We start from the raw sequence: 72,089 nt of genomic DNA on the forward strand, positions 1-72,089 counted from the left end.
TAAATAAAATAATTAAAGTAATAAATACAATAAGAATAAATAGATAAAACACGATTTTATTTTATGTTTTAAGATTTTGTTTATTTAGGGACACCTGGGTGGCTCAGTCGGTTGGCCATCTGCCTTTGGCTCGGGTCATGATCTCAGGATCCTGGGACAGAGCCCCACTTCAGGCCCTCCATTCAGCAGGGAGTCTGCTTCTCCTTCTCACTCTCCCTCCATGCTCACTATCTCTCTCTTAAATAAATAAATAAAAACATTTTTAAAAAACCCATTATTTATTTGACAGAGGCACAGCGAGAGAGAGAACACAAGCAGAGTGGGAGAGGGAGCAGGGAGCCTGATGCAGGGCTCAATCCCAGGACCCTGGGACCATGACCTGAGCCAAAGACAGATGGTTAACAACTGAGCTACTCAGGCGCCCCAAATACGATTTCAATGTTGCTTCCATGTGTATTGATTTTTAGCTCTTAAACAATTTTTACTTAGTTTTGGCAGTTTGCCTGGGTTCTTTCGAGGCCTGCCTACAAGGTTTTTTTCTCCCCCTCTTTTGCTAGTAAATTGTTTTTTCTTATCGCATGTGTATTAGTTCCCTAGGGCCACCTTAACAAAATACTACAAACTTCGTTAATGAAACAACAGAAATGTATTCTATCACGGTCCAAAATCAAGGTGTTGGGAGGTTATATTCCTTCTAAAGCCTCTAGGAGGTGATCCTCCCTTGCTTCTTCCAGCTTCTGGTGGCCCAGGTGCTCCTTGGCTTGTAGATGTTATCACTTCAGTCTCTGCATCTCTTCTCACGAGGTTCTCTTCGGGTGTGTGTCTGTATCTCCTCCCCCTACAAGGACACGAGTTATAGTGAATTTAGGGCTCACCTTACTCCAATAGAACCATCATCTTAACCAGTTACATCTGCAATGCCCCTATTTCCAAATAACAATCACATTTAGGTGCGGGAGGTTAGGATTTCCATATATCTTTCTGGGGGAGACAATTCAACCCATAACAACTCGTAAGAGACCTCCATATGTTACAAATATTTGTCTCAGTTTGTCATTTGCCTTTTTTTATCTTATTTATGATGTTTGGGACAGCTATAAGTGGTTTAAGTGTTATGAATTTAATCTATCAATTGTCTTTTATTCATTAAATGTCTATTGAATGCCTACTGTTTATCCGATGCAGTTCTAGATGGCTTTGATTCAAAGATGCATGACAAGGTTTCTCTCATTCCTATGTGCTCATGGTCTAGGAGGTAGGTGTGTAAACAAATATAACTCATTATGTTCACCTGAGGTTATAGAGATTGAAACTAAGCAGAGAGTGGTAAAAATGAGGAAACATCATGCTGAGGCCAGGCAGATGGGAGAAGCTGCACAGAGGAGGTCCTTGGTGGTACTTAAGGAACACAGAATCTCACTAATTATGCCTCAAACGGAAAGGTTCCTAGCCAGCTGTACATCAAGTAGGCTACTGGAAGTGTGCCTCGAGGACCACAGCGTCCACATCACCTGGAAGCTTGTTAAAAATGCAGACTCTCAGGCATCTCCCAGGCTTACTGAGTCACAATCTGCATTTAAATGACATTCCCCGGTGAACTGTATACACATGAAAGCTGGTGAAGCACTATCCTATTCTTTGGAAGTTATTTTTCCGGTTTGCAGTCACGGGTGTCTATCTGCAATTGTAAGGACATAATTAAAAACTACCCTAGAAGCCTTGCCATACAAAGGCAAACTTCTAAACTCTTCCCATGTGTCATGTCAAGATGCTGATTAGTACATCAAATGAGCAGCCTTCACCAAATAGTTCCGTAATCCATGGGAAAAGAGACCCGGTTTGCACATTTCAGGGTAAGCTCAGTGGAAGCCAAGGGGACGATTTGCTCTAGGGATGACCCCGGCATGACCCTGTGATTCAGACCAAAGATAAGGCTCCAAATCCATGCCCTGGATCAGCTGTTCAAAGGGGATTTGTCTCCCTGGTTATAATTGGTCTCCCGCTTGTATTTTGAGCAGGTGGTTGGGAGGGGGCGGTGGGAAGGGAAACTTTGTTTTATTTGTTTAAGCAGTTGAATAAAGGAAGTTTCTCTTTGGGAAAGGAGAGAGACAGAAGCAGTTTCTGGTGTGGTAATGAGGTAGGAGAGGCAGGAGGAGGTGGGGGTAGAGGAAAAAGGGATGAGAGAGCAAAGCAAGAGAAAAAGTTGGGGGAGAGAACTCTCTCACCAAAGCGTAGCAGCTGCTGGGTCACTCAAAACCCAGCATTGTTTACTTGGAAGCCAAGTTCAATTGCGTGATGAAAAGGAAGGAACGCAAGGTGGCTGAACTGGACAGGAGTGTCAGATATCACAGCCTCCAGATAGAAAATGTTCCTAGGAAAGCGTGCGGCGTGCCTGAAGTCAGCCTGCTGGCGTTTTGCAGGGTGGGCACCGCTGCCTACACCAGCTCTTCTTTGCTTAACTCAGCCCTGGGTTTTAGGAGAACAAAGACTAGAGTCCATCTTAATATACCCTGAAAGATGTAACACAGGCATTCAATGCCAACAATAATCGGGGCTACTTTTTACTGCCTGCCTCAGAAGCGTCCTGCTGACCAGGAGCCTGTCCCTGATTTTAGAGAGAACTTAGGGGAATTCATTTCAACTCAACAAATAAAGATGGAGACTTGCTGCCCGGAACGTATGGTGAGGGTCAGGACCTCCATGGACAGTTGGACAGATGGGCACTGCTCAACTGCAGATGCTCTTGAGAGTTGCGCTATACAATCCATACCAGTGTACACAGGGGCCCTGGAGCCTGGGGCGGGGATAAAGGTGAGGAAGACAAGGTGCCTATATTCTAGAACTGAAAATGTAGTATATAAATAAGCATCTGGGAGAATACATCTAGGGGAAACCCTCAAATGTTTTAAGACTATGGAAATGGGAACTAGAAACCTGAAAATCCATTCTCTTCATAGAATGTGCAGATTCTTTTGGGGTTGATGGGCCAGTATGCTTTTAGTTGGATATTTCAAACTTCTGTTACTTTTTAGCTGCCTCTTTGTTGAAAATATATAACCTAGACCTTTATGGCTATTTCTAGCTTTCTTGTTATTAAATGAGATTTCTTTTTTAGGCCACCCCCCCCCCCAAAAAAAAAAAAAACCAGAGTTAATGGAACAATGGGGATATGGAATGCTTTGCCATGCAGAATGTCACAGGCAGCAACCATCTGACAGCTCTGTCACAGACCTTTTCATAAAGAGAAAAGCTCACTTTGTTTTCATATTTCTTTTGTTAATGCAGTCTAATGAAGATCAATTTAAATGTCTAGCTATGGGCATACAAATCTTGAATCAACACATTTTAGGAGTTTGAAAGCTGTTTGTTCATTGTGAGTATAAACTTATTTTTTAAATACTTAAAAAATAAAGAAAAATACATTTTTTTTTTCTTAAAAATAACATATGCCCTGGGGCACCCTGGCTGGTCCACTCTGAGAAGCATGCAACCCTTGATCTTGGGGTGGTGAGTTTGAGCCCTGTGTTGGGTGTAGAGATTACTTAAAAAAATAAATAAACTTTAAAAAGTGAATAAATAACATATGCTCTTATCACACACCATGTACAAAAATTAACTCCATGTGGATCATAGACCTAAAGGTAAGAGTAAAAACTATAAAACTTTCCTAGAAGAAAACATAGATATAAATCTTGATGACCTTAGATTAGGCAATGGTTTCTTAGAGATGATCCCAAAACAGAAGTAAAAAAGGAAAAATTAATTGAACTTCACTAAAACTAAAAATTGTTATATTTCAGGGGAGAGTGAAAAGTGCCCGAAGGAAATGAAAAGACATCCTACAGAATGGAGAAAATATTTCAAATCATGTATCTGATAAGGGACTTACTCTTACAACTCAATAACAAGACAAATAACCCAGGGGGCCTGGATGGCTCAGTTGGTTAAGCATCCAACTCTTGATCTCAGCTCAAGTCTTAATCTCAGGGTCGTGAGTTCAAGACCTAACCTGGGCTCCCCAATGGGCCTGGAGCCTACTTAAAAAAAAAAAAAAAAAAGGCAACCCAACTGAAAAAATGGGCAAAGAATTTAAAGAATTTAAATAGACATTTGTCCAAGGAATATCTACAAATGTCCCATAAATGCATGAGAAGATGCTTAGTGTCATTAATCATTAGAGAAATGCAAATCAAAGCTACAATGAGATACCACTAGATACGCACTAAGATTATAATAAACAAGATGGCTAATGACAAGTGTCCTTGGTAAGAATGTGAAAATATTGAAACCCTCTTATAATGCTAGAGGGATTGTAAAATGGCATAACAACTCGAAAAAACAGTCTGGTAATTCCTCAAAAGGTTAAATGTAGAGTTACCATATGACCCATTTCGCTCCTAGGTATATACCTAAGAAAACTAAAATATATTGCCATGCAAACCTTGTACACAAATGTTTACAGCAGCATTGTTCATAACAGCCAAGAAAATGCAAACAACTACATAACCATCAACTGGTAAGCTGAGACACAAAACATAATCACAGAAATGAATGAAGAATTAATACATGCTACCACATATTATCATGGATGAACCTGGTAAACATGTTAGGTGCAAGAAGCTAGACACACAAAAAATCACATATTTGGGGTCCCTGTCTGGCTGAGTCGGTAGAGCATGTGACTTGATGTCAGGGTCCTGAATTCCAGCCCAACGTTGGGTGAAAAGCCCGCCTAAAAAAAAAAACCCTATATTGTATGATTCTATTCCTATGAAATGCCCAGAACTGGCAAATCTATAGAAACAGAAAATAGATTTAGTGGTTGCCAGAGGCTAGAGAAGGGGATGTGAAAAAGTGCTAATGGGTATAAGTTCTTTTTGGGATGATGAAATGTTCGTACTTAGATAGGGGTGATAATTATGCAACTACGTGAATAGACTAAAAACCACTGAATTGTACACTGTAAAGGCGTGAATTTTATGTTCTGTGAATATCTCAATAAAGCTATTATTTTTTTTAAAACTGTATGTCCATTTCAGGAAAAGAAAGAACAGGATGGAAAAAAATCTGCCCCAAATCCTAATACTCAAAAATCCCACTGTGAATGTTTTTCTTTCATAAAAATGAAAAAAAAAATGAAGAGAATGTAAAATTTGTCAATTTATGGTTCAAAAGCTATCAGCTAACTCCACACACAAGTTACTCAAGTGAATTCGAAGTGGGAAGACATAGTGTTTAGCAGACCTTGAAGACTCTGGCATGAAGCTTCATTACACACTCTAAATGAAGTTTCCAAAAAAGTATACTTATACACTGAAAGATTAAGGGATAAAGAATCACGATATCGGGACACCTGGGTGGCTCAGTTGGTTAAGCCGCTGCCTTCGGCTCAGGGATCGAGCACTCTGGGATCGAGTCCCACATCAGGCTCCTTGCTCGGTGGGGAGCCTGCTTCTCCCTCTGCCTCTGCTGCCACTCTGCCTGCCTCTGCTCGCTCTCTCTCTCTCTCTGGCAAATAAATAAATAAAATCTTTAAAAAAAAAAAAAAGAATCACGATATCTACAATCTTTTCTCAAAATTTTCAGCAATAATAGCAACAACGGGGACGCCTGGGTGGCTCAGTCATCGATCAAGCCCCTCATCCGGTTCCCTGCCCAGCGTGAAAACTGCTTCTTCTCCCTCTCCCACTCCCCCTGCTTGTGTTCCCTCCCTCACTGTGTCTCTCTCTGTCAAATAAATAAATAAAAATCTTTAAACAACAACAACAACAACAACAACAATAAGCATCAATACATGGAAAGAAAGCAACCATTGTTCTTTTGTAACCGGTGAGCCTAGGTTAAGTGTATGTAGCGAGCCGTTCATTACATAGTTGGTGGAATTTTTCTCTCAATTTGAGTTTTGTTTTCAAAATAAAAAGTTTAAAAATAATAAGGTAAATTAAATTAAGGAACTCACATTTTGGAAGACTCTGCACAAGGTCCCTCAAATTTGCTATGGGAATTCACCTGTTACCTGAAAAATTGGATGGGGTGGTAGCAAAGGGCAGTAGAAAGCATGTTCCCATCACGTCACTTTCACACACTTGGTTTATGACATGGGCTTCTGGACAATGGGTGACATGTGAGGAAAAAAACATACCTAGCCCCAACCAATAACTTAAGAGTCCTGCTTCTCACTCTTGGCTGGTCAAGGTACGAGTTTGGAGGGCTGTCATGTATGCTTTCATTTGGGTTTCTTCTCTTATTCTTTTAGTCCAGAATTATCTTTAAGTGGATAATCTATATGATAACATTTTATTTCTATCTACATAAAAAAATGGGTGAAAAGATACCCCCTAAACCGACAGGGGAGGGAGTACAGAGAGGCAAAAAAGGAATTTCCACCTTTTATTTCATGTATTTATATAAATCTGTATTGTTTTAATTCACTTTAGTATTCAGCGTGAGCAGGTACTACTTTTATAGTTAAAAAACACTGCCTAAATTTCTGGGATGAAATTACATGATCTGAATAATTTGCTCTAAAATAGTTCAGTAAAGAATAAAGGAAAATATAAGAATATGTGGCAAAATCTTGATAATTATAGACTCCAAGTGGTGGGCATTTGGCAGTACTGTACTCTCTACTTTTGTGTATATTTACATTTTTTATAATAAATATTATTTAAAAGATCACTGAAAAAATATAGAGAAACATACTTTTAAGTTTATTTATTTCAGGGTTCTCTATGCCAAATGTGGGGCTTGAACTTACAACCCCAAGGTCAAGAGTTGCATGCTCCACCAACTGAGCCAAGCAGGCACCTGGAAAAAATATTCTTAAGAGCAGGAGAATGAGGGGAAAAAAAGTAGCACCCATCCCCACCAAACTATATGGACAATAACTTTGCTGTTCAGTTTTTGAAAAATATTTAAAGATGTTGGAAATGCTGACTTCGTTGTGTGTGTGTGTGTGTGTGTGTGTGTGTTTCATTTTTAAGATTTTATTTATTTACTTGAGAGAGAGGGAGAGAGAGTACAAGCAGAGTGAAGGGCAGAGGGAGAAGCAGACTCTCTGCTGAGCAGAGAGCCTGATGCGGGGCTGGATCCCAGTACCAGGATCCTGACCTGAGCCCAAGGCAGACACTTAACCGACTGAGCCACCCAGTCACCCCAGAAATGCTGACTTTGTATCAGAGATGGGCAAAACATTTCTGTAAATGACTGGACAGTAAATATTTTAGTCTTCACAGAGCCATACACAATAGATAAATGAATACATGCAGATGTGTTCCAATAAAACTTTATTAGTGGGGCACCTGGGTGGCTCAGTGGGTTAAAGCCTCTGCCTTCGGCTCAGGTCATGATCCCAGAGTCCTGGGATCGAGCCCCACATCGGGCTCTCTGCTCAGCGCGGAGCCTGCTTCCCTTCCTCTCTCTCTGCCTGCCTCTCTGACTACTTGTGATCTCTGTCCGTCAAATAAATAAATAAAATCTACCAAAAAAAACCCCAAACAAAACCCAAAACTTTATTATGGACACTGAAATTTGAATTGCATATAATTTTCACATGTGACAAAATGTTAGTCTTTTCAACCATTTTAAAATGTAAAACCATTCTTAATCCATAGGCCGTACAAGAAACAGGCTATGGGCTGGACTGGGCCCCCAGGCCCTATCTTGCCAACCCCTACTCTGTACTATCTGAAAGCCCTTATTTTGTCACATATACAACCCAAAAGTGTATATATAACTTCTCTCTGAGAATACTAGGAAGGTTAAATCAAAGTGTGAATAATGACTATATCTAGGTGATAGGGTTTAGGTGATTTTTATTTTTTTCATTTTATTCAGCATTTTCCAAATTTTTAGCAATAAATACATTTCTAATAAATATTGTTTTTAAAACATTAATTTCACTGTCTCGAGAAGAGAGACAGGAAGATATAACATGGAGATTAGGCTCCTGCCCATCTGTCCTGAATGTCTTCTGGAGTCCACGTCGAATTAAAACACTTCTGAAGATTTCCTTCCTGTTCTGGGATTCTGCCTCCTCATACAATCAAATGCTTGTAACATAATTCCCTTCAATTTGGAAGGCAATCCTCTCTCTCTTCACTCTGAAAGCGAATTTCTGAAATTAAGACTGGTAGACTATGAAGGGGGCCTCCTCCCTGATCTAGGCAAATGTGATTAGCAATTGCATCTGGTGTTCGGGGAACCAGGCAGTCGCTACAAGGCTGGAAATGTGAAACACAGTTAAAAACAAAAAACAAAACAAAAAAACCCGCAGAAGGCCACAAGGGGGCAGAGAACCCGCAATCCACAGAAAAAGCCGGGTTTGCCCCAGGGAGAACATACTCTTTTGTAAATTGCCCCAATTATCTAAATCCCTTTCAGAAACCAAATTAAAAATAGTATAAAGACTTGGTTTTGTTCACATGAAATGGTAATTCACAAAATTGAGTGTGCCTTTTTCTTGGAGCCTAAATAACTAGGATCTTTCAAAAAGGCCAAGGCAAAATTTTTTTTCTTATGGTCCAAGGTAAAGGTTCTGGAAATTTTACACATTTTCCTTCCCGAAAGGTGAGATTTGTTCTAGCTCACAACCATTGCTCTACCAAAAAATAGTCTTCATTTTTTCATAGGAAGCAAAAATAACCAAGTCAAATTTAAGGGGGAACATTTCCATTTATTACAGCTACCCCTACTTACAAAAAAAAAAAAAAGTCCAAGAACCAAATGGAAAAGTACAAGGGATACAGACAAAAGAACCACAACTAAATTAAGAATATATTATATAGGGGCGCCCAGGAGGCTCAGTGGGTTAAGCCTCTGCCTTAGGCTCAGGTTGTGATCTCAGGGTACTGGAATAGAGCCCCAAATCAGGCTCCCTGCAGGGAGCCTGCTCCCCCACCCCCCGCCCCGCCTGCCTCTCTGCCTACTTGCGATGTCTTTCTCTGTGTCAAATAAATAAATAAAATCTTTAAAAAAATCTTTAAAAAGAATATATTACATATAACATATATTGTGTATATAATTGGTCTTGGTCCCCATTGCTGGCACAGAGCTCCTAAAACCCTGGGAATCTCCTAAGTGAAAAGAGCAATGGGGCGTGTTTTATTAAGTTTATTAGGAGCTCACCTGTGAATGTTGGAGCTCACCTGAGGATGGGGGCTGATTGCCCAGAGAACCAGCCAGGTCGCGTGGGAGTTGGAAATTTCAGCTCCACCCACCGACTTCCGGTGAGGGGGTGGTGGGGGGGAAAGGGGCTGCAGGTGGACTCAATCACCAATGGCCAACGATTCCATCAATCATGTCTCTGTAATGAAGCCTCCCTAAAAAAAGGCAAGAGGTGGGCTTTAGGAGAGCTTCCGGATTGGCGAATGTGTGGGAATCTGGGAGAGTGGCAGACCTGGAGAGGGAATGGAGTCTCCGGGGGGCCTTACCCCATACCCTGCCCTGTACAGCTCTTCCATCTGGCTGTTCCTGAGTTATATCCTTTTGGAATAAACCAGTGACCTAGTAAGTAAACTGTTTCTTTAAGTTCTGTGAGCTGCCCTAGCAAGTTAATAGAACTCAAGGAAAGGGTCCTGGGACCTCTCATCAGGAGTCAGTCAAAAGCACAGGTGATCCCACCTTGGACTTGTGATTGGCTTCTGCAGTAGGGGGTAGGGGCAGTCTTGTAGGATTGAGCCCTTAACCCATGGGACCCAACGCAATCTCCGGAGGGTGTCTGCTCTGAGTTGAATTCTAGGGTACCCAGCGGGTGTCAAGGAGAATTGCTTGCTGTGAGGAGAAACTCCCACACATTTGGTGACCAGAAGTGAAGGGTTCTGTGTAAGAAGTAAAGGAAACCACAGGTGGGAAACTTGAATTTTTCTAAAATACTAAGTAATTGACAAATTTGAACGAGACACAAAAATTTAAGTTTCGCCTCCTCGAAAGAGCAACTGATAAACGGTAGGCAATGGTAAGTACATCTAACATTGATTCAGCTCCATATGCCACATATTATGCCAAGTACTTTTCACATGTTTAATAATCACCATACACCTGGCTGTGAAAAATTCTGAGTCCCTTTTAATAAACACAAAATATCATCTGCCTAATTATTTCTCACCTGGACATTCCTCAACTCAGTCCTGCTTGCCAACACACACTGCTCTCCGGCAAGCTTCCCACTGAAAAAGAGGAAGTTTTATATAAGCTTTCTTATGTTAATGAACATAATTCTCCTTCATAAATACGAACAGACAACTAGGATCACAATGTATGAACAAAACACTTGACCTCCCTTTTAACTCCATCTGTGCCCCATTTTCAGCTTTCTATCACAGAAAAACTCCTGGACACTCTCTATACTTGCTGTCTCCAATTTCTCTTCCCTGTTCTCTCTCTCTCTTTTTTTTTTTAACTGGATACATACACACAACATTTACCATCCTAACTTTTTTTTTTTTTTTTTTTTAAGTTTCGTTTATTTAAGTAATCTCCACAACCAATGTGGGGCTTGAACTCATGACCTGGAGATGAAGAGTCACATGCTCTTCCAACTGAGCCAGCCAGGCACCCCTATCAGCCCAACATTTTTAAATATACAGTCCAGGGACGCCTCGGGGGCTCAGTCGGTTAAGCGACTGCTTTAAGCTCAGATCATGATCTCAGGTCCTGGGATCGAGCCCTGAATCTGGCTCCCTGCTCGGTGGGAGAGTCTACTTCTCCCTCACCCTCTTCTCCCCCTGGTTTGTGTGCTCTCGCTCTCTCAAAATGAATAAATAACATCTTTTAAAAAAATATATTTTATTTATTCATTTGACAGAGAGATCACAAGTAGGCAGAGGCAGACAGAGAGAGACGGGGAAGCAGGCTCCCCACCAAGCAGAGAGCCCGACGTGGGGCTCGATCCGAGGACCTTGAGACCATGACCTGAGCTGAAGGCAGAGGCTTAACCCATTGAGCCACCCAGACAACCCCTGAATAAATAACATCTTTAAAAAAATAAGTATACAGTCCAGTAGTGTTAGGTACGTTCACAGTACCGTGCAATCTCTAGAACCTTTGCATTATCCCAAACTGAAACTCTTACACAATACTCGTGAAACAATTCCCCATTCTTCCTCTCCCCAGCCCCTGGCAACCACCATTCTTGTTGTCTCTATGACTTGGGCTACTCTTCATACCTCATGTAAGTGGAATCATGTAAGATTTGCCCTTTCGTAAGTGGCTTATTTCACTTAGCATAATGTCCCAAGACTCATCCACGTCATTGCATATAACATAATTTCCGTCCTTTTAACGTCCGGATGATATTCCATTGTGTATGTTAATGTATACTCCAGATTTGTTTATCCATTCGCCCATGATGGACATTTGTGTTTTGACAAACCTTGCAGGTCGTTCTGATGGCGCTTAAGTCCAGGAAGCCTATTGCTCTAAAAGTTCCATTTGGACTTCTTTGCCTGCTTCCTTTTTAGATTTTTCCCCTGAAAAGAAAAAAAAAAACCTCACACAAATGGGGCTCTGGTGATCAAAGTATGAGGAACCAGGATGAAGTTACCTGTTTGGTGAGTCATTTGTAGATGTTTACACATTGGGAACCATATGCACATTTTAAATGTTTAAGCTAAAAAGGACGAAGAAACCCTTGAGCTCTCATATTTTTACAGCAAAGCCAAAAGTTATTGTTTCATTTACTTTATTGAAAATGCATGCTTTGGATTGCCTCCCTGTAAAAGAGAGGTTCTTATATAAAATTTACTCTACAGAAGATGATATTTCTCAAAGTTCCCTTCTTTCTGTGGGGCCTCCCACACAAAATAAATTTAGAAATTATTTTGCCAAAATACTAATGTCAACAATAATAGCCTCTTTTGTTTTACACTAAGGGGAAGTTTTTGGAGACTTGTTTAGGATTGTAATAGATCTACCACAAAGATCCACTTTTGTAGATATAACCTTACGATGTCTGGTGCTGCCAGAAATATAAATATGTATGTATGAAAAGAATAAACTTAATAAAATCAGGCAAAAGTGAGACTAGAAATTTCATCCAAAAGAATCCTAAGCATTTGCAAAAGTGAGTTATCTTGTTGTGGTAAGTCCTGCCAAATTATGTTAAGTTGTGATTTTCTGAAATGTTTGGAAAATGTGTGCTCCAAGGAAATGAATTAATTTAAAGAGAAAGCATTACATTCATACTATGAAAAGCTGTAAGACGAATTACAGTGTCTCCTTTACCCAGATGTTATATATAAACAGGGCTGATGTAGAAGAGAAAGACAGTAAAACTCCTCCAACAACATGACGGTAAATCCCAGCAAAATTTTTCTAGTCTCTCAAGTTGAAACAAGTCAAAATACTCCAGTGAATTGGCCTTAACTCATGCGTGATGCTATTAGGTGCTGAAGTAAAGTAATTGGTAACTTAGCTTCCTTAATCTGATCAAAATTCAAATCCTTCTTGCTCCCATCCTTCTTCTTTAAAAATTACATTATTTTCTTGTCTATTATTTTCAGTTACTCTTTGCTCTTTAGTACAAGGTCTTGACGTCCTGTTTTATTTATCGATCGCTAATAGTGCACGTTCATTGGGCCATGCCTCTGGGCCAAGCACTGAACCCAGGACTGGCTTACACGGTTTCATTTAACTCTCCTGGCGCCCTTGTGCAGTGGGAGGTGATGCCCTCCTTGCAGGTCAGGGACCCAAAGAGAGATTAGGAAACTTGCCCAAGATCACACTGGTAACTGGTGTAACCACGATCAGGAAGCAAAAGGTGATCTGTCTTATGCATAGCTAACGTTCCTTACCAAATTGTAGAAAGTAAAAGCGTAACAAAACACCAGTGCCCCCGGGGCGCCTGGGTGGCTCAGTGGGTTAAAGCCTCTGCCTTCGGCTCAGGTCATGATCTCAGGGTCCTGGGATCGAGCCCCACATCAGGCTCTCTGCTCAGCCGGGAGCCTGCTTCCCTCTCTCTCTCTCTCTCTCTGCCTGCCTCTCTGCCTACTTGTGATCTCTCTCTCTCTGTCAAATAAATAAAACTTAAAAAAAAAAAAAAAAAAAAAAACCACCAGTGCCCCCGACTAGAGAGTTGTCTGGGAAGTTCTTGCAGAGATGAAGAAAAGGAGTAAATGGAGACTTCAATTCAATTAAAGAGATTAGGTGGTTCGTCAAGAACACTGTTGTTCCCAGGAAACCACAGGAAGGCCATGTTCCTTGCAGAAAAAGAAAGAAGAAGGGTAGGATTTTTCTTCCATGTAATCACCATGAACTGCAGGAGCCATTGAAGAAGTAGTTTTCAAAGTGTAGTCCAGGGAACAGCAGCTCCGCACCCCCTGAGAGCTTGCTAGGGGGAACCACTAAGGCCCCCCCACCAGAGCTGGTGAATTATAAGCTGCAGAGCGGCCCCACAACCTGTGTTGAGACAAGCCTTCCAGATGATTCATGCAAACTTCAGAACCACTGCTTTAGAGTTCATTTTGTGAACTACTAGGAATTCTGATCAACACAATTTATTACAAAAACAATTTGCATATTTAAATTTTGGATCTGCCTACAGGATGCATTTTGATGAAGAAATTTAGGAATATTCATCCAATGCCCAAGGAGTTTTACCACCGAATGCTTGGTCTACTGGATTCAAAATAACAATAGCAGACACACTATAAGGACTTAACGATGTGCCCGGTGTTGTTCTAAGTGTTTTATGTTGATTAACTCATTTAGTCTCCTAACAAACTGTAAGATGGGTGCTATTCCTGTCCTCTTTTTGTCTGTGAAGGCACTGAGGCTGAGAGAGTTCAGTAAACTCCCTCAACCGTGTGCAACTGTCGAGATTTGAACCCAGGTTACATGGGTCCAGAATCCCTGTTCGTAGCTGCTAGACTATCTTGGGGCCGAAGTTACTTTTTTTTTATATTTTTTAAAGATTGTATTCATTTATTTGAGAGAGAGAGAGAGTACATCAAGTGGGGGAAGGGGCAGAGGAAGAAGGAGAAGCAGGCTCCCTGCTGAGCAGGGAACCTGACTGGGGCTTGATCCCAGGACTGACATCATGACCTGAGCTGAATTCAGATGCTTTTTTTTTTTTTTTAAGATGTTATTTATTTATTTGAGAGAGAATGAGAGCACGCGTGTGACCAGGGTAAGGGTCAGAGGGAGAAGCAGGCTCCCCACTGAGCAGGGAGCCCCACTCAGGGCTTGATCCCAGCACGCTGAGATGACCTGAGTCAAAGGCAGAGGCTTATCAGACTGAGCCACCCAGACACCACATGGGGCAAAAAACTTAAATATATTTTTTAAAAATCTGTTTAAAGATTTCTTGGCCAAAACAAACAAACAAAACATACATGCATGTAATTTTTTTAACCCAAGAAATTTGTATATTGAAGAATTTTATTTTTTTTTAAGAATTTGTTTTTAAGTAATCTCTACACCCAACTTGGGGCGTGAACTGACAACCCTGAGATTAAGAGTCATGCACATGCTCCACAGACCAAAACACCCAGGTACCCTATTGAAGAATGTTAATTTTTTCTGTTAAATCAGTGAATCTAGAAGAGGCAGATATCAGAATCCTACCAATTATGTTATTTTGACAGAGTCTTCTGAAACTTACATCAATTCCTTGGGATATTTGGAAGAGATGTTAGTTGATTTTTTTTTTTTTTGATCTACTGATTTTAAGATTCAATGAGGTTATTTCTTTCTTTCTTTTTTTAATCTTTATTTATTTTTTAAATTTCTTTTCAGTGTTCCAGAATTCATTGTTTATGCACCACACCCAGTGCTCCATGCAATCCGTGCCCTCCTTAATACCCACCGCCAGGCTCACCCATCTCTCCACCCCCCTCAAGGAGGCTATTTCTGAAGCAGTTTCTTTCTCTTCTTCTATCTCCAAATGACACTCTCATCTCCATCCTGTACCAGTGCATTTATCCCTGAGTATAACAAAGAACTACACCAGAAACCATAGCACCAGTAGATCAAATTCTACTCCATTTGTTCCATTTTGGCCTAGACAGGGAACATAATAAATAGATAAGTGGACGTTCTCAGATGATAGCATTTAAGACCTAAGTGTTGCAAAAGACTCAGGAATGGCAAGAACGATCCAGGTAGAAGAAACAGTAAAGTGTGAGACAGAAAGAAGATGGCCATACTTGAGAAGCAGCAGGTGAGTGTATGCTCAGGGTGTTGGTTGTGATGAGGTGAGGAATTTACGCCAGCATGTAAATCAAAGTACTTCTTTATCAAGAAAGATTTGCAAACCCCTCTTCCCCCCAGAAAGAAAAAAAGTTGAACTAAACAGTGCACTTAGTGCCATAATTGATTCCCTTATCTCTTATGGAACATATTCTCTTTCTGGTTTTGCTGAAATACATAAAGAATATGGAAGAAGAATAGATTAAAATTATATAAATTTGATATAGTTTTGTGGCTCCATAATTTAAAAATTCTTATTGCTAGAAAATGTTGATAAAAATAATTCAACATTTTACAAATCTACAATTTTTAAAATACATTCCATTTTTTGTTCCCGTACATATATATCTTAATTCAGTTTCAGTCATATGGTACTTTTGCTTTTCGGTTAATATTGAATCACATGTAATTGATATATCTATATATAGAAATAATAAATGTCATTGGAGCAAGCATATAATAATCCATCAGGTTTTTAACAATTAATTTAAGCACTTACCTTTCATGAGACATTTCTTTTCTCTTTTTTTGTCCTATTATAAGTAACCCAGCTGTGAAAATCTAAGTGCACGTTGCTTTTTCTTCTTTTAAATTACATCCTTAAAAAAATCCCTAGCAGTGTAATAGTGTAATTATTAGATCAAAGAATATTTTTAAATGTGAGTTAGAATAATCTATATTTGCTATATATTACCTTATCACAATATATGTATTTAATAATTTAAAAATGCATCTTCAGGGCTTTTAGTGAAATGCAAGACAATTGGTACTTGTTAAACTTTTTTTCTTTAGAATCCTCAATTCTAAAAAGAGTTGGCATACATAAATGACTTATGCAAAATATTTTATTTGTGTGGGGGATTATATATATATTTCTCCAATTCAACTAATGTAATAGTATTTTTTTTTCCAGAGAGGGAGAGACATTGAGGGGAGAAGCAGAGGGAAAGAGAGAGAGAGAGAATAATTTTTTTTCCTTTTTTTAAAGATTTTATTTATTTATTTTTGAGGGGGAGGGGCAAGGGAAGAGAATCCCAAGCAGACTCCCTGCTGAGCTTGGAGTGCAATGCTGGGCTCCATCTCAAAAGCCTGAGATCATGACCTGAGCCAAAATCAAGAGTCAAATGCTTAACCGACTGAGCCACCCAGAGGCCTCTTAATTAATGTAACAATTAACAAAATTATGTATTATAACAATTTCTAAGAAACATTAGTCACTAACATCTGAAATTTTAAGCAGTTAAAAAACAGGGGCACCTCGCTGGCTCAATGGGTAGAGAATACAACTCTCATTCTTGGGGTCTGTGAGTTCAAGTCCCACATTGGGGGTAGAGGTTACTTAAAAAATGACAGGAGAAAAAAAACAACAAAAAACACAAAACAACAAATTCCGTCCCCTGGTAGCCATTGATCTTTCTGGAGCTTTTCTGTAACCTTGTTATTTTAAAGTACCCATTCATTCACTGGTGTCAGTTATTAGGGTGAACCTGGGTTGTGGCCTCAGGTGCACTGTGCTACAAATGAAGCGGGCTTATACCTACAAACTGGGGAGAATCTAATTTGTTGCACACAGAAATAAGGGACTAATAAAGGAGTTTACCTAGAAACACCCAGGGACAAACCAACCAACCAAACTGAAAAGGGAGAAGCCTTCTTCATCCCATTTAGTTTTTTTTTCTTCTAAATAATAATGTTTAGCTTTGATGTATTAACTAAATTGCAGAGCTAAACACAAAGATTCTTCTTCGATTTAGTTTTTCAAAGACATGAAGATCCTAGCCAGTGTTTCATGGGTAACAGTATTCATAGAATTTCAAAGCGAGTCTTTTCTTTTCATGAATTTCTGGTCACCAACAGCTGTGGCAGGCCCACACAGGTAGAAGTAAGAGTTGTCAGTGACACCCTGTGAATGATCTTTGTCCCCTGTGACTTAAAAAAGAAGACATCACTTAAAGAGAGATAGGCCCCAAAACAAAATGTGATTATATTGGGCTCCCCTTCATATCAGCATCCAACCCATTTTGGCTTTTTATTAGCCCTGAAAAGGAATTTGCTGCATTCAGCAGACAATTTTTGTAGGTACCATGCTGAGCGTTCAATAACATCCTTCTCTCTGTTCTGTGTGTGACTTTGACATTAACCCCTTATTAAATCCAATATGTAAAGCGTGGAAAATACCACTTTTCCATGGGAATGTTTACTTGTGGGATTCTGTGAAGAAGCGCGTTGAGTGCTGCTTGCCACCTGCGAGGGTTATCATTTCAAACTGGAAGTCACATTACACTTTGAAGACACTTGCCAGGAAGGGCTGACCAGAGGTACGGCATTAGCGGGGCTGAGTAGGGCTGCTGTTTGTAGACAAAGGCTGCAGGCCAACTGCTGGACCAAGAGGCGTTATCCTGATCAGCAAGAGGCCTTTTAGACAGCAGCCTCTTCAACCGTGATCACCCGCCTAAGGGCTGGCTCCCTGGGGCAGGCATAAAGAGGAAGAAACTTCTCATTTCCATTACGTGTCTTCAGGTACACATGTGGACAGACACATGCGCATGTGTGTGTACACGCAAACACAGAATTCTCTTCAAAAGACAGGTTGGTAGGAAGAGGGAAGGCTCGTGTGCAGTACATTGCTATGTCAGCTGGCTTTGCTATGGACAGACCAGCAGGCAGACATTGCTAAAGGTGAAAGCTTCTTCCTGAACCCATATCAGAATGAGTCTGATCCTGAAGTAGCTCTCCTGGGGGTTTATTTTTCCAATGCATTCATTGAATAAACAGTAATTTTGAGAAAAAGGATTTAGCTACAATGATATTTGCATTGAAATTTAAAAAAATAAAGTGAGTCTGTCTTATTAGTCATTTTTGAGATTCTTATTTTCAACTTAGTAACATCAAGCGTTTTTATGTCTAGAATCAAGATTGTCTCTGCACTTGGAAATATCCTATCTGATAGTTTGCGTGCACCAAGGAGATTGGCTAAAGGGTAGATTGTTTGATTTGGATCTTAGCATATATCCTGGTTAAAAAATAAAGTTCAGGGGTGCCTGGCTGGCTCAGTGGGTAGAACGTGTGACTCTTGATCTCAGGGCCATGAATTCAAGTGCCACGTTGAGGGTAATGCTTACTTAAAAAAAAAAAAAAAAAACAACTCCTGATGGTAGATGGGAGAAAATACCAACATTCTCTTTAGTCATCATTGAAGAAGCTTGAATCAAGGAACTGAAATGTTAACTATAACTTTCTATGAAATATTTCAGAATGGTGATATTTTATTGTTAAAAAAAATTTGGTCTCTTAGCATGTGAAAAACAAGTTGAGCTATAATGAATCATAGACCTAAAGTGAAAGTGAAGACTATAAAACTTATAAAAGAAAATTTTGTGACTTTAGGTTAGGTTAAGAATTCTTAGGATGCAAAAGGCATCATGATCCTTAAAAAAATAATCCAATAGACTTCATAAAATTAGGACCAAATAAGATGGTTAAGAAAATGAAAATGCAAGCCACAAACTGGGAAAAAATATTTGTAAACCACCATCTCCTAAAGGACTTTAATTAAGAATATGTAAGGAACTGTTATGATCCTGTAATAATACAGGCAACCCAATTTTTAAACAGCGAACATTTCCTCAAAGAAGATACAGAATGCAGGGGTACCTGGGTGTCTCTGTTGGTTAAGCATCCAACTCTTGATTTGGGCTCAGGTCATGATCTCAGGGTTGTGAAATCAACCCCCACATCAGACTCTGCACTGGGTGTGGAACCTGCTCAAGATGCTCTCGCTCCCTCTGCCCCAAACCCCCACCCCCCCAAAAAAGAGAGAGATATAAACAGAAAATATACCCATGAAAAGATGCTTACCATTAGGAGTCTTAAGGGAAACACAAATCAAAACCACAATGAGCTACCACTGGGACGCACATTAAAAAGGCTCTTTTAAAAGACTATTGTCTTTTTTTTTATTTTTTATTTTTTGATATTTCAAGTTAGTAAGCTGGTGAGGATGCAGAACAGGAATCTTCCTATGGGGCTGGTAGGAATCAGCAAAACCTGGCAACAACTGAAATATCTTTCAGTGGATGAAGGGATATATACAATATGGTACAACCACTCAGTGAAATACTACTCAGCAATAAAAAAAGATCTCCTGATTTATACAACATGGATGAAACTCAAATGCATTTTACAGAGTGGAAGAAGCCAGACTCAAAATGCTATATACTGTATGATTCCATTTATAAGATCTGTTTGAAAAGGCAGAACTCAAGGGACAAAAAAAATAGATCAGTGGTTCTTAGGAACTGAGAATAGAGGAAGAGGTTGATTACAAAGGAAAAGAATAATTCTATATCTTTATGGTGGTGTTGGTTACCCAATTGAATTTGTTGAAACTCTTAGAACTATAAAAGGCAAATATTACAGATCTAAATTATATTTCAATTAAAAAAAAGAAATTGGATTTTTATTTGATGCCATGTTAAAAATCAATTTCAGGTACATAAAAGATTAAAATATAAAAAGCAAAATGAAACGTTTCATCGTCAATACAGGGGAATATCAAGGTCTTAAAATAGGGAAGAATCTCTTAAAACTTAATAGAGGAAAGATAGATATCTGTGATTGCTTCTGTTCCTTGGAGATGTCACAAAGAATGAAAAGTCAAGCCTCAAATGATAAGATATTTGCAACACATATGATTAGCAAAAGATTAGTGTCCAGAATATATAACTTACTACTACAAAAGAATATACAGTCAAAACCACACAAACATTAAAGTCAACTGACTTTAACTATGGTTGCATACATCTGAATGTTGTGTTGATGGGTTGTGGTGTTGAGTGAGTAATAACTCATAGAATACCCAAAGTAGAATTCTATTTATGGGGCACCTGGGTGGCTCGGTTGGTTGAGCAATGGAGTCTTGATCAGGTCATGATCTCAGGGTTGTGAGATCAAGCCCTACGTGGGGCTCCCTGCTAAGCAGGGGACTGATTTTCTCCCCCCACCCCCACCCCCACCTTTGTGCATGGGTGTGCTCATTCTTAAATAAATCTTGGAGAAAAAAGGGCGCCTGGGTGGCTCAGTGGTTTAAGCCTCTGCCTTCGGCTCAGGTCATGATCTCAGGGTTCTGGGATCGAGTCCCGCATCGGGCTCTCTGCTCAGCGGGGAGCCTGCTTCCTCCTCTCTCTCTCTCTGCCTGCATGTCTGCCTACTTGTGATCTCTGCCTGTCAAATAAATAAATAAAATCTTTAAAAAAAAAAATCTTGGAGAAAATAAAGAAGAATTCCATTATATAAAATTCCAGAATGGACAGAATTAACCATGACTTGCTTGGGAGTATATCTGTCAGTTACTAAACAAAAAAGGGAGGGAATGATTATATAAAATTTAGGACAGTGTTTCACTTTGAAGTGAATGAGTGGAAGGACAGGTATAGATAATTTTCCACTTCATAGCCAGGGTGGCAGATTCACACATTGTTATTATTATATAAAGTGTATGTATGTGTTTGATTTACTCCTGTTTTTATGATTGTGTTAGCTCGGTCCACTAAGAAGCCAGGATGGGGTTAAACATGCAAGAAATGTATTAGGGAGATACCTGGAGGGGACCATGATGCGGGTCTGGCACCTGGGAAGAAGTGGGAGAAAGTAGGGGTGGGTAGGAAGAGACTTGGACTGAAGTACAGTTCTAAGGAAGTTTTGGCCAGGCCAGTGAGGAGCCAAGGTCACCCGTCAAGGAGTCACTGTCTTGCAGGAACATTGTCCTTGCCATGCCTCCTCACTGGTTGGAATCAACATTTGGAAGCCTGACTTTGGCGTAACTTCGGAAGTGCTTTCACAAGGCAGCAGCTGATATAAAAATAAACTAATAAAAGTAATTCCTTTCAGCTGGACTGCCATCTCCCAGTAATTTGACAAAAAGACCAACACAAAGGGAAAGAAGAGAGACACCCACTATGTTCTCTCCACCTTTTAAAAAACGTGGAGTTCCTTTAGCTACATACATACAGACCTATAAGAAAGGTTATGTTGTAGACATCAAGGGAATGGGCACTGTTCAAAAATGAATGCCCCACAAATGTTACCATGGCAACACTGGAAGAGTCTGTGGTGTTACCCAGCATGCTCTTGGCATTGTTATAAACAAACAAGTTAAAGGCAGGACTCTTGCCAAGAGAATTAATGTAAGTATTGAGCATATCAAGCACTCAAAGAGCTGAGATGGCTTCCTGAAGCACGTGAAGGAAAATGATCAGGAAAAGAAGGAAGCCAAAGAGAAAGATGCTTGGGTTCAACTCAAGGTCTAGAAAGCTCCACCCAGAGAAGCACACTTTGTGAGAACCAATGGAAAGGAGCCTGAGCTGCTGGAACCAATTCCCTACGAATTCATGGCAGGATAAGTGTAAAAAAGAAACAAAAGAAAACCTCAAGACTGTTTAAAAAAGGAAAAATGAATAAAAGTAATAACAAAATTGGGGCGCCTGGGTGGCTCAGTAGTTTAAAGCCTCTGCCTTCGGCTCGGGTCATGATCCCAGGGTCCTGGGATGGAGCCCCATATAGGGCTCTCTGCTCAGCGGGGATTCTGCTTCCTCCTCTCTCTCTGCCTGCCTCTCTGCCTACTTGTGATCTCCGTCTGTCAAATAAATAAATAAAATCTTAAAAAAAAAAAGTGATAACAAAATCAAAATAAAAGAGTGCCTGGCTCACTCAGTCGGTAGAGCATACAGCTGGTGATCTCGGGGTCATGGGTTCAAGCCCCATACTCGGTACAGACTTTACTTAAAACAAAAACAAACAAAAAAACCCCAAAGGGCAGCAGCTGGGCTTGTCAGTCAGTTATACTCCCCACAATGGGAGATTGGAAAGGTGCATTTCTGTGGTGACCACAGTGGTATGTTTCAAAATTTTTTTTAATTAAAAGAAAATGAAAATGGGCAAAGGATATCAAGGAAGGAAAACTCTTTGTTACAGAAGAATGTCATCTAATAAATGTAGAAGAAAAAACAGAATTGGGAAAATCATCTTTTTCTGGTCCCCAAATTAATAACTAATAACTAATTAATAACTGATTTGGCAGAGTTTATCAATGGATTCTAAAGCAATGTGCAAGATCTCACTCCATAGATTACTAACTAAATACAGAGGGAAAAATGTGTGTTCCCAGTAGAGCGATCTAGTAGTTACTGCCTTAACCAAGTGACCAAGCCTGAGGGTTGGTCCCCATGGAAGACCTGATCATGTATGTGGGCCCAGCTTACAGCTATGGGGCCTGGAGTGCAGGAACACAGTAGGCCCACATGCCACTGTTTAAACATTTCCAATTTGTGAATTCAGCTACCAACTTTTACAGTGTATTTTATTCCCAGGCCTTGACAAAAACAATGTGTATAATATATGTATAAAGCTATGGTTTTTAGACAGGGACTTTTAGATGACTTAAAGCTATCAAAATATCAAAGACAACTGAATTTAATTATTGTGCACATGTGAGTTTTGTGTTGATGCACTGTCATATAATAAAGACATACATAATTTTATATATTTCAGTAACATTTATTGCCTTCGTTTCAGTAATATCACTTAACTAATCAACAATCGGACATAAATTATGTTCTATATATAGATAGTAATAATTCTAAAGGATTAGAAATATAAAATGTAATGGTATTCAAAGTATCCAAAATTTGAATATATTTTATTTTAAAATATGAGTTATTAAATATTAATATAGAAAATTTAAGCATATTTTTATATATGCTTTCCAGAAATATCATTTTTCTGCTAAATATTTAAAATAATCTATTAAGAGACACCTACAATTTATTAATAATATCAACTTTTTTTTAGAATTTTTTTTAGGATTTTATTTATTTATTTGACAGAGATCACAAGTAGGCAGAGAGGCAGGTAGGGGGGGGGAGCAGGCTCCCCGCTGAGCAGAGAGCCTGATGTGGGGCCCTATCCCAGAACCCTGAGATCATGACCTGAGCTGAAGGCAGAGTCTTAACCCACTGAGCCACCCAGGCACCCCAATAATATCAACATTTTTAATGAAAAGTTACTGAAGCTCAAATTAAACTTAATTTTTTTGAAAATTTAATGGAAGCTTTGAAAATACTTTTATAAAAATAAAAATTTTTTAATTTTAGTATTTGATATTCATCCAGTGGCCTAAAAAATATTCATATTTCCTGTATATGTGAAAATTGTTTAATGTTACAAAATGTGCAACTTACAAACCTCACAACTTTTCCTTCCCCCACATCCAAGGGTTAACTAGTCAGCTACTAGTTGAAACTTGAAGAATCTAATTGAATGAGTTAAGTAGTACCTTGTAGGGATACTCCATGGTTGGTTTAGAGGTTAGCTTATTTGAATCCAAACGATGTACTAATTATGTAAAATAACTTCCAGGACAATAAAAGCCTGTGCCTCAACCCAAAAGTCCTAAATCAGCCCTTGCCTGGAAGTCATCTGCTTGTCAAACCTCTTGGCTAATATCTAGCTCTTGCTGTATGCAAGTTACCATGACAACTGAGGGGAAAGTTTTGGTCAACAGGATATAATCCAAAAACAACTTAAAAAAAAAAAAAAAAAAAACCTTTGAGCAACTTCTTGAAGCCAAAGGGGATTTGAATGACACATGCCTTAAAAGAACAATGGCTCACAGGTATAAACTCTGGAAATCACAAGGCAAGAAACAGAAAATTAGATGATGGGTCAAATTGAAAAAGCAGGAAACATGGCCACCCCAGCCCCTCTGTACCTGGGGACCCCTGAGGAATGTCTGTTGGTTTGATCTGATTGGAAGAGCTCCGGATCCTTCCTTCAGGTCCCAGAGAAGAGTGACTTTGTCTCATTTGAGCTGAGACCCAGACATACTCAACAAATACGGATTTCCAGACATCTCGGTACTTGAAACGGTTGAGTTTTTCTTGTTCCATTTCCTCAACCACCCTAGACTTCGTTTTTGGTTACCCAATATCACTTCAAGGGAAAACTGCCTTTGCAAAAATTAAATTTGATTAAGACAAAATAGAAAATAAAACATTTAATTTATTTGCAAAATGTCTTTTGGGGAAAATGCTTTCTCTGCAATTAATGGGAAATTTCTTATTTTTCTGTGCACCATCTAAACTCTCTTCACCCTGATGACTTCCTTGATTCTCCAACTCCCATTTTCAGCTATGTGGTTCAGGGGAGCAGATCCCCTCCCACCTCCTAAGAAGATGCTGTGACTAGATTTGGGTAAATCAGAAGCTTTCCCATCTGCGGGCCACAGTGACTGGTGCAGAGCTCTAGACATGACTAATCAGAACCAACAGAATCTACTCTGAAGGAACTGAGCATCCTGGTCATGTCATCCTGTCCTCTTGGGTAGCCGACCACAAAAGACCACAAAAGCACTGATAGAAAGGCTTATTGTAAGGCCCTGTTTCCTTCAAGCTGTGTGACCTTGGACAAATCCTTCGACTTCCCTGGGTCTTGTCATCTGACTTGTCGTGACTTTTGTGAAGATTTTTTAAAGGATGACTATGTGAAAGCGTGTTATAAATTGCAAGGTCTTAATACATTATATGTTTTCAAAAATTAATAAATAAATTTAATTTAAAAAATAAAAATAAATAAATTGCAAGGCCTTGCTGAAATGTAAGACCTTGCCTTTTGCTTTCCTGGCTGCCTGTAACTACTGGGATAAGCACGTAGAGATGTTGGGCCTATTCAATGTGCTGGAAAACCAAGACCATTGCCAATAAGAAAATCCAAAGCCACAAAAAGTGTCAGAGCCAAAAGGACCGAGGAGGACATCTAGTTCAACCCCTTATTTGACAGAGGAGGGCACTTGCTCTTTCTACCCTGGAAAGGGAGGAAATGAGGTAAGACAACTACTGCATCCATTCGGCTGGGTTCCCGACATTAAATTAAAGCAATTGGATAATAAACGAACACCCTCTAAGCCAGAGACCATGTCAGTGTTTGAATAATGTGGTTTATCTTCTCCCCATGGAAAACAGCCTCCCCTGCAGGGAACTGACAGTCACAGAAAACACAAACAAACCCAACAAAATGGAATTTACCTAACAGTCTGGCTCCTCTAGTCGGTCCTCCTCTGAGTTCTAAGATGGAAGGAAAAGAACTTTGCAGCTGGAAAAATTGCTGAGCCATGTGTCTGAAATGCTTGACAAATCACAGTGGGGATTTAATTTAATTTTTTTTTTAATCTTCCCTGTTGGTGAGAACCACTCCCGCCAAGAAATTATTTGCCAAATGGTGACTTCATTTATGATGCTGGCAGTGTGATGTTTAACAGCTAACATTTGACTACTTTTTAAAAATCTGTCCCTTAGCTTACATAGCAACAGAAGTGTTGCAAAAATTCAGAGAAGCACATGTAATGTTCAATTATTTTCATAGATAAGAGTTATTGGAAGAAGTCGTAGCTTGCCAATATTTTTAAACCTTGTAATTAAAAAAAAAAAACCAGTGCATAAACTACTTTATGTATATAAATAATCCTCACAACAACTTCCAGAAGTGGGTGCTATTTTTAATCACCCATAGGTTTAAAGTAAGGCACAGAGAGAGGCTGAGTAACTTTCCCAGATTCACCCAGCCAGTGGGTAGAAGAGCTGGGATTTGGACATACGCATCTTGACTCCAGTCTGACTGTTTAATAGCCATGCTACACCAACCTTCTGTTGGTAACATTCTGCATAGAATACTTCATATGTGCTCAAAGAAATAACTTGTGTATGAAATTAAGACAAAATACCTGTTCCTATTGATCTATCTAAAACACTTTCAGTGACAGCATCGAGAGAAAGCAGAGCGACCGGAGTGAGGACACAAGCTTTGGAGCCAGGTTCAATTAAACTTGAGCTCAATTACTGGCTAGTAGCTTTTATGACAAGTCCTGCACCTCTGTCTTCTTTGGTTTCTTCCTCTGTAAAGTCAGGATAAAAATGTTACTTAAACTCTGGAGGGGTGCTGGGATTAAGGAAGATAGTTTATGTAGAGTACATATGTCCTGTAAAGTATCGGGGGTGGGGGCACCTGGCTGGCTCTGTGGGTTGAGCGTCCAGCTCTTGGTTTCAGCTCAGGTCATGATCTCATAGGATTGAACCCTGCGTTGGGCTCTGTGCAGAGTCTACTTGGGACTCTCTTCCTCTCTCCCTGCACCCTTCCCCCCTTCCCTCTCTCTGGAATAAGTAAATACATCTTTAAATAAAAAAGCATCAGAGGGTATAGAGTGCGGAGCCTAGCGCCAGTCCTCATTGTCACCCATCATCGTCACTACCCTGTGGATCAGATAGCACTTCAGCGCGGCTTCACCTCCTCTCAGCCTTGTTATCTCTTACTCCAGCCATTCTCCCATCCCTCCCCTTCATTGGCTGCGGCCCTGTTCTGCCCAGGATCCAGTCTGCTTCTCATAGCTGCTACCTACCAAGGCCTTGCCTTGAGCCCAACTCTGCCCCTGTCACTCCTCCCCCAGGACATCTCTGTTGACCCCAGTCCATGCGGCCCCAAGGGAAACTGCTTCCATAACCCGGAAGTACTGGCGGGGAACCTTCCAGTAGTCAAAACTTTGACCCCTTCTTCTCCCTTGTCAGATGGTATACTCATTTGCTGCAGCTGCCATAACAAAGAATCATGGACCAAGTGGTGGCTTGAACAACAGAATTTACTGTTTCCAGTTCCAAAGGTTGGAAGTTCAAAATCGAGGTATGGGCAGGATTGGTTTTTCCCGAGACCGCTTTCCTCTGGCTGTGTCCTCACATGGCCTTTGCTCTGTGGGTGCACATTCACTCTTCTTAAAAGGACACCAGTCAGATTTGGTTAAGGCCCACCCTAATTTGAGGAGGACACAGATCAGCCTGTAATGGAGGGTCCTGAGATGCCTTTTGTTCGCCTCCGCAGAGGATCCTATGGGATAGATCAACCAGTTGCTCATGGTTGTGAGCAATTTGAAACGTACCCTTCTTCCCTGGTTTGCATCTCTGCCCTTTTCTGGGATCACACTCACCAGTAAAGTCCTTGCACATAAGCCCTGGTCTCACGTTCATCTTTCTGGGGGAAGTTGGCCTAAGATGCTTGGTAGAAACTGACTGGTGTCCCACCATGTGGCCAACCAGCCTGTCAGGTGTGTTCCCAGCTGTCCTTTCAGTCCTCCCTGCCCATCCTGTGCCAGTCTTGTCCTGTTCTAGCCACACTGGACTGTTGACCTCACTTGTCCTCTCCAGGAATCCTCACCTACCAATGACTGGGCAGGTCTCTTCCTCCCTCTGCTTCAAATTCTAGAGGAAAGCTGTTTCACCTTCTTAGGCATGACCTTTATGACCCTCCTGGAGATGAGTAATTATCCCTATACAGTTCTAAATAAATAAGTATCCTGGGCTAATTAGGAAAGATACAAATGTCCAGATTTGCATAAAAAAAGGAAATCACACTGCTTCAGAAAGTGCCTAAATGAGTGCTTGAGAATGTATAGAAGAAAAGTTAACAGATGTACAGCTGGCCATTCCCAGATTTTAATGAAAACCCATCTTTTATTGGTCAAAACACGACTAGTATGACAGCCAAGGCAAAAGAGAAGGGATTAACACACACATGTTCTCACACACGTCTGCGCAAACACATACTTCTTAGCATTCTGTTATTTTATACTATGTGGAAGCAGCAGGATGTGGATACAAATGGATTTTTCATGTATTTCTCTTGGCATTATGGCCATATTTAATGTAACATCCAGCAAAGCAGAAATTTTAATTAAGTTTATGGTCTGACCATCTGTATTTGTTTGGAATTTCTGTCTCTTCAAAGCAAAAATGTGAACCTGGCTTTAGACCTGGAAATACCCCCAGCTGCAACCAAATGCATTATCAACAACTGAGAGTGTGTGGTCTGAAATATAAGATGAGATTAGAAGAGGGGGAGCCCATTATCAAAATATCACAAAAATACCTGGATATTAATTATGCAGTCACTCATTTATTCTGGCAAGCTTTAGAGAAGATAAAAGGGAAATTTTATATATTTTCAAGGGGGAAAAAAAAAAGTCGCAGCATCAATAAACTGCCCAAAAATCAATTAAGTACAGTTTACTTGTTTTTGTGGGGTTTGATGTTACTTTTCTTTTAATCTTCGCCTCTTGTGTTTTATAAATGGATAAAGCCTATAGACAATCTGTATCCAAATGTTTTAATCAGTCAGCCTTCCTTTCTTTAAAACAGTATAAAAACTCACTAGCGTACAGCAAATGAGAATAGTGAATGTGGCCAATATACATTAGTAAAAAGTATTTGTACATACTCAGAAACAATAACTAAAAATACTCTTTGAAGATAATCTGTAGGACGGACATAACGTAGACCTGCAGCCTCTCACCTGCCCTTTGGGCGATGAATTGAGCTGCCCATAGTTTACCTTTGCATTCTCTGTGAAGTGTTCATTATATAAAATTAAAAATATGACCATATGACCAGTTTGAAATGGCAATTCTGGATTTTAACCCTGAAACAGTGTTGCTCACTTTCCTGCTAAAATTCACAATCCTGAAAACAAGGACTGTCAGAATCTGGCAGGTCTTCCCAGTTTTTGCTTCTAGAAAATGAGCTTGTTTCTCTGTATAGAAATGCGCTCAGACCTCCAGCACCACCTAGCCTACAAATACAAGTCCGGGGCCAAGCAGGAAAAGAGGGAACTCTCTCCCATTACACCACCATGGCTTTGTGGATCTCTCAGAATGCAGTTAGTCTTTCCTCTTAAAGTAGCCCATTTGTGAACTAACTCTCCTAAGCTTGTCCATGAAATATAGTCATATATTTACCAGAGAGTTCTTTATTGTATGCCTACTGTGTGCTGCACCAGGAAGTGTGCTAGAAGCTAGCCGCACAGGAGTGAGCAAAAATAAGTAAGCTCTTGTGGACAATGTATCAGTTTTGTGTCCACTTAGAGACTCTGAGAAAACAACTCAGGAGGAGGTGAGAGAGAGATGAGAGTGACAGGGCACCTTGGGAGGGGTGGCCCCCACAAGAAAGTGCTAGAAGGGAACAGGGAAATCTCAAGGTTTTCATGTGTTCCGTCCATTCAGAGTAACAAAGACTCAGGAGGTGGGTCTAATGCAGCCCAGCAAACCAGAACTAGGGTTGAGGGTTTGAGACAGCATAGATGGGACACATTTCCTGTGGCAGGTGGGAAAAGTGCTATAGGGAAAGTCAGAACAGGGTCAGGGGGACGGGAATGCGGGGGCAGGAGGTGGGAGTGAGGACAGACGGATCAGGGCAGGCTTCCCTGACAAGGTGACGTGTTGAGCTGAGGAAGTGAGCTGCGCAGGTGTTTGGGGGAGAGCACTCAGCCTGTGTTTCTGCGTCAGCCTCCACCTCCAGGTCCTGGAGCAGCTTCCCCTACATTCTTTCAAATTAGTCAAGACCCACTTGTTTCTGCCAACACCATCTCCTCCTGTACTCTAGAAACTTCTTTAATCTTGACCTCTCCATCCCTGGACAATAGGTTCCACCGCCCAGCTGTGGTGGAAGGGCTGCAGGAGAAAGGGAAAAAAACCAGGTGACGCAGAGGGGAAATATATCTGGGGGGTGGTTACCAAAATAGTATCTCCATTATACATATTCTAGAAAAATTGTTAAATTAATATTAAAGAACAACTCAAGCAGAACAAAAGGTTACCTAGAAAAAGATACAAATCAGGCTTACCTCAGACTTGACTGCCATCATAGTAATTCTAGAAGACAAGGAAAACGTGTCTACAGACTTTAGGAAAAGGATCATGGGGGCACCTGGGTGACTCAGTGGGCTGGGGCCTCTGTCTTCAGCTCAGGTCATGATCTCAGGGTCATGGGATTGAGCCCCACATTGGGCTCTCTGCTCCGCTTTGTGCTCTCTCTCTGCCTGCCTCTCTGCCTACTTGTGATCTCTCTCCGTCAAATAAATAAATACAATATTTAAGGGGAAAAAAAAGGAAAAGGATCATGACACAAGAATTTCATGTATATATATATGTAGGTCTACATATATATATACATGAAATTCTGTATGTCATTCTCAAATATGTGACATCTCAGAACATGAAGAATCCCTGTATCCCACTTGAGAAAATTCTAGAAAATATATTCCCATGACCACAGTAGAGATGAAAGTTAAGAACTGCAGAAAGAGGAAGTTGTAGCTAAAAGGCCTGAGGATCCCTTGTCTACTCACGTCAGGACCTGGAATGAAGAGCGCCAGTTGGGGATGTGATTTAAGGGGCCAAGCTTGGCCCTATTGTACTTTCTTCCACACGGCCTCTGCTGTGGCTCCTCTTTCCACATCCCAGTGCCAGGAAATGGGCTTGTTGAGCTATATCCTTCAGATTCAGAAATCTTTTGCATGTATCATGGCCACTGGCAATGGTAATGAATAGGGTTCTCTTTTAAGCACTGGTGAACAATGGCTATACAAGGCATTCTGTTAAGAAACTGAACCAGGAGAATTACTTTTAAAATGTGCGCCTGGGTGGCTCAGTGGGTTAAAAGCTTCTGCCTTCAGCTTAGGTCATGGTCTCAGGGTCCTGGGATTGAGCCCCGCATCGGGCTCTCTGCTCCGTGGGGAGCCTGCTTCCTCCTCTCTCTCTGCCTGCCTCTCTGACTACTTGTAATCTCTGTCTATCAAATAAGTAAATAAAATCTTAAAAAAAAAAAAAAGTGCTTTCCCCGCACCAAACCAGAATGACATAGTGCAACATAGTGGCCCTATTTTTTTTTTCCTGCCTTAGAACATGAATGATGATTTTCTGTACTTTTAAAATTTACACTGAGAGTCCTGAGTCAGTGAGGTTTGACTGGGAAAGACTACTAGACCACCAAGTAACAGATCTGATCTGTCTGAGTCTCTTCCAACCCCCTTTCTTACAGGATCTGTGAACTTTCCTGTGTTAACAAATCTTTAATTCAAACTAATTGCAATTATACTAAAAAGGAAAAAAAAAAAAAAAAGTATGGCAGGGCCCCTGGGTGGCTCAGTCGGTTAGACCTCTGACTCTTGATTTTGGCTCAAGTCATGATCTCGGGGTCATGGGATCGAGCCCCAGGTCAGGCTCTGCGCTCAGCATAGAGCCTGCTTGGTATTCTCTCTCTCTCTCTCGCTCTCTCTCTCTCTGCTGCCTCACGCATGCTCTCTCTCTCTCTCTCAAAAAAAAAAAAAGTATGGAAAAGAATTATAAGGAAATATATTATAAGGAAATAATACTAAGGTAAGGGATAGTATCCTCAGTAAACTAAGTGATATTTTTTTCCTGCTTCATAGTCAGCAGATATTTTAAAGACAAATTTTTAAGAAACCAACATATGCGATTTTATATAGAACATGTAATTGCAGCTATGTAAAAATGTACACAGTGAAAGAGAAATATATCCCAATGTATTTGTGGGACTATCGATGATTCTTTTTTCCTTCTCTTTATGTTATTTTCTAAATTTTCATTAGAAGCAGGTACTATATCTGTAATGGAAATTTTTTTTATTAAGTTAAATAAGATGATGAGGGTTTTGAGCTTGCTTCAAGAGTGCAAGCAGATTGCTGTATGGATGCCAAAAAGGTAATTGCTAACTATAAACAATTCTCATTTTCATCAAAACTGACTGGGCAGTTTCTACTTAGATTTCTAGTGAAGCCAGTGTTTTTAGCTGGAAAGAGCAGAATTTCTTTTATAATATTTTAGAGTTCAAACTGCTCGCATAAGCTCTTTAAGAGTATTATTAAACATTCATACTTAGCAACTCCAAAATAAAAAAGGATTTTCTATAGGGAGAAGGGGGGGCAAACCTTCAGGTGTCCCCTCAGGAGGAATTAAACAGTCAGATCTTTCTAGGTCCAAAGCAAATCCTGTCAGGTGCGCAGAAGGAGTGTTGGCCTTTTCGTAAATCCCCTCATGTTATAGCCTGGACAGAAGAGTACACGAGTATCTGGCTTTCGGGGGCCTGAACAGACCCGATTCTGCCACTTGCTGGTGACAGAATCCAAAGGCAGAGAACTGGGTGATCGTGGAAATGAAACAAGACGAAACCGGAGAGGGAGACAAACCATAAGAGACTCTTAATCTCAGAAAACAAACTGAGGGTTGCTGGAGGGGAGGGGAGTGGGAGGGATGGGGCGGCCGGGTGATGGACATTGGGGAGGGTATGTGCTATGGTGAGTGCTGTGTGTTGTGTAAGACTGATGAATCACAGATGTGTACCCCTGAAACAAATAATACATCATATGTTAATTAAAAAAAAAATAAAGTACAGGAATTAAAAAAATAAAAGAATTTCAGTGAGACCAACATGGCAGACAGTGGACTAGCATCTCAAAGACTATCTCCAAAGTGCCCCGAATACTTACCAGTTTATATAAGGAAAATGTGGGACAAAACTGGGTGGGTAGCGCAGGTGAGCAGGGATGGTCAAGGCCATCATTGTCTTAGTGTCAGTCACAGGGTCTTTTTGGCTCAGGGCAATCCCTATTGCTTGAGGAGAAAGTGTTGGTTCCTATCAGGGGATGCTTTGCCTGAAGGGTCTTTTGCCTGAGATAAGAGATAAGCTGGAAAGAACCTAATTAATTAGAAAGTTGAGGGGTGCCTAGCTGGCTCAGTCAGTAGACTATGCGACTCTTGATCTTGGGGTCATGAGTTTGAGCCTCACCCTGGGCTTGGAGACTACTTCACAAAAATGGAGGTAGTTGAAGTTTTCTTTCAGTTTAGTCTAAAATAGCACCAACGGGAGGCATGTATTACACCAAAGACTTTGGGCTTTGATACTCCCGGTCCCATCTCCTTGCTGGCTTTACAGCTGCAAAGAAAATCTAGTCTGTTTGGTCCTGCTTTGTCTCTTGCCCACCTCTGCTCCTGCTCTCCTGGTGTAACTAGTAACTCTTTGGGAAGCAAAATTATGTCCAGATTCAAAGTGGTCTAGATCTATATTAAGAACAAAGGAGCATTTCCTGAAAGAAAACAATCTGCCAAGATTTCATCTCACTCACAATGAAATGGCCTTTTATTTTACTTTGCTCTTCAACTTAGCTTTGTCTTTCCACTTCTGAAAAGGAGGTCTGCTTTTTCCTGGAATCACCAAAAGGCCCATTAAGGGGACTTCCCCTAAACAGTGTATTCTCAGCATGGAAATCTAGGCACACTTTCTCAGGCCCCATTTCCCCCTGAGTTTGCCCATAGCTGTTCCCAGACTAGAATGACAAGGGTGCTTTTTAAAAATGCAGATTCTCTGGGACCTGCCCAAGATCTGACTCAGAATTTCTTAGGGATTGGCCCCAGACTTTGAATTTTAAAAGCGATTTCCTGAGTAAATAGTTATCTGTGGCTCACAGTATATTCACAGTTACTACGTGCTGGATGAATTAACATAGAAGGGGGAGAGTTTTCGGAGTGATTCTAATGCAAACTAAAGTTTAAGAACTGTGGCTTTACTCTCTAAAAATAAACTTGAAGTTAAAAAAATTGGTTTGCCCTTCTCACCCTTCCTCCCAGTTTTCCCACTCATATTCCAGGTTATTGGAGTTCAGCTCCGGGTAAGAACCCTGTTGTATCCCATTTTACAGAAAGGGAAAGGGACTGAGAAAGGGCCCTTCCGTATTCAGGATTTACAACAACCTCTTCCATCTGAGTTCAAAGACGTAACAGTAGCCAAAATCCTGTGAGTACTTCCAGTGGTCCCTGTATTTTTCAGACATTATCGTACCTAATTCCCACTCTACAGAGAAAACATAGGTGTTCTTATTAAACAGATGCCTTAATTCCCATTTTGTACTTGAGGAAACTGACACTCAGAAAGCATCTGAACTCAGGTGTGTTTTGTCATTCAAAATCTGGGCTTTTTCTTCTGTATCCTGATGCCGGCATCCATCCCCTGAAATTACTTATTGAGCGCAGTCCCTCTGACTTAAAGCTTTGTTTTCTGCTCAAATTCACGTTTTAATACTTGCTGGGCAATAATAATATCAGATCGGTTACTGAAAACCTTTTGATACAAAAAGGGTGACCCAGTGGGAGAGGCCGGATGCCGAGGGGTGCTGGCCCTCTCGCCGTAGCTCCCCCAACTCAGTCTTACTTGGGACCAGCTGGCTCCGGAAGCCTCTGCCCACGCCTCGGGTCCAGGGTCACTGACGACAGTCCTGTTATGCCAATAGCTGAGCTTTTCAGAGGATTTCCATGTATATGTTTGAAAAGGGGTAGATACTAACCACCTGGAGAGAGACTAAGAATACAGTTGATATCAATTAAAATGAGCACGTTTGTTATTCATGCTTCTTTGTTTTCTGCTGTTAAAAAAATGGATGTGTTTCGGTTGTGATGCAATCTGGCAAATCACGTTTTGGAGCTCTTCCTTAAAAGTCAGGCCAGTACCAGGCCCTTCACTGATCAAAAAGGAAATGACCCCAGAGAGGATGTTTAACATCTAAGAAAGCTATGGAGGCTGGGGGAGGAGGGAATGGGTTGGGGGGGCTGGGGGGGGGCAGTTATCACGGAAGTGGGGAGATTCACTTAGAAGTTTGGGTGTTTGCTTCTTAGCCCTTATTTCCATTGGGTCCGTTTTTTAATCGCAAACTCTATGAGGTCAGGGACAGCGTCCCGTTTACTGCATTATCTCTGGAAACCAGCACAGAGAAGGCAATCAGTAAACCTTATGATGGATGTGGAATTTGAAACTTTTCAGAAATCTCTATGTGGACCTCGTTATGGTAATTTTGTATTTTCTAATCTCTTACAGAACGATATAATTGAATGCAGTCACAATGTCTTAAGTTGTTAAATATCTGAGCCCATATGTGAGATTTCAGACATCCTCTTTTTGTCGTTAAAGATCTGACTGGAGAAATGGAATAAAACAGAAAGTTAGGACAATGTTGAAGAATCAAATAAATCCAAATTCAAAAATATTACAACAATGTTTGTTACTATTTTTCTTTTTTTCCTTTTGTTCCAGAATGATGTTACTTTGCTCCAGGAACAATGAGTCATTTGTCATCTGTATTATGCTTTCTTCCAAATAAAATAGCTGTGTAGGGTGGATTTATAGAAAAAAAGCCTTCTTAAGTCTAAAGACATGCTAGAATAATATTATTAAGATGGACGATTAATGGCAATTAGAGGAATGTCTTACTTAAGTGTTAAAATCCAAAAAAAATCAATCTTTAGATTGCTGCAAGTTTGTCCCTATGGATTGTAAGTATGGACAAATAATATTTATTTAGATATAGCTCTTAAAGTAAAATGACCGTGTTTTGTTTTCAAAAGTACGTACTACTCAGGGCAATTAGATGTAGAGTGAATAAGGAATCTATCTATTCACTTACAGTGATTTATGCTAATCCTGGAAGAATCATTGATACTCCCATATTAGATTAAGAAAATTATAGAATAATGGGGTATGTGGCTGGCTCAGTCGGAAAAGCGTGCAACTCTTGATCTCAGGGTTGTGTGTTTGAAACCCACACTGGGTGTAGATATTACTTAAATAATTAAACAAACAAAAGAATTATAGACAAATAAAGTTAGAAAAGATTTCAAAAGATCCTAAGGTATAGTCTTTGTGGGTACCTGTTATGGGCAAAGCAATATTGTAAAAGGTCTGAAAACTATGCATGTCCTCTGACCAAGTAATTGCTCTTAAAGGAATTTATCAAAAATGTGTATAAAGATACATGTTGGGGCGCGTGGGTGCCTCAGCTGTTCAAGGGGCTGCCTTCGGCTCAGGTCCTGATTCCAGGGTCCTGAGATGGAGCCCTGCATCGGGCTCCCTGCTCATTGGAGAGCCTGCTTCTATCTCTCCCTCTGCCTGCCACTCTGCTTATTGTGCTCTCCAAAATAAAATCTTTTAAAAAAAAAGATATATGTAAAATATATACAACATACCCCTATTTATAATAGCATGGAATTGGAAACAGCCTAGATGTGCCACAGTGGGAGATTCGTAAAATACCTCATGGTCTATCTCATCATCTACAATCGTGTGTGAAGTCACACTGGTTAACATGGGACATGTTCACCATCTATTGTCTGTGTCGCCTCAATGTGGTGTTTCTCTAGACTCCACGTTGTCAAGTGAGTGAAAGCTAGGGAGCTAGGGACACAGGGTAGGGTGGCATGGCGAGTGAGTTGCATGTGGAGGTGCACACAGACTTGGAAGAACAACTGTCTAAACATGAATGGTTCTTGGATTAGGTACTTCTTTTGCCTGGACCACCCCACCCTCCACCCCACCTAACCAGCCTTTCACTTCCGTCCTTGCTGGTGAAGCCAGATGAGGAAGTGTCCCCTGCTGGCACCTTGCTGCTGCTGAGAGGTCTTCTCCACCTGGTCAGTTGTCTGCAGAGAGACCCCCTCAGCCCTCGGAGGTCTCTGCAGATTCGGACTAATGAGGGAGTTCATGCCCCACGCGGTGACCCTCGACCAAAGGGGGATATGTATTTCAAACGGTACGCTGGCCAGTGTTTAACATCCAGCTCTCTGATGAAAAGAGCCCTGATGTGTAGTATTCACCAATTTCCATAATGTAAATGTTTCCCACCATGGTTGATTTCAAGACACTGACCCAACGTTACTGAACGTAAAGTTGGCAAGAGATGTGCACAATAGGCTGTACCAAGCTGGGACAAGCAGGCTCCAACACACCATTGAATACCACTCACTTCTTCCGTCTCTCAAGTGGACAGTCTGAGCATAGTCTCTCTGGGTCAGCTCCTTAAGAGGTACCCAGGGAGATGGAGTCCTACTCACCCACAGTGGTGAACAATTTGATAACACTCCTTTGAGTGGCCTTTCCTTTTCTTACAGTTTCCCTCTCTCCAGTCCTCCAGTCTCATTCCCTGGGATTACTTCCCAAGAGAAATACCAGCTCTGCCCATGAGCTCTTGTCTAAGGCTCCTTCTGGGGAAATCCAAGGTAAGATACAGTTTCTTTGGGATGCGACCATTCTGGTTAATTTGGATTTTTTATTTGTGCTTATTAATGTCCTTGATTTTTTGCATCAGGTATGTGTCTTACATAATTTAAAGGAAAGTAGGTGTTATTTAAAATTGTGGGTTATTTCTATATGTCATTATAGGGTCCCTGGTGAACTGGAAAACATTATGCAATTTAGGAAGATTTAGCTGCTTCGTAGGCTCCCGTTTGTTATCTGCCATGCCCGTTGGTTGTCCTTCTGAAACGCAGATATAAGACTGATCCAGAGGAAGGGGAAAGAGAAAAGCACGTGACCAGGAAAGCAAGAATGAGTGGAAAAGATAAATTTTCTTTATTTTTCTTGTTGGCTTCTTACCTTTTCTTTAATCCTACCAATGGTCACAGATAGGCATTCATTAAAGGATATTAAAAATAATTACAGATGAGAAAACTATGATTCACAAAGTTGAATGATGAGAAAAATAGTGTTGGCATACAGTTCATATTTAGAGAGATAATCAGTAGATATAAGTGAATTTCCAAAACTTGTCAGTTGACCAAGTAGCAAAAGCATCATTATTTTCAGGAAATAGTTCATTCTGAGAAAACTCTGCAGGAAAAAAAAAAAAATCTTACAGTTAAAAGAGAATTTAGTTAAGCCTTGAGATGCAAAAGAAAAGTATAAAAATCTATAGATATTAGAAATGGCAAGGGGAATATATAATAGAATAAATATTCACAATGATTAAAAAAAAAACACACAGGGGGTGACTGGCTGGCTCAGTGGGAGGAGCGGGCAACTCTTGAGCCCCACGTTGGGGGTGGAGATTACTTAAATGAATAAATAAATAATTTTTAAAATAATTTAAAAAGTAAAACACATATAATTTTGTTAAACTCAACAAGAAGTGTGTAGGTCCCAGATATAGAGAACTATGGAATGTTCCTGGGATGTGAGTCTTAGGAAAATGGAGAGACTAACATGACGATTTCTTTCACCAGATTCACTTTCTGCCCCCGAGACACCAAAGAGACTCTTTTAAAACCCTAAGAGTTACATTTCGGGGCCTCAGAGAATCTGTTCAGCTTGCTTCTTTCCCATTTGTTTTGTCTGTGATTTCCACATATGCGTATGGAGTATATAAACATACATATGCACATATACATATATGTGTTTGTATATATATACAGACATATGGATGTACAGAAACGTGTGTGTACATGTGTATAGACACACATACATACAAAACCTTAACTATGTAAATAAATATATCTAAAGGTTGAAAAAATCCTATAGGCAGTAGATCTATAGTGACATTTCTTTCCTTTTTTTTTTTTTTTAAAGATTTTATTTATTTATTTGACTGGCAGAGATCACAAGTAGGCAGAGCAGCAGGCAGAGGGAGAGGGGGGGGAAGCAGGCTCCCCGCTGAGCAGAGAGCCGGGATGCGGGCCTCCATGCCAGGACCCTGAGATCATAACCTGAGCTGAAGGCAGAGGCTTAACCCACTGAGCCACCCAAGCACCCTATTTCTTTTTTATTCTTTGCCCATTTTCTTCAATAAGGCTGTGTTATAAATTATATCTCTAATCAGAAAAGATTTAAAACCAAATTCCAGGGCGCCTGGGAGTCTCAGTTGGTTAAGTGACTGCCTTTGGCTCTGGTCATGATTCTGGAGTTCTGGGATCGAGTCCCACATTGTGGGGGGGGGGGGTCCCAACTCTGCGGGGAGTCTGCTTCTCCCTCTGACCGTCTCCCCGCTCATGCTCTCTCTCACTCTTTCTCTCTATCAAATAAATAAGTAAAATCTTTAAAAAAAATGAAAAAATCAAATAAAATTCGGGTAGAATACAAGTACTTCTGCCTTACCTCTCCCCATCAAGCCTCTATGATTTCCCACCTGGGGGCAGTCATCACAGTGGAGTCATCAAGCACGAGGTGCTTGTGGGCCTGTCCTTTATCGATCCAACTGAACTCAGTGACCGTGCTTGTCACCACGAGGAAGCCTAACAGCTACATGGCTGGAATGGCGGTGTGGCTTGGCACTATCTTGGAGTTTGAGGGCCACTAAGACATGCGTTCGGTGACATTACTCTTCTTCTCTCAGGCAACTGGTTTATCATGTGCTGGTGTTTATTCCCTCTCTCCTCTGGTCTTGAAGAAGCTCAGCACGAGACTGGCGTCAACATCTTTACAACTCCAAATGACCCGCAAGTTCACCTTTTGGGAGTAACTTTTCCTCACATTTAGTATTTGACCCGATTAGCTTTTTTATTTTGGCATTGTTCTACCGTATTTCATGTCTCTATATAATCTGCCTGAAATCATTTTTGGAAGACAGAGTACACAAAAATTAACAAACTGTATGAAGTCAGAAACATACTGAGTTCCCTCAGGGTCTTTCCGTTCCTTGAGAAGCACAGTTTGGTGCAGTGGGAGGAATGATGTGGAAAGGGGACCGCCAGTCTCTGAAAGTGCTCTCCTCACAGGCGAGGCCTGAGCCAAGTTGCTTAGCTTCCCTGGACATCAGGCTTGAGAAGGTTTGCTTTCGTCCCCAAAATTCATGGAACTTTCTCTTGTCCTGGTTTCTCTGACTGCCCTAAAGTCAGTGTGTATGATGAGAGGGGCCCATTTACCAGACACTTCATGAGGCTGTGTATATAGAGCACTATGCCACGTGGAAATCGTTACACTCATCGCCCTAAACCCCAGCTTCTCAGAGTGGTTTGTGGAGAATTTCTTTCAAAATCTGCTATCACCATATTTATAGCAGTTTCATTTATATGGTGAAAACAATTTGATACAACATATATACTCCACTATAGGAACCCAGAATAAGTGGTTTCTCAAATGTAATTTAAAAATTGTGAATCGCTTCTCAGCCTTTTGGCTAAGATCAAGTGTAAAAATTGTGAAAAGAGCGGCACCTAGCTGACTCAGTCGGTGGAACATGCAACTCTTGATCTTGGGGTTGTGAGTTCGAGCCCCACTTTGGGCATGGGGATTACTAAAATAAATAAATAAAGTAAATATTAAGATAATGTAGGAATATGGAAAGGAATGTATATAATAAAACAAACGAAAACATGAAATAAATTTCTGGATATTTTATAAAGTCAAATCTGGAGGCGCCTGGGTGGCTCAGTAAGGTAAGCGTCTGCCTTCAGCTCAGGTCATGATCATCGGGTCCTGGTATCGAGTACCGCATTGGGCTCCCTGCACAGTGAGGAAGCTACTTCTCCCTCTGCCTCTGCCAGTCTCTCTGTTTGTGTTCTCTCTCTTGCTCACTCTCTCTCTTAAATAAATAAATAAAATCTTAAAAAAGTTAAATATGACTGCATACAGTATTTTTTAAGAGTTATTTATTTATTTGAGAGAGAGAGAGAGAGAAAGTTAGGGGCAAGGGGCAGAGGGAGAGGGAGAGAGAATCTCAAGCAGACTCCATCCTGAGCATGGAGACTGACGAGTGCCGGGCTTGAACTCACAACCCTGAGATCATGACCTGAGCCAAAATCAAGAGTCGGATGTTCAACCCACTGTGCCGCCCAGGTGCCTCTTGACTGCACAGGAATTTAAATGGCTGAGCTTGAAGTAGGGTTGTAAGTATACTTTGGGGGTGTGACAGGAAAAGAATTAAATGATTAATACTAATATTAAATCACTGGTTGCTTTGAACCTTTAGGTTCAAATCTTTGGATAGACTATAACTTATGCAGGTATTAGTGCCCTAAATGTGTTCAAGCTATAAATTCTTCATCAATGGATCTCATAATTATTTGAGAAAATGTCAAGTTAAATTATTGCCTCATGAAAAACTTTGGACAGGTTCTCTTAGGGTTTTCACAGTTTACAGTCTTATTTTGGCTTTAACAGGGCTAAGTCTTTTCCAAGAGTTTATTTGCTTCTCCTGCTTATTCTCTGCTGTATAAGTCATAATTCCGTGTTTGTAGCAAAATAATCATTTCCATAGTAACCAACTGGGATGTCTCAAAAAGAGGATTATGACTTCAGGAAAGGAATAAACAACAGGAGCAGACGAATAATGAAAATAATCGGGACTCTTATTCTTAAAAAGAATGAAGAAATATTTTGTTGAGAAAGTGTGCCATAAGTCCTTCAGAATTATTTCTATCTTAAAAACACTACTTCAGGGGCGCCTAGGTGGCTCAGTGGGTTAAGGCCTCTGCTTTTGGCTTGGTCCTGGGATGGAGCCCCACATCGGGTTCTCTGTTCAGCAGGGAGCTTGCTTCCCTCTCTCTCTCTCTCTCTCTGCCTGCCTCTCTGCCTACTTGTGATCTCTGTCTGTCAAATAAATAAATAAAATCTTTAAAAAAAATCCTTAAAAAAAAAAACAACAACACTACTTCAGCTCAGTTTTCCAGGAGACATCCTTTACTCAAAGAGGCAGCTACTCTTGTACCAGAGACCACTGTATGCGTAGAAGAGATGAGGGGTGAAGGGAAGCCTAATAAATTCTCCATAACATTTTACACTTGTTCTTAGCCAGAAGGCCGAGAAGCAATCTCTCCATAACATTTTAATCAATTATTGTATATTGAAAAGAATATAGGCATACATACTGTATAGGGCCAGAGCTGAACTACTTTATTTTTTATTTTATTTTTTTAGAAATTCATGGGGCAGTAGGATAAAAAGAGTAAACCATTTGAAGACATTGTTTAAATGAAGCAGGGATTCCTTTGGTCTGTACATTTCCTATTAAAAAAAGCATTCTACGGGTGTCTGGGTGGGTCAGTAGGTTAAGCATCTGCCTTCAGCTCAGGTCATGATTCTGGGGTCCTGGGATCAAGCCCCGCATTAGGCCCCCTGCTCAGTGGGGAGCCTGCTTCTCCCTCTCCCTCTGCCTGTTGCTCCCCTTGCTTGCACTTTGTCTCTATCAAATAAATAAATATAATCTTTTTAAATAAAGAGATAGATAGCATTTGAGGGGCACCTGGCTGGCTCATTTGGTGGAGCATGAGACTCTTGATCCCAGGGTTGTAAGTTCGAGCCCCACATTGGGTGTAGAGATTGCTTAAAAATAAAATCTTAAAAAAAAAGTATATCTAGAGGGGTGCTTGGGTGACTCAGTCAGTTAAGCATCTGCCTTTGGCTCCGGCCGTGATTTCAGGGTCCCGGAATCAAGCCCCATGTTGGGTTCCCTGCTCAGCGAGGAGTCGGCTTCTCTTTCTCTTTCTGCCTCTGCCTCCTGCTTGTGCTCTCTCTCACTTGCTTGCTCTCAAATAAATAAATAAAAGATCTTTTTAAAAATCCAGATAAATCAAAAACCCAAACCAGTATGGATGGGATGTGTTTGTATTGTCTGTATTTTAGAGCTAGTGTGACATAGTAAGGTAATTAGTAACGTGACATGTAGGAAACCCAGATGTATTTTAGCTCGCACGCTGTCTGATTTGCTCTGACTGCCCTACACTAGATACATCAGTTACTTCTGACCTCTAGTCAACATGGAGTCAGCCAGTTCCGAGCAAAGTCAGCCCAACAGAAGACCAGGACATATTTTTGGACTATTTTTCACTGTGGTATTTATATATGGTAAATTTATATTTGGTAAAATGCACATATCTGAAAACATCATATAAATGGAATCATACAGTATATATTCTCTGTGTCTAGCTTCTTTTGCTCAGTAAACTTTTTTTAATTTATTTTTTTTAAAGATTTTTATTTATTTACTTGACAGACAGAGATCACAAGTAGGCAGAGAGGCAGGCAGGGAGAGAGACGAGGAAGCAGGCTCCCCACGGAGCAGAGAGCCTGATGTGGGGTTTGATCCCAGGACTCTTGAGATCATGACCTGAGCTGAAGGCAGAGGCTTAACCCACTGAGCCACCCAGGTGCCCCTTAATTTGATTTTTTTAATCTAAGTAATCACATCCGACCCGGGACTTGAACTCACAACCCCAAGATCAAGCATCGCAAGCTCTTCCAACTGAGCCAGCCAAGCGCCCCTGACTCAATAAGTTTGTGAAATTCACCCATGGAATTGCATGCGTCAATAATTCCTTCCTTTTTATCACAGAGCAATATTCCATTGTATGACTAGGTCACCTTAATTTATGGATGGATAAGACCACTTGTGACCAGTCTGTATTACATAATTTGTAAAACACAAACCAGCCTGCTTATATGACCTAGGCTCCTTCTCTCATCTAATTAATGATATTTTGCATTCCTCAGCATTGACACAATGTTTCAACTCTATAATTTAGACTGATAGAAAAAGGCCAAATGAGAGAAGTTTTTTAAGCAATGAGTCTCATGACTTTACATTTATACCCAAACTATTAGCTACCCTCAGTGCAAAACACAGATTTTCTTCTCAGGACTACTTTAATGAATCTACGGGGATTTTAATTAACACATCAATTAGTGTAGGGGTACCGTGGCTCAAATTTTGTAGGGCTGGCAAACTTTGATCTGGAAGTCCACTTCCCCTGCCCTGTCCTTCCTTCTCAGGGCTCTTTATTCCAGGCCTACCCTGGTACGACCAGCCCAACTCTCATCTCACATGGCCTTGATCACAGCTGGCTATGACAGATGGAAATGCTTCTAATAAGTTAATTCTAGGGGTTAGATAATGAGGGCTTAAGGGGTTTTCCCTGCCAGAGGGAATTTACATTTTAAAAGGGAACTCTTGAGAAGCGGCACCCAGTATACAGAAAGTGATCAGTAACTGTGATCTCCATTCCCTTGAAGAACCAAAGTAAGTAAGATATTTCCAGAACCGCATATCATAGCTCCTTTGTACTCTACTGACAATGTTGTTATGAAACTGCCCATTGCACGAAGACAAGCAGAAGAGTGGACCAAGACACAGAAAGGGAGAAAACGTCTGAAACCTAAGATCAGACATCCCTTGGACTTCCTTTACTAAAGCCCCAGTTATAGCTATGTGTGGTCCTTCACAAATGAGGAAAACGGTATTTTGAAATATGTATGCTTCTTCTTTCCCCAGTATTCCATTTCCTCCCTTACCCCCATTCAGGCAGCTATGAAGCCGTGTGCAAGGTGTGTCTGTTTGTATGGGGGTGTGTGTCTGTGGATGTGTATCTGTGTGTGTCTACGTGTGTGAGTGTGTGTGTGGGCGTGTGCCCTCAGGTATGGATGCCATGAAGGAAAGGCAGGGATAGAAAAGATGCACTGACTTTCAAAATAGATTTGTGAAACCAGAGATAATAGTTTGTGATAAAACATTCTTGAGTTTCAAAAGCCTGAATTATCAGAATCAACCCAAATTCCTTCAGAGCTAAAGGCATAAGATTTATACTATTATCAACAAATTTGAAAAAAAAAAAAAGTGCTTTCCAAAGGAGATACCCTTCAACCTGAGGAAGGATGCAGAGGGAAGCTATTCAGACATGGATGGGTGTTCCAAAGAAGGAATCAGACAGGAGATCAGAAAAAGGTTGGGGGTCTGTGAGCAATCAGGGTCTGTGTCCCACTCTGTAGTTGGACTCCTAGAAGTGGCAGACACCATCACGCTCTCCCACAGCAGCATGGTGGAACAGCAGCAGGGGACCAAGTAGAGTCTGAGCTGGCAGAGAGAGCCTAAGGCAGCCTTACTCCCTGAGTCACCTGGGAGTATTTGGAAGTCTTTGATTGACTTCTAAACTCGTGGGGGAAATTGCCTTGATGTCACGGTAGCCTCTAAGCACACCACCAGGCGAGCTGCCCCAGAGGCGCTGTATCAGAAAGGCTCAGAAGCCCAATTCAGATGTGCAAATCACACCGTTTCTTAAATCAATTTAAAATACCCAGCAAGAAACAAAGGGAAGGTGATACGATAGCTAACGTATTTATGAAAGGGTATGAGCAAGGTGGAAATCACATTACCCAAAACTTGGATGAGGCAATGCTCACAGGCACCCATCTCCCTCCCCTATGCACCTTGCCCACTGATGGTGTGGCTACAGGGACCAAAGATGAGATTGGAGCAGAGACATCCAAGAGACAGATGCCTGGGACCAGTACAGACACTTGTTTTATAGGAGGGAGACGGAGCGGTGTGTGGTCCTGGCCAGAGCTGTGGCTCACCGATTGGCTTATGAGCAGATGTAGATTTTATCTGGCAGAGGGTGTTTGGGGACCGAATGGGTGTCACCATCGGCTGGGTAATTGAAGACCTCATGAATATCGAGTGTTCCATGTGTCTCCTGTGTATTCAGTATGTCGTGAGGACTAGGTGAGTCTGGTGCCCCATGTACATTTGACACTGTGGGAAAATTAGTCCTTCCCTTCCTTCCTATCTGTGTTCAGTACTTAACAAGCCCTCATAATCTACATTTAACATATCGCAAAAGTTACTAATGTACTTATCCATATTTAACACATTTTATGAGTATTACCATCCCATTTCTATTTCCATAATAGAATTAAATATTCTCAAATATTAGAGCAAATGCATATTCACCCATCACTACCCCTCTCCCCCGCCCCGACCCTGACAGACACACACACACACACCCCCCAAAAGGTTAAAAATAATATTATGGTCTGACCAGGAAACAAGAAGATAACAGTCACCTGAGAGGTCAATGACCAGAGACTTAAAAAAAGAACTTAGGCATCTCAGCAAATGACAGTTATAACTAGAGACTCTCAAGGAGTCTTATAACTTACATGCAACTGAGGGGATAAAGAGAGGAGGGAGGGTCCCCTAGAGAGTCTGAGAAATCCTTGCTTTGACTGGCTTTGCCCAACATTGATCCTGTTTTCAGCCTCTGGGAAGAATAGGAGCCCTGGGTCTGTGCTGTTCAACATGGTAGATGGCTACCACCTTTGACAATACCAATACAGTGCATTTCCGTCCTCAGAAAGTTCTATGGGGCTACACTGCTCTACATATAATTTGAGATACAGAAAGATAAAGTATATCTGGGAATACCTGAACTTATAGACCGATATGGTTACTTGTTATATATATAAACATTCATTACTAGGGCATCATCAACACTAATCTTTTTTTCTTTATTTTTTATTTGTTTTTAGCAGATAGAAATATTCTGATTCAGCTGCTTATTCTCCCTTAATACTCTCTCTATTCAGTGGCCTATGTTTTCAAGATATCTAGCTGTAGGAAGGGGATTCATCTAGGACAGAGGAAAACCAGCTTTGATAAGAGAAAGAGATGCATGGTATCATTTGCCGGATAAAGTCACACCTGAGGGAAAAAAGACTGCCTTTTCCTTTGGTTGAGAAGGGAGCCATTGGAGGGTCTGAGCAGGGCAATAACATGATCCACTGTATGTTTTAAGAGGCTGCTATGTGGAGAATTACTTGGAAAGGTACAAGAATAGAAGAAGACACTTATTGCATATAATCCAGGCTGAAATGCTGACTGATTGTGTTAGTGGAGATGTTGAGAAGTGGTCTTCTCTAAATATTCCCAAAGGGAGAGCCACAGAATTGCTGATAGATCACAACTAGGGTCTGAGAGGAACAAACATAAGTCCATGTACTTTGGCTTGGGCAAATGGAAGAAAAGAGTTTCCATTTATTGGGTTAGGAAAGCTTGTAAAACAACCAGAGTTGGCAGGGAGAATGTTCTGGAACGTGTCACATTTCAAATGACTAGTCATCATCCAAGTCAAGACACTTCATAGGCAGCTAGAAGCACAAGTCAGGAGTTCATAGAGGTGAGGGCTGGAGATATTATGTTGAGTGTTATGAGCAGATGGATGCCATTTAAAACCATGAGACTTGGTTAGGATCATTAGGGGATGCGTAGGTGAGTGTAGCTAGAAAGGAGGGAAGATCTGAGGAGGGATCCAAGGCACCCAATGTTTACAGGTAGAACAAACAAAAAGGATCAGAAAGAAGCAAACAGCCAAGTCTGAAAACCAAGACAGTGGGTTCCTGTAAGCTGAGTGAAGGTAATGAATGAGTAAGTGGGGAGCTGGGGTTGGTAGGTGGCAGTACAGTGTGCGCCAAGAATTGACCGTTGATTCTGCAAACACAAAGGTCTGCATGCCTTGAAGGGATAGGTTTTGAAAGAGTGATGGGGTTGAAAGGCTGATTGGAATGTGTCTCAGGCTTCTGGGATGCCTGGCCATCTCTGTGATTATAGAAACATACAGAATTTAGCAGGTTGAAGTAACCAAGAGATGTTACCGATTTCAGTGGACCAAGTGAAACAAATCTATCAAAAAATATGTTTCATATTTGGGAAACAGGGCAAGAGCAACTCAGAATTAGGCAAGAAAAATAACTGGAAAATCAAGAATATTGTGGTATTAACTCACATTGAAAAGATACCAATTTTCAAAAGATTTTATTTATTTATTTGAGAGAGAGTGAGAGCAAGAACAATCACAGAGGGAGAGGGAGAAGCTCTCAGGGCTTCATCCCAGGACTCTGAGACTAGGGCCCAAGCTGAAGGCACATACTTAACCAACTGAGCTACCATTTGCCCCGAAAAGATACCAAGTTTTGAAGCTTTGGAAATACCAAAGAATATTTGTGTTATGGTTAGATGACTTTTTCCTCATATTTAATTCTTTGTCATTTCTTCTTAAAACTTTTGGTTTTTTAGATTTACTCAAACTTTTATTGATACTTTTTAAGAGAGATTAGATTAGTCAGACTAATACAGAATATAATCTGCCTTATTAGAAGGTTGTTTTTTAAATATATACTTGCTTTTTGCCCTTTTCCTTTAAGTACAGAAGGGTATATAATTAAGAACACCAAGGGCACCTGGGTTGCTCCGTTGGTTAGGCATCTGACTCTTGGTTTCAGCTCAGGTTGTGATCTCATGGATGATGAGATTAGCTTCTATCAGCTTCTTCCGGGAGTCTTCTGAAAGATTGTCTCCACTTGCCCCTCCCCCCACTCATGAAGGTGCACTCTCTCTCTCTCTCAGATAAATAAATCTTTAAAAAAAAAAACAGTAAAAGATTCTTTAAAAAAAAACAAACCCATCCTGACCTCGCCAAAGGAAATTTCTTCTAACCGTTTCTGGATTTAGCCCTTCTTTCCATAATAATTTATGTTTCTTTTCAAAAATTTCTTTGTCCATTTAAGAGATTATCATTAAAAATTTCAAGATCATTCAGTAGATTGCCAAAAACGATGGAGACTTTTTTTTAAGTAGGCTCCATGCCCACACCCAGTATGGAGCCCAATGTGGAGCTTGAACTCACAACTATGAGATCAAGACCTGAACTGAGATCAAGAGTTCTCATTCAAACAACTAAGCCACAAAGCGCCCCAAAGATGGAGACTTAATTCGTGTTTATTATTCTTTTTCTCCCCTCTTCCAAATTATTAATGAGTTCTTCTTTAGTTCTTTTCATAGGGTACTTTCATTATCTATTTAGATATAGTTTTGAGTTGAACATTTTTTATGTGCTTATTGGTCATTTGTATAACTTCTTTTTTAAAAATTTTATGCATATATATTTATTCATTTATTTAGCATGAGAAGGGGGAGGGGCAGAGGGGGAGAGAGAGATCTTTGCAAGCAGGGCTGAGTATGGAGCCTGACACAGGGCTCAATCTCATGACCCTGAGATCATGACCCAAGTGGAAATCAAGAGTTGGACGTTTAACCAACTGAGCTACCCAGTGCCCCTTGTATAAATAATTTGGAAAAATGTCTATTCAGATCCTCTGCCCAACATTTAATTGGGCATTTGTCTCTTAATTAGGGAGTTGTAAAAATTTGGCATGTATATTTTTGATACCTTTCCTTTATCTGATTATTATTTACAAAAAAATATTTCCTTTTCCTTGGGAATCACTTTCATAACTGTGTTCTTTAATGCACAGAATATTTAATCCTAATGAAGTCCAGTTCAAATTGTGTCTTACTGGTCTTTGTATTCCTAGCATTTAACACGATGCCTGACATACAATAGGCATCAATTCATGTTTGCTGAATGAATGAAAATATGCAATCAATTCAGTTAATAGGTTATAGCCAAGATTCTATCATATAATAAAGAAAGATAGAATATAGTAGAACAAGGAATGCTAGTTTTCTTCTGATATTCAAACTCCTCCGTAACAGAACCTTAATTCACATTCAGGCACACCATCATCCAACTAAAAGACCACATTTCCCACTCTCCCTTGCAGCAATTGGCCATGTGACGAAGTTCTGACCAATGAGATGAAAGTGAATATATTATGCAGAACTGCTAACCAGTCTTCCCAAAGGGGAGGGGCCAATCCTTTTTAGCCCTTCTTTCATCCTGATGCCTTTTATCCTAGGACACTAAGGAAAGAGAAACAGAAATCTGAAAGGGCCCCTTACCTTGAAGACCAAAGGGCTTTGCCAACCTTTTACATGTAAAGTAAATATAGTTTTAATTTTTAAGCCTCTATATTTGGAATTTCAATTACTGAGACTCATCTAATCCTCACTGATTTATGAAAGCCCATATACTTTCCAACACACCACAGGATTCAAGGCACAAAAATCCCTCTGTCAGTATTGCTGAATTTAGTATTCCCTTGGGCATCCCCCAAACCTGTGATCAATGCCAAAGTTTCTCAGTCTTTTGGAGTAGCACTGATTTATTGACAAAGAATAGGATCTGGAGTCAGAGAGTCTTAGAGTCAATGCTGGTTTTGTCTCTTAATAAACATGCTGAACCTCAACTTCTTGGGTCAAAGGGTTCCTAACAGTCTTACCTGCAGGCTTGCTAGGAAGATGAAAGGGACAAGGCGTGGAAAGCATACAAAGGAGTGGCCAGCATGCGGCATGTAAATGTGTCATCCTGCTCCTTTGGGGTCTCTATAGAGTGGTTAGGTCAGAAATGAGCTAACTGGAGACATCTGTGGTTATTTCCTGGAATCCACAAGACACATGAGACAACTATGATTTTTTAAAAGATTTTATTGATTTATTTGACCCAGAGAGAGAGCATAAGCAGGGTGAGCAGCAGGCAGAGGGAGAGGGAGAAGTGTGGGGCTCGATCCCAGGATCATGACCTGAGCCAAAGGCAGATACTTAACTGACTGAGCCACCCAGCGCCCCAGAGACAACTATGATTTATTAGAACCTGAGCAAGATTATACATTACATGAGGGCAGGCACTGTCTTCTTTATTGTCTAGAAAGCATTAAAGGACTGTTGGCTGAATGAATGAATAAAAATATACTAAGTTTCATGGCCCCAGTGCCTCAGAATCACTATTCCCCCAAGCATAACCCAGACTAAGTATAGACCATTACAGTGAAGTGACCAGTCAGACCTATAATAAGTCTGTGCCAGAACAAGCTTCAAAACCTGTCCCCTATCGTTATTTTGGATCCTTGAACTCTACAAGCTGAAAGAAGGGCCACTATGCTCAACCATCAGGAATGAGCAGGAGGCAATGAGAAGCGAGTGACAGTCACTGTACGGGAAAATAGCAGCAACCTCCACAAAATCTACCTAAATCCCAGGTGCTCAGGGAAGATTAAAATCCCCTCCTTTTTTTTTCTTTCATATTTTCTCATCTTGGGGACAGTATGATGGGGTGGTAAATTCTGAGCCCAGGTCCTAATTTACCTGCTCTGTTAAGAAAAAGACCTCTTCTTGCCCCCAGAGCTCTCATGAGCTAATTACTGAAAATTGCTGTGAGACACTTTGCAAAATATAATATCCCTATAGTGATGCTAGCAGCTGCCTCAGGAGAGAAGCGCGTTCTCTCTCCTGACTATTTTTACATTTTTAAAGGATTAACTGAAGCTCCATGCAAGTCCCCCTGGAAATTCCCTCCTAGAGTCAGGGAATAAGCAGGAAACAAGTATGAGCATCTCTGACTTGAGATAATTTATTTTGAGAAATAGGCACTAGTCTTGAACCCGGCAAGTCAAAGCACAGCGTTGGTGTTGAGCCACGTAAGATGTTCAGGAAGCTGATTTTGCAGAAGGAGCAAATTCAATATGTGTGCCAAGATTTGGAACCCAAAGCACGAGACGATCAGGAAGAAAGACAAGAATAATGGCACCCCTTCCCCTCGCGGGGTGTTTTCTGACCCAGCCAGGGTGCCTGCTCCGTGTGGCACCCACAGTAGAAAGCAGGCAGTTCTCCCTCCGTTGACTTTCTTCTGCTCCTGGTCTTCTGTCGATCTTCCTGACTTCGCTTATTACTGAAGGAATCAAGTGTTGACACACGCCACAGCTCGGGCGGACCTTGAAAACAGCATGCCGAGTGAAAGAAACCAGTACACAAGCCACGTATTATGTGATTCCATTTATATAAACAGACAAATCTCTAGACCTAGGAAGTACATTTGTGGTTACTTAAGGCTGAGATGAGGGGAAGGAAGGAGACCAGGCAGTGACAGCCAAAGGACATGAAATGATGAAGTCCTGAAGGACGTGAAGTAAGGAAAATATTCTCAGATTGACTGTGGCGATGGTTGCACAGCTCTGAATAGCCACAAGGTACTGAATTATACACGTTGGAGGCGTGAGCTGTGTGTGTGAATTATATCTCAGTAAAGCTGTTACCGAAAAACCCCACCAGCACAAACAAACCCTTTATGGCTAGTTGCTTTATGCTTTATGTAAACATTTACCTATGTTCCTTTATGCTTTCTGCAGAAATTTACATAAATCCTGTTGCAAGTCCTTTCTGGAAAGGACACTCTGGGCATTAGCGGCGCAAGTGACTGTATGTATTCCATGTACCTAATTCAGAATTTCCCAGAGGGCACTAGGGTTTTAGCTGTTAATAGTAATGTGTGGGGGCGCCTGGGTGGCTCAGTGGGTTAAAGCCTCTGCCTTCGGCTCAGGTCATGATCTCAGGGTCCTGGGATCGAGCCCCACATCAGTCTCTACGCTCCTTGGGGAGCCTGCTTTCTCCTCGCTCTCTCTCTGCCTGCCTCTCTGCCTACTTGTCATCTCTCTCTGTCAAATAAATAAATAAAATCTTTAAAAAAAATGATAATGTGTGATGGGGGCACCTGGGTGGCTCAGTCGGTTAAGCGTCTGCCTTCGGCTCAGGGCATGAGCCTGGGGTCCTGCAATCGAGCCCCACATCAGGCTTCGAGCAGGAAATCTGCTTCTCCCTCTCCACACTCCCCTTACTTGTGTTCCCTCTTTCACTGTCTGTCTCTCTCTCTGTCAAATAAATAAATAACATCTTAAAAATTAGTAATGTGTGATACTGATCACCTTTCAGAAGGTTTTGCAATCAAAGAAATGTGGGAATGACAGAGTTAAACAAAATTAAAAAGGGCCTTTACTGTTGGAGTGCTCAGAGTTTTAATAGGCAGACACGGATCGCGAATCTCCAAAAGGGGAACGCACGCGTGCTTTACCAAACTGCTTTAACCTTGAAACCTTCCGTCGCAGAGCATCGTGCAGAACCAGTCTTCCATGACATTATGCTGGTATAAGTCTCTAATCTCAACAGGGAACTCTGGAAACAAATGTAATCATGCAAAAATTAATACAGGCCTTCACACACTTGAAATATTTTCAGTCACATGTCTGCGTCAGTTTCTTAGAGTTCAGTGGCAAGCATTTTTGCTTTCTCAGTTGTTTGCGTTCTGTCTTTAAGATTTTTGAACATAACGAATGTGGTTTAGAGTAAAAATTCGCTTCTTTGTTACATAAGCATTCGTCTGCTATAACTCTACTTGCTTCTGTGAAATGGAATTTGTCTTATTTTTCTCCTGAAATAGAAAGGCACTCAAAGAACATATAAAATTCCTCAGTAATCCTTCTTTCCCTGAACCATAGATCAAATCATTCTCACAGATTTCCACTTACTGCATTTCTCAGCAAAGATGCATTGGCAGGCTAACTAGAAGAAGTTTCAAATTACTCAGACTTTATTAATTTTACAAAATATGCTTTGAAGTACTATGAGAATAATTAAAAGTAAATGGCACATTGAAATTAGTGAGTAAATGTGTGGGGGCATTACTCTGTCCTTTCTACCCCATTGTTCTCCAATGAGAACAGAAATGAGCTACAGAAAATCCGGTAATCCACGTTGCATCTTTCCCCATCACTGCTTGGGTTCTGCTGGCCAAACTTAGTTAGAAATCACAATTCAAGAGGGAAGGGAAGGAGATTCACAATGACTGAGCACAACATCTGGATAGACTGAAATGAGAAGAAAGAGTCCTCTAGGCTAAAGCGGAGAAACTAGGTGAGTGTAACAACTGTCAGTAGCTTTCTTTGGCAGCTAAAAACAAGCATTTGCAAGGACAAAGCTGTCCAGTGGAAAAGCACAGTCTTGTGCAGTATCTTACTTAAACCATCAAATCAACCATGGGAGGTCCTCTCTCCCCATTTTACAGATGAGGAAACTGAGGGCCAGAGAAATTAAGAAACCAACCCAAGATTCTCAGAATATTCTGGTACAGCTGTTGAACTGTGAGGTTTCTGGATCCAAAACACAATGACTACTCTTTCCACCCATACTCAACTGGGAGAAGTTAGAAAGGCAGGCTGGGGAGAGATTGTGAAGGTCCCTGAACAATAAGTTTATAATGTACCCTGCAGACAGTATGGTTGTTACTTGTTGTCTTAGCCAAATCCTTACAGATTCACCGTGCTTAGGCAAATAGATAAGCCATTCTGATTCTCCTTTAAAAAGTCCCTGAAGATATGGCTAATTTGATCAAATGAAATCACATAATCACACTAAACATCACATGTCTTATTACAGATGTTCATTGTGCGGTTAGGCCAAGGTCTTTTTACAAGAGATTAATGTCAGTCGTTCGCAAAGGATACAAATAAACCATTTCCCTGACTGAATTGTCTGTACCTATAGATTTTATACTGAAACATAAAGTACTGTCACAGAAAGTTCTTAAGTCCAGTTTTATGTACTAATCGGCTAATGTATTCAACACCCACTAATTGAGCTCCTACCATGTGTTAGATATCCTGCCAGGAGCAGGACATTCCATAAATGAAAATGACCTGTCCTTGTCTTTATAGAACTTACAGCTAGATACAGCAAAGCATCAAGGCAAACAGAGTGCAATGTGGTAAAGGATACAATAGAAGGATACAGAAAAAATTCAGAGGGATGTAGAAGCAGATAACCTAGACCTAGGGCTGGGGAGGATTCCTGGGGAGGTGGTGTGCAGGCTGAAGAAGCCATGGAGAACAATAATGTTGGGACTGGGCTGCATGAATTCTAATCCTGGCTTTGGGTTGGATTGACCTGGGGAGTTTTTAAAACTAGTGCTACCCAGACTAGACCCTGGGGCCAATTTTTTTTTTTAAGATTTTATTTATTTATTTGACAGAGAGAGAGAGATCACAGTAGAATGGCAGGCAGAGGGGGCGGGGGAAGCAGGCTCCCCGCCGAGCAGAGAGCCTGATGTGGGGCTCGATCCCAGGACCCTGAGATCATGACCCGAGCTGAAGGCAGAGGCTCAACCCACCGAGCCACCCAGGCGCCTGACCCTGGGGCCAATTTGATCGGAATGTCCATGAGTAGGGGCCAGCAAACTGTGTTTCTAGACCTCCCAAGGTGACTCCAATGTATAGCCAGGTTTGAGAATTGCTGACTTAGTTACTAAAATGTTTTCGGAGGGGAAACTAAGTGAACCATCTCTAAATTCAGATTTACGTCCTTTGTAAATTTGGAAGTAAATCACTTAAAAATGATCTCTTCATCACTATAATGTGACTTTTATCTTAATTATCTTGGAGTTCAAAAATATTTATGGCTGCAGGAAGATAATAAATCTTTCCAAAAAAAGAGATGAATCTGAACAGTCTGAATATTGCTGGCTTTGCCTAACATCTTGAAGAAAACTGTCTAATTATTTCCGTGGACCAGTATTTTCTGGTCTCTTCTCATGGGCAGAGGGGAGCATTGCTCCTTGTTCCCTCTTTGAAATTTGGAGTGGTCATGCGACTTTCTTTAACTAATAAATAGTGGACAGAATCGACCTGTGTCCTTTCCCTGAGGAAATATTTCACGCTGGTCTTCTTCTGTTTTGTGTGTGTGTGTGTGTGTGTGTGTGTGTGTGTGTGTTTAATTTTATTTACTTAATGGACAGAGGGTAAGAGAGAGAGAAAGTACAAGCAGGGAAAGCAGCAGAGGGAGAGGGAGTAGCAGACTCCCTGCAGAGCAGGGACCTGGACGTGGGACTCGATCCCATGACCTCAGTGGAAGGCAGATGCCTAACCGACTGAGCCACCCAGGCGCCCCTTAGGCTGGGCATCTTATGCTCTCTTCCCCTGCCTTCCCCTCTATGATAAGATGGAGGGACAATAAGATGGAGGTCAAAGCAATTGCTATGCTGAACCACTTCGTGAAGAGCAGTCACCTTCCAGAACCACTCAGGCTTACAGTGTACTTTTTGGGCTCAAGAAATAAATGTTTCTTGGAACACCTGGGTGGCTCAGTCAGTGAGGCGTCAGCCTTCAGCTCAGGTCATGATCTCAGGGTCCTGGGATCAAGCCCTGCATTGGGCTTCCTGCTCAGCGGAGAGCCTGCTTCTCCCTCTCCCTCTGCCTGTCTCTCTGCCTACTTGTGATCTATTGCTCTGTCAAATAAATAAATAAAATCTTTTAAAAAAAGAGAAAGAAATGTTTGTTTTTTAAAATGGCTAAGATGTTAGGGTTGTTGGTTTGTACAACATAATCTAGCCTCACCTAATGACTATCTTCTCAATCAGGTAGATCTAATTTTTATATTTTCTTTCCCTGATCAACAGACTTCCTACTCACCTACTGATTCATGATTAGTGTGATAATGCCCTCCCTCCATCCCTCCTGTCCTTCCTACCTACCTTCCTTCCTTCCTCCCTCTCCTTAGTGTTCATTGAAAAAGCCATTAGGTGGTTCCAAGCAGGAAGGACAGCCAGAAAGTAGTTGTTTCAATAGTGGTGCAGCAGGTTAGAGAATTTTTTGCATACAGAAGAACTGAGCAAACAAGTAAATATACTGAGGATTAAGGAGCCAGATTTCTCACCACCAGATAAAGGAAATTACTCATATAAGGTGGAAGAAGAGGGTCAGTGGAGTGTGCAACTCTTGATCTCGGTTGTGAGTTCAAGCCCCACATTGGGTGTAGAGATTATTTAAAAAAAAAAAATCTTTTTTTTTTTCTTTAAAGATTTTATTTATTTGCCAGAGAGAGAGAGAGTACACAGAAGCAGGCAGAGAGGCAGGCAGAGGCAGTGAGAGAAGCAGCCTCCTCACCGAGCAAGGAGCCCGATGCGGGACTCGATCCCAGGACCCCGGGATCACGACCCGAGCCGAAGGCAGCAGCCTAACCAACTGAGCCACCCAGGCGTCCCTAAAGAAAAAAATATATGGAAGAAGGATAACAAACACTGTATTGAGTTTGAATGCAAGTGGAGGTATTTCTCCGAACTCATCGTTTATATACATAGAGATACAGATACCCACGTATACCTACCTCTCTCTCTATGTCATTAGTTAGATAAATAGATGGAAAGGAAAATGAATATAGATATATCTATGTTCTGTCATACTGCTTTCCACTGAGAGATCCTGGAGGCATCAATAGCCCATAGCAGTAATCATACCTAAAAAATCCTGATTTCTAAAGACCATTTTTCATTAACAGAAGGGGTCTTAGAAAAAATGACTGATTTCAGGGCTAGAGGAGCAAAATGACAAAATGACTAGGAAAAATAACTTGATGTCAGGAAGTAATGAGGTACTCAGAAAACAATAGGGGCATGTCAAAAGGATATAGAAGCCCATTTGAAGGGTCAACCACTGGGCAAATCTGGAACAATTTGAACATCGAAATAAATAGTGATAGGAATGGATTATAATCTATCAAATAAATATCCTTGAATCCATGCAAATTTAAACAAACAAATGAATAAATAAATGGGTAGACAAAACGGCTCTTTTATAGCAGAATGCCAACTATTAAATGTAGAAGAAATGAAAAAAAAAATAGAAAATCACCATTAGGCAACACTCTTAGTAATATTTCAGGCAAGAAATGTCAATGAATGCTAAAATTTATGGGTGAAAGTAGAATATTTACATAGTTGCAAAATATCTCCCCACTGAAGACAATTATAAAGGGGAAGAGAAGAGCTTTCCAGTGAAGTAAACGGCAGACCACCTTGTTCAAGTATAACATCAAATGTAACATCACCAGACTGAAATTATGTGGCACCTGAAATTAGCATTACTCTCATATTTCTGCCAAAAATGCATGCAGAACCTGAATCTAATTATAGGAAAACATAAGACAACCCTAACTCTATAAAATAATTTGCCTGTTGTCTTTAAAAATGTTTTAGTCATGAAAATCGAGGAAGGATCATGGAATAGTTCTGGATTGACAGAGACTGAAAAGGCATGATAACTAAAGGCAGCAGTGAGACCATATTGATAGTGTATTGCCATTTTGCTATGAAGAATGTTACTAGAAAAATTCATGGTTCTTGATTAGGGTCTCTGATTAATGGATATATAGGAGTTCTTTTTTTTTTAAGATTTTATTTATTTATTCAACAGAGAGAGAGAGAGCTCACAAGTAGGCAGAGAGGCAGGCAGAGACAGAGGAGGAAGCAGGCTCCCCGCTGTGCAGAGAGCCCAATGTGGGGCTCGATCCCAGGACCCTGAGATCATGACCTGAGCCAAAGGCAGAGGCTTAACCCAGTGAGCCACACAGGAGCCCCTATAGGAGTTCTATGAACTGTTCCTGAAACTTTTCTGGAATTTTGAAATTATTTCAAAAATAAAAAGGATTAATATTGTTGTAGTGTGAAGTACTTCTTGTAGACTTATTATTCAGGTTTATAATCTAAGTGAAAAATGTGGGAAGTTTGAGAGGAATCTCAAATTATTTAGTTAGGTTACGGTATGGTTTCTCTTTCTCTCTTTTTTAGGTAACCTCTATGCCCAGTGTGGGGCTTGAACTCATGACCCTGAGATTTAGAGTCCTGTGCTTTACCAACTGAGCCAGACAGGCACCCCTCTTCCTTTTTTTTTTTTTTTTTTTGTAAAAAATACCTGAAGTTAGGGACCTTAAATTTTTTTTAATTCAATGAAAATTTTTTTTAAGGTTTTATTTATTTTTTTGACAGAGATCACAAGTAGGCAGTGAGGCAGGCAGAGAGAGACAGGAGGAAACAAGCTCCCTGCTGAGCAGAGAGCCCAATGAGGGGCTCGATCCCAGGCCCCTGGGATCATGACCTGAGCCGAAGGCAGAGGCTTTAACTCACTGAACCACCCAGGCGCCCCTTAAAATTTTTTTTAAGTTTGTCCTTATTTAAGTTCGTTTCCTACATTTCATCACTGAAAGCATCACTAAACGCTTTCAGAACTGTGATGGGTTCTAACGAGTTATGGGTATGGCAACTAGGTCAGTGTATAATATGAACAACCAAAAAATTATTTCCATCCAGGTCTTTATAGTAATTTGAATGGATATCCAGAGCGTATGCCAAAAGAATATGCCAACAGAATGACTCAAGAGGCCATTAAATTCAAAAAATAAAGGAAAAACAGATGCCAAGCATTGAGCCTTTTCTCCATGCTTAACACAAGTAAATTTCCTTGTGGAAGAAAATCAAACAAAGATTTTTGAAAAATCCTCCTCAAAAAAACGTAAAATATCATTTTCTTTCTTATCATAAGTAGTCTGTAAAATAAACAAGAGAAAATTTTATTAAGCAAATATGTTTTTCTCTTTCCATAAGTGTATGTAAATAGTCTGCAAGTTGTGCCAAAAAGGGCAGCTCTTGCACTTGCTGGTAAACAGGTAGCCTATTGATAGTCCTACCACGCATCTCCCATCACTGCCTTTTGGGCCAAATTCTACTCATCTACTCAAAGAGTCTCATCAGGGAGTTCAAAACTCTTGGCTTGCTAAATCTAGGGGCTGGCCTCTGAGGGAGCTTTCAGAGACTGGATTCGAGCCTCAGGTTGCTTTCCTCCACAGAAGCATGTGCAGTCTGTCTACTGTCACCATCACTCACACAGCAGGGGATTCGTGTTGGATGTCTACCTCTGTCAGACATGAGAGCCAATCTGGACACGACACTCCGCGATGGGAGAACACAAAACCTAGAGAAGTGGAGGCCCTGCCTTGAACATGCAGCCATATTGAAAAGGTACCAAGGGGCTCCTGGGTAGCTCAGGAGCTTAAGTGGCTGACTCTTGATTTTGGCTCAGGTCATAGTCTCCAGATCCTGGGACCAAGCCCCTCATGGGGCTCCCTGCTCAGTGGGGTGTCTGCTTGAAGATTCTCTCCCCCCTACCTCAGGCCCTTCCCCTGCTTTCTCTTGCTCAAATAAATAAATAAATCTTTAAAACATATATATAAAAAAAGAAAATACTAGCTATCAATTTATCTGCCATCCGTTTAATATCATACTGCTTTCATAAAAAGCAAAGATAAGAAAGTGTCACAGTTCTGAAAGTTTCACAAAAAGTTTTTTATTTACCTCGACATTGAATGACTTTGTGGCCTCCTTAGAAGTATATTAAAATGAATAGAGCAGAGACAGGCAAGTAAGCTATCAAATAAGTTTCCACTCACCATATTTTCTTTAACTCAGAGCTTTAGGCAACTTAAAATCTGATGTTATAAACAGTTCCTCTGTTGTCCCTTGCTTTATTTATTTGCTTTGGCTCCCATAATGAAGTACCACAAACTGGGTGACTTACAGAACAGAAATTTATTTTTTCACAGTGCTGGAACTGGAAGTCCAAGAAGCAGGTGTCAGCAGGGTTGGTTCCTTCTTAGGCCTATCTCTTTGGCCGATGGCCGTCTCTCCCTCCCTGTCTCGTTCCCTCTATGTGTGTCTGTGTCCTGATCTCTTCTTAGAAGGACACCGACAGGATTAGGGGCGCCCCCAATGACCTCCTTTAATCTTAATTACCTCTTTAAAGGCCCAGTCTTGGGGCTTCTGGGTGGCTCTGTTGGTTAAGTGTCTGCCTTCGGCTCAGTCATGATCCCAGGGTCCTGGGATTGAGTCCCATATCAGGCTCCCTTCTCTAGGGTGAGCCTGCTTCTCCTTCTCCCTCTGCCTGCTGTTCCCCCTGTTTGTGCTCTCTCTCGCTCTGTCAAATGAATAAAATCTTTTAAATAAATAAATAAATGCCCTATCTCCAAATACATTCTGAGGTGACAGGGTTAGGACTTCAACACAGGAATTTGGGAGGACACATTTCAGCCCTTAACAGTAATGCTAAATACTGCTTAAGAATTATTTTTTGTTGTCTGGATTAGGCAAAGTCCACACATTTTCAGAAGCGACATATCCAATAATGTCAGGGTTATCTTGACAACTTCAGAGCTGAGGTCATATTTCCTAGCCCACTAATTCAGATCTGGCTCAAGTTTCTCTGTACTCAGTCTTTGGGAAATCAGCTCTGTCATTAAATTCCAACTTGATCTCTGTCCTTCAGGGAGTTAGAGTTGGGTTTTTTTGTTTTTTGTTTTTAGTCAAGATACTATGGGGCGTAAAAAGAAAATACTATGGGCTTGAAGATGTGAATGAGCCCCTCTGTTAGTACTTATGGTGATTTTAAGAGCAGATGTGGTACAACCCAAGAAGGTTCCCACCACAATCACTATCTCATGGCCACCATTTCTATATGAGCAAAGACAGCACTTGAGAACATAGCTTTAAGGATTGCCTTTTGCCAAAATCCACTGTTACAACACTCAGGAAGGTTATGGTGAAACTCTCATATATTACTAGTGCAATGCAGTCTAACTGACAGTAGCTGTCAAAAGTAAAAATGCATTAGGGTGCCTGGCTGGCTCAGTCTGCTAAGCATCCAACTCTTGATTGAGGCTCAGGTCATTATATCAGGGCTATGAGATCAAGCCCCACGTGGGCTCTGTGCTCAGCCACATGGTCAACTTGATATTCTCTCTCCTTCTTTCTCTGCCCCTCCCCCATCTTAAAAAAAAGTAAAAATGTGTAATACATTTTAATTCTGAAATCCACTTCTGAGCACTTACTCTACAGAAAAATGAATGTACGTGTATATTTGAGATTATATATATAGTGATGCAGTGGATGTAGAAATTCATCACAGTAATAGTTATCACTTCAGAAGATGAGAAACAAATGTCCATCATAAGAGAGTGGTTACATTACCTTAACATATGATTATGACAGGGAAGTGCGCAGCTGTTTAAAAAACAGCTCTTTTTGATCATGGCTAGCTAGGTTATTCAGATCAGCCCTCCCACTGAAGCAATTAAAAATGCTGGGTAAAAAAAAAAAAAAAAGCTAGGTAAAACATTAAAAAGTATACATCCCTTAAGACAAGGAAGATCTGACAAATGTAAAAGATATCTAAGCCAAAAGCAGAAGACTAGAGAGGTGAGTTTGTAATAGTCACATAAGTCCTGAGATAATTTGTAAATCCCAGCAACTTTGAACTTCTATTTGTTGGAGGAAAAAAGAAATCAGAACCCCACCCCAGGTTGGGACTATAACAGAAAACCCCCATAATAAGAAGGGATCCCAGGGTAAGATGGAACCAGAAGTAAAACCAACACTAACCCTACCCCCAGGGGAAAGTAGGGGAAGTTGCCTTCATACTGGGCTGAGCAGTGAGGGGAAACCCCACCCTGAGATTTATTTTTTAACCACCACGTGGACTTCACAAAGATTTTTGCCTCAAATTTACATCATGTGGGTGGGCCAAAAGAACCTTATGTGGTGAATTTAGCAAAGTGTTCCCAGACTGACAGTGCAGTTATTCATGTGACAACAGCAAAGACAAATCCTCTCTAGAAGGGGCACCTATATTTGTGGCCTCGAAGAACCGCCACCTATTATTTTTCAAGGGCAATGAGAAACACACATGAAAATAACCAAGGGTCCAAGGAAACGAGGCTTCATGAACAAGAACAGCAGTGATAACAGAAAGTAGAAACAGACCCACAAGTAAATGAGGTATTGGAATTATTAGAAACAAGCTTGATAATGTCTGCAGATAAAGAAAATGTAAGAAGTGATCTAGCATATTTGGATGTGAACTAAAGTGAATGTCTAGAAATAAAACTAATAAGCTAAAAATGCAGCAAATGAGGTTAACACCAGCATTAGATAGAAGAAAGTATCTGGAACATAGCCAAAGGAAAAAAAATGGAGAAAAATGGGAGAGTAAAGGCATGGAATATAGAGTGGTAAGGCCTAACATACATTTAAGAGAAATTAAATTTTCCATGCACTGAAAGGAAATAGCTGCCAATGTATCTTATCTATTTATTTCCCAGCAAAAATAACTTTCTATAAAGGAAAGTACAGATAACTTATTACCAGCTGACTCTTATTCAGAGAGATTCTAAAGAGGGTATTTCAGTCAGAATGTAAGTGAGCTCAGACAGAAGGTGTGAGATGTCAGAGGAGTTAAACATAGAAAGAGAGAGAGAGGACAGAAGAATGGCAAGCAGCAGGTGGGAAGGGATAAGGACCTAAAGGCAGAGGGTTGAACAAAATTTGGATAAAACTAGCCTACACATACGCCATCTTCTTTCTCTGCTCCATACCAATTTTGGAGTGGAATTGACAAGTGCCCAAATACAGAATTAGTCATAACAAAAGGAAACCACCAGTTAGAGACAGATAACATCAGGGGACAGTGATATTAATCTGTAGGCATGGGAGGGGGTGGTTGCCAAACATCCTGAGCTCTTAATGTGACAAAGGGAATGAAAATGAATGAACACCAACAACACTATTGAAAATGGTAGGAACAATCTCTATGAAAGTGGTCATGAATCTGGACAATGAATACCTTAAAAACTGCAGTCCTCATGTGGAAATAAGAGCATGAAGAGCTCAAGATGTCATCTTTATCTGAGTTCAGCCCCAATTCCACAGGTCCCAAACCCCAATTTCTCAGTGGGTCCTGAAGTGAAAAGTCTTTTTGAGATTGGCTCTCAGTTGTCCACTTATTAAAGTATAGCTTCTTCAGTTTTCAGAATGCTTGCATCCACTTTTAAGGTCCTCTGATGCCTGAGGTGCCTGGGTGGCTCAGTTGGTTAAGGTCCTCTGATGCCAGAACTAAGGTGAAATAAGAATGCATATTTGTATTTTCTTATATGTGGCTAAAGAAACTCTGGAAGGATGCCCTTTGTGTGTTGGAAGCCAAATGGCTAAAGAGTGAAGGAAGACTTTCTGGTATAAATATTCATGTGGTTCAATACTGGAAAAAAATTTAATTAAAACTATTATTTGCCCCTGTCTGAAAACTCTTCAAGACTTAGCCTGTCTGAACAACATGGCGCCTCTTAGAGGGGACCTCTCCTCTGTTGTTACCGTGCTGACATAAATCTAGACCATATATACCTTCCTGCCTTTAGATGCACACTTCCTGACTCCTGTTGCTGAGCCACAGTTCCCTTTGGTTCTCTGGGGCACCTAAGCACACTGTTGGAGAACTGTGGGCATTGTGGTTAGGTGCTCAGTACCTGGATTTAGTTGCTTGGGTTCAAACTGTGGCCCTTCCCTTGCAATGTGAGCTTAGATGGGTAATGATGCCTCCCTGAGCGTTAGTTTTCCAAGCTGTTGATGGAAATTATAATAGTAGCAATTTCATAAGGCTATAACAAAAAAGTTAATGAGTATCTATAAACCCCGGGGTGAGGGGGGGATAGCCTGTTATTTAATCTCTAGAATGTAAATTCCCCCGGGTAGGGATCTGTATTGTATCTCCAGTGCCTTTTCTTTTTCTGTCTTTTTCTTTTTTCTACTTTAAATAAACCACAAAGAGGGCAGTCCTGAGTCTAATGTAATTAACAGGGGGCAAACCACAAAGGAAGTTAGATTTCTACAACAAGTACAAAGCAGGAACAAGGTCTCTGCTTTAGACTGAATGCTTGTGCCACTGGTAAAATTCGTATGTTGAAACCTAATCCCCAGGGTGCTGATATTGGGAGGTGGGGCCTTTGGGAGCTGATCAGATCTTGAGGGTGGAGGCCTAGTTGTGGGATTACCGCCATTGGAAAAGAGACCTCAGAGAGCTCCTTCATCTGACGTGTGTAGACAACAGTGAGAGGACACTGTCTGGGAGACACTGAACCTGACAGTGCCACCATCTTGGACTTCCCAACCTCCAGAACTGCAAGAAATAACTGTTTAAAATCCACTCAGGCTATGACATTCTGGTATAGCAGCCTAGAAAGACAGTCTGTTTCCAGTTCCTGGATAGAAACCTCATCTTCACTATGGGAATGAAGGAGGCATGTAGTCTTTTGCACGTGCATTCCTGACATTTGGTGTCTACTTTGTAAGCAAATTTTATTTTGCTGGCCCTCTCTCTGTCGGGTTTTAATCAGTGGCTCCTTCCTGTGCTATATTAAGGTTTTAGCAAATGAATGCAGAGGCCAGACAATGTGGGGAGAGTTGGAGGGAGGGATATCGTCCAGCAGCCTCATTCCTTCTGGTCGACTTAATGCAGCTGTCATCATAAGGCACTTCTCTGACTCCCACCAAGATGTGCTGGATTATTCTCTCCAACAGCCTTCCATTTTACATAAGGCCCTTTCTTTTCTTTCTTTCTTTCTTTTTCTTTTTCTTTCTTTTTTTTTTTTTTTTTTAAGATTTTATTTATTTGGCAGGGAGAGAGACAGCCAGAGGGAACACAAGCAGGGGGAGTGGGAGAGGGAGAAGCAGGTCTCCTGCTGAGCAGGGAGCCTGATGCCGGGCTCGATCCCAGGACCCCGGGATCATGACCCTAGCTGAAGGCAGACACCTAATGACTAAGCCACCCAGGCGCCCCACGCAATAAGGCCCTTTCTGATGAAGTTCCCATAGCAATCATGTTTCTCTCCAAATGATTCCCCCTTTTCTTTTATATTTCAACTGCTCAGCCATTTTTTAAGTTTATTTTTCAAGTATATAATTCAATGGTTTTTAGTACATTTATGAAGTTGTGCAACCATCACCAGTATTTCCAGGACATTTTTATTATTCCCAAAGGAAACCCCATAGCCATTAGTGTTCCCATTGCTTCCTTCCTCCAGTCCCTGACAACCATCCATCTGCTTGCTGTTGCTATAGGTTTGCTGATTATGGACATCTAAATTAATGAAGTCATACTATATGTGGTCATTTGTGGCTGACTTCTTTCATTTAGCACAATGTTTTCAAGGCTCATCATCATGTGTATTAATAATTCACTCCTTTTTGTCACTGAATAAGGTTCTGTTATATGGATATACCACTTTGCATTTACCCATTCATCAGTTGATAGACATTTGAGTTCTTTCCACTTTTTGTCTACTATGAATAATGCTGCTGTGAACATTTTTATATGGTTTTTGTATGGGCATATGTTTTCTTTCTTTTTTTAAAGATTTTTTTTTTTTTTTTTTTTTAATTTGGGGCACCTGCATGGTACAGTCGGTTAAGCATCCGACTCTTGGTTTCAGCTCAGGTCATGATCTCAGGGTCATGGGATTGAGTCCTGTGTCTGACTCTGTGCTCAGTGTGGAGTCTGCTTGAGATTCTCTCTCTCTCTCTCCCTCTCTCCCTCTGCCCCTCCTGCTTGTGCTCTTGCTCTCTAAAAGATTAATTTATTTTATTTTAGAGAGAGAGAGAGCACAAGAGGGAAGAAGGGCAGAGGGAAAGGGAGACAGAGAATCCCAAGCAGACTACATGCTGAGTGCAAAGCCCAACTGGGGGCTCAATCCCATGACCCTGAAATCGTGACCTGAGCCAAAATCAAAAGTCAGATGCTTAACTGACTGAGCCACCCAGGAGCCCCATCTTTCTTTCTTTCTTTCTTTCTCTCTCTCTCTCTCTCTTTCTTTCTTTCTTTCTTTCTTTCTTTCTTTCTTTCTTTCTTTCTTCTTTCTTTCTTTCTTTCTTTCTTTCTTTCTTTCTTTCTTTCTTTCTTTCTTTTTTTAAGTTTTATTTATTTAAGTGATATCTATACCCAACATGGGGCTCAAACTCATGACCCTAAGATCAAGAGTTGGATACTCCACCCACTGAGCCAGTGAGATGCTCCTGTATGGCCTTATATATTCAGTTCTCATTCATACTGCTGACATTGAATTGAACTAGGAGTGGAACAACTCAGTTCCTTCCTAGGGGTAGAATTGGTAGGTCATTATGACTCTATGTTTGATATTTTGAGGAACTGTCAAACTGTTTCCCAAAGTGGCTGCACCATTTTACATTCCTGCCAGCAATGTATGAGGGTCTCAAATTCTCCACATCCTTGTCAGCATATGTTATTGTCTGTTTTTTTTTTTTTTTAATCATAGCCATCTTAGTGAGTATGAAATGGTATCCCATTGTGGTTTTGATTTGTATGCCTCCCCTTTTTTTTTAGGGAGAGAGAGAATATGAGCCAAGTAGGGGGTGAGAGGTGAGGGGAGAGGGAGAGAGAGGAGTAGACAGAAAATCTTTAGCAGACTCCACAGCCAGCATGGAACCTCACAAGGGCTCCATTTCATGACCCTGAAATCATGACCTGAGTTGAAATCAAGAGTTGTGTGCTTAACCCACTGAGTAACCCAGGTGTCCCTCCTTTTTTTCTTTTAATTTAATTTAAATTTTTTTTATATGATCTCTGCACCCAAAGTGGGGCTTGAACTAAAAATCCCAATATCAAGAGTCACACACTCCATGGACTAAGCCAACCAAGCACCCCTTGATTCGCATGTTTCTGACAGCTAATGATTTTGAACATCTATTCAAGTGCTTATTGGCCATTTCTTTGGGGAAATGCCAATTTGAGTCTTCTGCTTTTTAAAATCGGACCATTCATTAATTGAGTTGTTTTTATAGAGTTTTTTTTTAATAGGCACTGGTTATAAATCTCTTATCACATATATAATTTGCAAACATTTTCTCCCATTTGTGGATGGTCTCTTCCTTCCCTTGATGATGTCCTTTGAAGTAAAAAAAAAAATTTTAAATTTTGATTAAGTCCAGTTTATCTTTTTTCTCTTCTGTTGCTTGTGCTTTGGGAGTCAAATTCAAGAAACCTTTGCATAATTCAAGGTCATGAAAGCTTTGCTTCTATGTTTCTTACATGAGTTTTATAGTTTTGACTCTTATATTTAGATTTTTAATCCATTTTGAATTAATTTTTGTATATGGTGTAAGGTAGAGATCCAACTTCATTCTTTTCATGTGGCTATTATTAGGCAGTTTTCCCAATACTGTTTATTGTAAAGACTATTATTTTCCTCATTGAATTGCCTTGGTACCCTGTTGAAAATCAGTTGACCATAAACATAGGGTTTATTTCTAGGCTTTCAATTGTTCTTGAATTGAGGATACATATAGATGAATGGAATAGAATTGAGATCCCATATGTCTTTTTTTTTTTTTTTAAGATTTTATTTATTTATTTGAGACAGAGAGAGAGATTGAGAGAGAGAACATGAGAAGGGGGAGGATCAGAGGGAGAAGCAGATTCCCTGCTGAGCAGGGAGCTTAATGCAGGACTCAATCCCGGGACTCCAAGGATCATGACCTGAGACAAAGGGAGTCACTTAACCAACTAAGCCACCCAGGTACCCCCAGAGCCCATACTTCTTAACCAACTGAGCCACCCAGGTGCCCCTTCGAGAGCCCATACTTCTTAATAAAACTGAAAAAAAGAGAAGAATTTAGAGTCTAAAGACAAACCACACTGGCTTAATCAATGTAAATTTATAGTAAGTTTTAAAATTGGGAAGAATTAGTTTTCCAAGTTTCTTCATTTCAAGATTGTTTTGACTATTCTGGGTCCTTTAAGTTTCCATATAAATTTTAGGATCAATTTGTAAATTCCTGTAAAAAGAATGGTACCAGGATTTTGATAGGAATTAAGCTGATTGATCTGGGTAGCATAATAATAGAATGATTTAAAGAGCGCCTGGGTGGCTCAGTGGGTTAAAGCCTTTGCCTTTGGCTCAGGTCATGGCCCCAGGGTCCTGGGATCGAGCCCCACATCAGGCTCTCTGTTCATCGGGGAGCCTGCTCCCCCCTCTGTCTCTCTGCCTGCCTCTCTGCCTACTTGTGATCTCTGTCTGTCAAATAAATAAATAAAATCTTAAAAAAAAAAGAAAAGAATGATAAAGGGAGTATTTCCATCTTTTTTTTCCAAAAAGAAATTTTTAAGATTTACTTATTTGAGAGAGAGAATGCATGTGCATGTGCATGGGGGGAGGGGAAGAGAGAGAGAGTCTTCAAGCAGACTCCCTACTGAGCACACACACCCAAGTTCGGTCTCATTCTCACAACCCATGAGATCATGACCTGAGCTGAAACCAAGAATCACATGCTTAACTGACTGAGCCACCCAGGAACCCCTCAAATTTTCATTTAAATTCTAGTTAGTTAACATATAGTGTGATATTATTTTTAGGAATAGAATTTAGTGATTCATCCCTCACATTTATTTATTTATTTATTTTTAAAGATTTTATTTATTCATTTGACAGACAGAGATCACAATCAGGCATAGAGGCAGGCAGAGAGAGAGGGGGAAGCAGACTCCCCACTGAGCAGAGAGCCCGATGTGGGGCTCGATCCCAGGACCCTGAGATCATGACCTGAGCTGAAGGCAGAGGCTCAACCCACTGAGCCACCCAGGTACCCCCATCCCTTACATTTAACACCCAGTGCTCAACATAACAAGTGCCTTCCTTTATGCCCATCACCCATTTAACCCATCCCCTACCCACCTCCCTCCAGCAACCCTCAGTTTGTTCTCTGTCATAAGGAGTCTCTTATGGTTTGTTTCCATTTCTCTCTCTCTTTTTTCCCCTTCCCATATGCTCTTCTGTTTTGTTTCTTAAATGTTATAAATGAGTGAAATCATATTGTATTTGTCTTTCTCTGACTGACTTATTTTGCTTAGCATAATATACTCTAGCTACATCCACATTGTTGCAAATTGCAAGATTTCATTCTTTTTTATGGCTGAGTGATATTCCACAGTATATATATCCCACATCTTTATCCATTCATCTGTCAGTGGACTTCTGGGCTCTTTCTATAATTTGGCTATTGTGGGCATTGCTCCTTTAAATAGCAGGGTGTATGTGCCCCTTCAAAGCACTGTTTGTATTCTTTGGATAAATATCTAGTAGTGCAATTGTTGGGTCATAGGGTACTTCTATTTTTAACTGTTTGAGGAACTTCCCTGCTGTTTTCTAGAGCGACTGTACCAGTTTGCATTCCCACCAACAGTGTAAGAAGTTTCCCTTTTCTCCGCATCCTTGCCAACATCTGTTGTTTCCCGAGTTATTCATTTTAGCCATTCTGACTGGTATGAGGTGGTATCTCATTCAGTTTTGGTTTGTATTTCCCCAATGATGAGTGATGCTGAGCACTTTTTCATGTGTTTGTTGGCCATTTGTATGTCTTCTTTTGAGAAATGTCTGTTCATGTCTTCTGCTCATTTCTTGACTGCATTTTTTGTTTTTTAGATGTTGAGTTTGGTAAGTTCTTTATATATTTGGGATACTAGCTATTTATCTGATACGACATTTGCAAATATCTTCTCCCGTTCTGTTTCTTTTGCTGTGAAAAAGCTTTTTATCCTGATGAAGTCCCAATAGTTCATTTTTACTTTTGTCTTCCTTGCTTCTAGAGACATGTCTAGCAAGAAGCTGCTATGGCCAAGGTCAAAGAGGTTGCTGCCTGTGTTCTCCTCTAGGACTTTTATTTCACATTTAGGTCTTTGATCCATTTTGAATTTCTTTTTGTGTATGGTGTAAGAAGGTGATCCAAATTCATTCTTCTGCATTTCTTTTAATGAGGTCTGGTGAGGACAGTCCTGGTAGGTATTAGATCCATTAGAGATGGGGAGAAAGAGGGAGAGGCTACCAAAAATGTTGCAGAGGCAGGGCGAGGGGGAATGCTATAGGAAAACAAGACTTAAAGGAACAAGAATATTGAAGGAGTTCAAAAGAAGTTATCACCCAAATGACTACCATTGTTACCAACATGGAAACCTGCGTTTTCAGGCTGTGGAGACGGGGTATCTATCAGAGTTTAAGCGGGAGAGTACCAGAATCAAGGAAAGGACATATTACTTGTCTCAATGTAAATAAGTGCATAAATGGAGAGGTAGTATTTGGCCAAATTGAGGAATGATGGGGCCACAACTAACTGCCGTAAGAGTGTATAATCCCCTCTGTCCGTGTCTGAGAGGAAAGCCAGTCTCTCTGGTAGCAAATTCCCTTGGTGCCACTGTCCTATCCCTAACCCTAACCTAACCCTAATCCAAGGAGGACAGGCAGGGGCCTGGACATGTATATGTCATATCTGTCCCACTGACCAGCAAACCCTGGGAGGATTCCTACAAATGCCTCAACTCCTCCATTGTTGGTTCAGAACCAAGTGAACACTGAAATTCTATCCAGGTGGCTGAAATTCCATCATTATAGTTATTCATGTTTAAATAATAACAATGGCTGGCACTTAGTACTCAATGAGCACCAGGCCCTGTTCCAAGCACTTACAGACATGAACTCATTTAATCCTCACAATAACCATGTGAAAGAAGTACTTATCTGACAGATGAGAAAACAGCAGCCCAGAAGGGTCAAGTAAGTTGCCCAAAGTCACACAGCTAGCAAATAGCAGAGTTCAAATTTGAACCCCTATAGCTCAACTCCAGAGGCTGTACTGTAATGTCTTCTCTATAATGCCTTATTAAGAGCCTTTGAAATGCTTTGTCATTTTGTGATTTACGAATAAAATACCCATGAACATTTCAATATTTCAAATACATTAGAAAAATGGACAATGAGTAAGCTATTTTTTAAAATTTCTTTTCAGTGTAACAGAATTCATTGTTTATGCACCATACCCAGTGCTCCATGCAATACGTGCCCTCTATAATACCCACCACCTGGCTCCCCCAACCTCCCACCCCCCGCTCCTTCAAAATCCTCAGATTGTTTTTCAGAGTCCATAGTCTCTCATGGTTCATCTCCCCTTCCAATTTCCCTCAACTCTCTTCTCCTCTCCATCTCCCCATGGCCTCCATGTTATTTGTTATGCTCCACAAATAAATGAAATCATATGATAATTGACTCTCTCTGCTTGACTTATTTCACTCAGTATAATCTCGTCCAGTCCCGTCAACTTTTGTTGATACAAAAGTTGGGTATTCATCCTTTCTGCAAGCTGTTTTTAAAGATGAGAAAATAACCTCTATATTCTTGTCTTCAGGATCCCTTACAGACTGTATGTTCTTCTTTTGTGTTCCTAAATTGCGTTGGAACTTACTATGGTATGGGTTATTTTCTCAGTCATAGTTAGTTGGCATTCCTGGGGCAAGTTCAGGAAATACTTCTTGCTTTTCTCTATTGATTTATGACCTACCCGAAACAGGTACCTTTAAAAAAAAAAATCATCATCTAGGGTCTTGTACAAGGTAGGCATTCAATAAATGTTAATAAACTTAATGGAATTACCCTAAGTGAGGTCCAGGAGATGGTAGGTTCTAATTTGATAGAGGAGCAAAAGATCACTCTTAACACCTTTGTCAAATAGAACTTCTACAATGAGGGAATTTATTCTTTATGTGCCCTGGCTAATAGGATAGCTACTAGCCACATATGGCTAGCGGGTACTTGAAATATGGCTAGTGGGACTGAGGAACTAAATATTTAATTATATTTAATTTTGATTAACTTTAAATTTAAGTAGCCACAGCTTTAAGTATTAGATTTTTAAGCCAATAAATTAATTTAGGTCCATATTTCTAAAACCATTGCCCGAGATTGGGGGCCTTTGTGAAAGTCAAGAATGTAGTGCTAGTAATGATAGGTAAGAGCAGTCAGCAAGAAGACTAATTCAAAAGAAAGTAAAATGATTTTACCTTCTAAATGGTTTTATGATAATTGTGCATTCAGACTATCTCAAGTAAAATAAAGCTCTAAAAAATTACCAGGACAAAGATCTATCAAAATTTGAAATGTACATATCTTTGAAATTACAATTCATTCTCTAGGAACTGCTTCTACTCTGACACACACAGGGATAATCACGAAACACTGCTTGTAATCACAGCAAAAGACAATCTAGAAGTCCACACGTGGGGCGCCTG

At 40.6% G+C, this 72,089-nt stretch overlaps 1 pseudogene; it reads left to right on the forward strand.

Moving 5' to 3' along the window:
- The first annotated feature begins 21,097 nt into the window (after positions 1 to 21,097).
- Positions 21,098 to 21,634, forward strand: LOC116878646 (annotated as a pseudogene).
- The last annotated feature ends 50,455 nt before the right edge of the window (positions 21,635 to 72,089 follow it).

The sequence above is a fragment of the Lontra canadensis genome, unplaced genomic scaffold (assembly GCF_010015895.1).
Source record: "Lontra canadensis isolate GAN:19392208 unplaced genomic scaffold, GSC_riverotter_1.0 scaffold2, whole genome shotgun sequence".
Taxonomy (NCBI): Eukaryota; Metazoa; Chordata; class Mammalia; order Carnivora; family Mustelidae; genus Lontra; species Lontra canadensis.